General features: G+C 41.7%; 1 pseudogene; it reads left to right on the forward strand.

The window, feature by feature from the left end:
• Positions 1-15,973: 15,973 nt before the first annotated feature.
• Positions 15,974-16,087, forward strand: LOC129406215 (U6 spliceosomal RNA; annotated as a pseudogene).
• The last annotated feature ends 56,002 nt before the right edge of the window (positions 16,088-72,089 follow it).

The raw sequence follows: 72,089 nt of genomic DNA on the forward strand, positions 1-72,089 counted from the left end.
TCCTTCTATAACACAGTGCAGAGAGTACAAGTACAATTTTTAAAGTAAGTCCTTATTTTATATGGCTAAAATGTGCGTGTTTTGGTGCTGGAAGGAAGTGCAGTGAGTAAGGAGCTTCTCTTGCAAGTGGCTGATCTGGGTTCTCTCCCTGATACCCTATTTAGTCCCCTAAGCCCTGCCAGGAGCACAGAGCTAGGAGTAAGTCCTGAGCACCACCAGATGTGACCCTTAAACAAAGGAAAAACATGTATTTTAGTTATCAGAACTGAAGTCCATCATATACATGTATGTATGAAGACATACGCACATATTGGAACATGTTAAAAATAAGATCCTTGGAAACATATAGATGCATGTCTTCTGTAACAGCTAAGCAACCGTACTGTCACAATAAGAAAGTCTCTCTCTTATGATCATTTAAACCTTTGCCATGTAATGTCTTCACTATTTAGAATAAAACCAGGCAAAACTATTATGTGGGTGGACTGGAGCAATAGTACAGCAGGTAGGGTGCTCCCCCTGCACGCAGCTGACCTGGGCTCAGTCCCCAGCACCACACGGAGTTTCGAGAGCGCCGCCAGGAGTAAGCTGTGAGCATGCTGAGTGCGACCCAAACACCAAAACCAAAAAAGAGAGTAGGTGGGGAGACATCTCACCAGGCCGAGAGCCAGGCGGGAGTTCTGGGCTCCATCCCTAGCACCGCCAAGCTGGGAGTCATCCCTGAGCACCACCAGGTGTAACTCCAATCCTCCCCCGCCCCCGGAAAGCTTTTGACTTAAAATGAGGAAGAAACTAGTAGATCTCTTGTAGCAGCTGTGGTGTAAGCGTGTGTGTGTGTGTGTCTGTGTCTGTATGTGGCACATGCACGCGTGTCTTACATCAGGAGTAACTGACTTTTCTTTTTAGCAAAGTTACTCATAGTTTCTTTTTGTTGTTGTTGTTATTTATCATTATTACTATTGTTATTGTTGTTGTTGTTATTATTATTATTGAGTCACTGACTTTTGATGGGGGTTAAGGACTGGAGGGGAGCTAGTTTTGAAGCCTTCCAGTGGTGTTAGGGGGTCTGGAGGCCACTGTCAGCCATACCTGGCCCAGGTGGCTTGAGTGAAGGCCTAGGAATGTGCTGGACGTGGGCCCTGGGGTGTGGCATGGAGGCAGGTGGGGGCTTCCAAGACCACCCGGTGATGAAAGGTCCATATGGTGGGAGTCGAGCTGGTGTTCCACATATGTAAGACACAGGCCCTAGTGCCTGGCCCAAGGTTCTAAGGGCTCAGCGTGCTTTTCCCTCTTCTGATTTCTTTCTTCATTTTGTCCACTGTTTATTTCACGGACTGGAGCAATAGCACAGCAGGTAGGGCTTTTGCCTTTCATGCAGCCGACCCAGGTTTGATTCCTCCATCCCTCTTAGAGAGCCCAGCAAGCTTCTGAGCATATCCCACCTGCACAGCAGAACCTGGCAAGCTCCCCCTGGCGTATTCGATATGCCAAAAGTAGTAACAACAAGTCTCACAACGGAGACGTTACTGGTGCCCGCTCGAGCCAGTCGATGAACAACAGGACGATAGTGCTACAGTGTAGTGCAGTTTATTTCACAGTTTCTGTTCAGATTGTGAAACTAAACAACTGCCTCCGGCTCCCTCAAGACCGAAATGACTTCAGTTTCCTTTTTCCCTTCTCTTGGTTTCCTAGGAAGAGCCCACGTTGCCCTCAGCCTCCAGGAACCCGGCGTTCCTTTGCTCAGCTCCGTCAGCGAACGCCTCTGCCTGCCTGTGTTTCTAACGGACACGTCGGCCCCAGCCCCGCTCCTGGCTGGCTTCCTGCCAGAGCCACTGTGCCAGGGGCCTCACCCCACAGCTGACCACTCTGCACTTTAGCATCCGCAGCCCCTGAGCTGTCGAGGGGCTGGTCCTCACGCTGCTCTGTACGAGCTTGTTTCTCACTTGCGATCTCTGAGCCGGGCTGTCTTTCTTTCCCAGACATTTCCGACACCTTGAGTTCTGGGCCTTCCACTTGTGTCTCCTCCATCTGCGTCTCCCTGTGTTTCCCTTGCTGAGACTTCCTCGGAGCAGGGTGCGTGCTCTGTCCGGCCGTGGTGGTCTCTCCTCAGATCCACTTTTTCTCTTGTCTAGTTGCTCTTTCGAACCCTTCAACCTTTTAATGTTCTTCTTTCCCACCCCTACTGCCTCCCTCCACCCTGGGGTGTGTGTGTGTGTGTGTCTGTGTGCGTGTGTGTGTGTGTGTGTGTGCACACGCATGTGTGTTTGGGGGGAGGGCCTGTCCATTTATAATGGAAAGTGAAGTCTGCTAAACTTCTCTTGGAGGATGAAAGGGGAGTTTTCAACCATGCCCTTGTCTGGAGGATTCTCAGCTCACTTTGCCCCGGGGTTTGCCCAAAATCTGAGCATCTGGTCAAAATCTGACCACTCTGTTCCTTAAGAGAGAGAGGTGCCAGGGCTGCGCCATAGTACAGTGAGGAAGGCTCTTGCCTTGCATGCGGCCAACCTGGGTTCGATCCCCGGCATCCCATATGGTCCCCTGAGCACCACCAGGAGTGATTCCTGACTGCAGAGCCAAGAGTGATTCCTGAGCATCACTGGGTGTGCCCCACTCCCCTCCCCCCCCCCAAAAAAAAAAACAGAGAGAGAGAGAGAGAGAGCATGCACACGCACACACACACACACACACACACACACACACACACACACACACACACGTGCCTGGCTCTCCGGGGACGGAGATTCCCATCTTCAGGACTGAGGCTTTCCCCTAATCCCCCCTGGTGTCAACACAGCCTTGCCTCCAGGTGTACCTGTGGCCCACTTTCCAGCGCTCTCAGCACACATCTGGCTCCCGGTGTGTGGGTGTGCCCAGGCGGGGCAGATGACTTTAACCCACTGCCTGGCCTCCACCCATGCCACCTGCACCCCTGCCTGCACCCCCGCCCCGATCAGGGCTCTGCCCGAGCCACTGGCCCCGCTCACGGAGACCAGCCTCCTAGGGACTCTGGGCTGCTGCCGTCTCTGCTTCCCTGGGTCAGACGCCACTTTTGAACCCTCTGTTCATCCTAACGTTCCCGCTCTGTTCGTGATTTTCACAGTGGCTAGAACTTTTTTGTTTTTAATTGGCTGTGTTAGGGGGACAGAGTCCAGTGGCATACAGGTTCAGTCCCATACGGTTCTCTGAGCACTGCCAGGGCTGATCTCTGAGCACAGAGCCAGGAGGACGTCCTCAAAACCAAAAGATAAAAGATGATTACAAATCAATAATAAATGGGCTTCTTTGGGTGTTTTAGAAGAAGAAAGGGCGAAGCACACATATCCAACCCTTTGGGGTGATGGAGAAGGAAAGAGCCTTCAGTGCATCGTGAGGGAGAGAAACGAAGACACAACCCGAGTGAAACGCACCCATCCTCAGGCCCAAGTGAAAAAAGAAAGCAGCCTAAGAAATACTTTGGGGGGCTGGAGCAATAGCACAGCGGGTAGGGCGTTTGCCTTGCACGCGGCCGACCCGGGTTCGATTCCCAGCATCCCACATGGTTCCCTGAGCAGCACCAGGGGTAATTCCTGAGAGCAGAGCCAGGAGTAACCCCTATGCATTGCCGGGTGTGATCCAAAAAGGAAAAAAAAAGAAATACTTTGGGGGACACTCCCATATTCAGTACTAAATCCAGGGCTCTTAGTCACTCCTGATTTGCTAAGGAGTGTCAGAATTTTATGCAAAATTATGCACCAAATCAACACTTACATTAAGTTCAGGTGAAAGGCTTTTTTGGAAAAGCTCTGGAGAAGCCCAATTTCTCCCTTGAACATGTCTGTCTGTCTGTCTGTCTCTCTCTCTCTCTCTCTTTCTCTCTCTCTCTCTCTCACACACACACATACACACACAAAATTGTTTTACTTCAAAATCAAGAAATAAATTTAAGAATTATTTTGAGAGCCAGTTCACACAAGAATGTCACCAGCCAGAGCCAGAGAGAAAGTACAGAGGTTCAGGCAGCTCTGTCCCCCTCATGGCTGACCCCAGCTCAGTCCCCAGCATCTCCCATGGTCCCCCCTGAGCACTTCAGCGTGTGGCCCCAACCCCCTCGCAATGTAATAAAATGAAGTTGTGCTTTATTTCACTCATCACAAGTGACTTAAAGAATATTTATTTAAATATGCAGTAGTTTCGATGTATTTATTTTCTGAAATTGTAGGAAATATTAGTATTCGATATTAAGTGTACATATTAAGTACAAATCACTGTAATTGTATCACTGTCATCTCATTGCTCATCAATTTGCTCGAGCGGGCACCAGTAATGTCTCCAAGTGAGACTTGTTGTTACCGTTTTTGACATATTGAATACTCCACGAGTAGCTTGCCAGGCTTTGCCGTGCAGGCGAGATACTCTTGGTAACTTGCCACGCTCTCTCAGAAGGACGAAGGAATCGAACCCGGGTCGGCCGCGTGCAATACAAATGCCCTACCCACTGTGCTATTGCTCCGACCCTTGTGTACAAATATGCCTCTAAAAGTTTCAGATGATTGAAAAATTTTGGTGCCCAAGTTTTAAAACTCAGATGAGATGGGGGGAGATATTGGCAGCTGGTGGGCTTGGAGGTTTTCACTGCAGTGCTGGGGGATGTGGGAAGTTGGGGACGCTGCATACTTTGCATGTGCTTCCCCCTAGTCCAATACTCCTAAATATCTCAAGAATTTAGAAAACACAAACTTTTAGGGCCTGAGAGACAGCATAGTTGAAAGGGCACTTGCCTTGCGTGGACCAGCCTGTATTTGATCCTCGGCACCACCTGTGGTTTCCCAAGCCCCACCAGGGGTAATGCCTGAATGAAAAGCCAGGGGTACACCCTGGACACCAACAGGTATGGCTCCCCAAAAACAAAAAACAACAAAGTGAAAATCTAAACTTTTAGACTCAGCAGAAACCACTTTCCAAATGCTCTGACACTGCAGAAATAATAGTTGCCATTTCTGCTGAGTAGTAACTTGGGTCCTGGGTGTCCTGCCACGTGGGCCTGTCCGCAATCCAAGGGGCCCTCCTGGTCTACAGCCCAAAGGCTTCTTTGCTGAAGGGACCCCGTGCTCTGTTGCCCCTTGGTCGTGTAAGATCCCCGGTACCCTGTCAGCTTTGCTTCTGCCGCTGCCAACACCTTGCGTTCAGTTCCAGCAGACCAGAGTTCTGAAGTTCCGTAATAAACGCTCTGAAGACTGAAATCAGTGGAGCTCGAGGCAGGTTTCCAAATGGAATCGGCGCATGGGGACAAGGTTGGGAAAGCCCCTGACCCGGAGACTGGAGGCTCTTGTGAGGGAAGCCAGCTGCGGACAGCCCCTCCTGGAGGAAACATCCAGAAGAATTGTCCCACCGCGTCCCAGGAGCGAGCCCTGACAAGGCGGACGCCGCCTTCCTTTCCTTTCTACTGCGTTAACTCCGGTGAGCCCTGGTCCGCATGTGAGCTTTCAATTGCTAGTTTCCAAAGAGCTGGGCAAATACCAGCCAGCCTGGAATTGAGATGCCACGTTCCTCATTGAGTCTTTGATCTAAAGCACACTTTAACCTCGGGTGCTGCAAGGCAGGAGGTTAATGCAGTGACCTGCTTGCTCCTGTAACCCCCTGCCTTGTGGTCTGTTTCCTGCCCCAGCTCGGTACCTATTTCAATATACTTTTCAGCTAGTAGGTAAATATGACATTCAGATCTGATTCCCAGGAGCACTGGGAGCGACTGAGAGAGGACTGGCTCAAATGTGAGATCTTAGGGATATTTTTTTCCTTGGGGGAGAATTACCTTTTTGAAAATGCAGGGTTCTCTCCCACTGCACCAGCAATAATATCAGAACGTTGCTGCTTTTGTGTTGGCTAAGGTGGTCTGGAGAAGCCATTGATGGGCCGCTCTCGTTTCAACTTTTCCTCCCAAAGTCATTTAAATATTTGCATCGCAGGAACCCAGATATTTGAGGATGATGATAAAATGATGTGTGTTTGCGGGAAAGGAGAGCAAGAAAACTGCCTCAAGAATGGAAGTGAAATACTGCTCTGTGATCTGAGTGAGTGTGTGGTAGGCAGTGTGCTTGTCCACGTACATGCGAAACTTAATTACACACGCTTGCTCTTAATTGCCTTGTGCTTTTGTTCTCGGAGCTCCCGTCTATTAAATATTCCTTATTCGCGGCCCCCATGCACAGTAATTCAGAAATAGAAATACATTCTTGGAACCGGATAATAGTCTCTGGTTTGAAAAGCCGCATTTGGAAACCCTGTGAGTGGAATTTCTGGGGAAATGGCTGGAGACTAAAGCAAACAGTGTGACTTCATTTGCTAATTGACGAGTTAAATCCAGACTCCTGGGAGAGGTTTACCAAAATGTGTATTTAAACTGGCAGGTGAGGTTTGCCCCACAATAATGCTTTCAGGTTGATGGGAAAACTAGGGGGTTCCTTTGACTTCCCAGGGTGTGGCCAGCTGTGAAGCTTTAAGCTGATTGAAAACAAAAGCATCACTCTTAAATCCAGGGATCTTGTCTTCAGCTAGTGTGGAACTAATGTTTCTCCATCACAAGAGAAACTTGGAAGAGAGAAAACAGGAGATTTGAAAGGCCATGGGTGTCTGTGATATTGCCTGTTAATAATGACCAATTTTTATTGCCAGACAGCAAAAGTTCAGTTTATTCTTGTTTTTTCTTTTTAATTCTTCATAGGTCCGTACATAGTGAGCACATTCTTACACCTGTTCACTGATTTGTTTTTTTCTTTTGTATTCAGTCTTGGGAGGAAATTGAGAGCCCAGAACCTCTCCACACTGGGTCCTTCTCTCAAGCAGAGAATTAAAAATGGGACAAATGCCCACAAAAGTACTCTGGACTAAACACAGCTTTTATCGATACTCGTCCCACTGGAATTTTGGTAATAGCCATTTGGAAAATATTGAACAATCATCCAGCTTTTTCTCAGGGGCAACCGAAGATGAAATCAAGGGAAACCCATTCACAAGGAAAGCTGAAAGAAGCTACTGAAAGGAAACCTCGTTCCATGGGACCCTGATCTTCGTGTAGAGTCAAGTTTGATGGCTTCCAAAACTGGAAGTCAGGGGAACAAAACTTACTGAGAACTGGCTGGGAGAAGAGGAATGAGAATGAGAATGGATTTTAGGCAAGAGGAAAAGTACCAAACATACATCTTGGAACGGAGGCTTAATTTTATCTTTCCTCCTCACCGCATAGGACCCGGCCGCTGTGTTCAGTGTCCGTGGCAGGATATGTTTCACAAATGTCCTGAATCTCACACTCAACCCCATTACTGAACAGGAAATGAGTGCTTTGGTTGAGCAGGTCCAAAGGAAAAACCGTATAAATTATACACTTGCCCATCAATTAACAGCAGTTAGAGGTTATTTGTGTAAATGGCTTCCATACCACGAGATTCTGAATGATGGTGATTGTTTGGATTTATCAATGATTCTCAATCACCTGCCCCTTAATTACAGACTGCGCCCCGAGCCTGTAGTTAGGGGTATTAAAGTGAGTGTTCCTGTCATCCGAAGTGGTTTGGGTCACCAGGTTAAAAGGGAATTCATTCTAGAGGCTCCAGGGATGGATGCTGAGGATCACTTTCTCTGTAAAGTTGTCGTACGGAAGATTCAAGACACACCTAGAGAGCTTTCCATGAAATGGGCTGGAGCAGAGTTAAACAAGCCACCTAGAGAATATTAAGAGTCAAGCAGGCTTGATTGCTCTTGGCCTTTCCCGGATCACTTTGATGGATTCACTTGATTACAGAGTATAATCACTTGAGCAACACATGTGGAGGAAACCACCTCGATGGCTCGCCATACTACCATTTGGAAAGGTTTTATTCTTTCAGGAAAACTGAAAGAAGAAAAACAACAATGCAATGCAGTGCATAGAACAATTTTGATGTCTCGGTGACTATCAGAGCTTTACTAAGAGAAACTACATGATATGAAGTTGGTACAGGACTGTGGAAATATCGGGACACTCGTCCCAGTGTGTAGGGAAACACAGACACTGCTTGGAGTACAAACCCAGATGCCCCCCGCCTTTACCTGCATCACTCAGCGGCCCCACCCACACAGAAGACTAGAAGCTGTGAATCATGCTACTAAAGAAAACTGAAAACTAGCCAGAGAGCATTTGCATATGGCAACGTGATATAAGCATGCCTATAGACATACAATTTTTCCTTAATGTATAACATGTATTCACATATATAAGGCAAGAAGTTGAATTTTTCATTTTAATAATGAAAGTCATTGGTAATAGAATACAAAGTAGGGAGGCAATTGGTAGCCTTGTTTCCTCCAATTGCAGTCTTTAGCTTCTTTGACTTATTGATATTTATTTGGATACTGCGAATCTGTTTCTCATGCTAGTACAACAAAGATGTTAAATAAATGAGCAAGCACTCAACTTAGAAATAGATTATATGCAACTATCCAAAGACATTCTTATCTTGCTACTATACTATTCATTTATTCACATTAGAAGAGTAAAACCACAATATTGCACACACACGATTTAAAATACAGAAATTAAATTATTCAAGAATTACTTACAACTGTGGGTAAATTCTGTAAAACTCATTGTTTCTAAACCTGTTTGTTCTGAAATATTAAGGCTTGTAGAAAGTGTTCAAAAAGGCCCTGGGAGGTTATACAAGTAGCATCAAAGTGTGAGATTTCATGATGAATAAGTGTATATGGAGGGGGGGACAACAACAGTGCGGTAACATTAAACTGCAGCTTTAAAAGTTATACTCAAATTGTCTCAAGGAAATCCTTCATGAAATTATTTTTCCTTAATAACAAATTTGTGATTCTGAAAATCTGTAAACATTGCTATGGAATTCGAATTGTTAAATTGATGCCAAAAGTTTTGTTCACTTGCTTTTATTCGTAGTTAACAACTGGTAAGATCTACGCTTTATGAAAAGAATTTTCAATTAAAACAACTGAGAGTATAGTGTCCCTTAGGGCACGATAAAATAGTAAAATAGAAGTTCTCTGATATTCTGTGACATTTTTTCCTCACACGTAGGAGCGTGTTTGATAAAGAAGAATGTTATCTTGAAACATTACAAATAGGAGAACATGCCATGCAAGTTTTATAATTTTGTATTAAATATATATCTTTGCTTTACAAGACTAAACATTTGCTAGATTTCCCTTATTAAAAATTGCTCACCTGCCTGGCACTGTTTTTCTCTCTCATATTTTTGAGAACAGGTAAATTATTACATTTGAAACTACAAATGATAGTGAACAACTTTTTCAAAAGATCACCTGAATTACTTGTCACTTCCAGTATAGCAGCTCCTTAATTTCTTCTATAGGAACATGCTTTTAAAGTTCTAAGTTCTATAGCTTTCCTCAAAATGTAAAATTTCAGCATCAGAATCATATACATGCCAAGTACGAAGTATTTGAACAATTTGTTACTTCTCTTTTTTGGTATATGTGGTAATTAGCTCTTTTCTCTCGATAGCACTGCTGAGTGCTGAATGGAGGGTTCGATTCCTCCATTCCTCTTGGAGAGCCCAGCAAGCTACCAAGAGTATCCCGCCCACACGGCAGAGCCTGGCAAGCTCCCCGTGATGTATTTGATATGCCAAAAAACAGTAACAACAAGTCTCACAATGGAGACGTTACTGGCGCCCGCTTGAGCAAATCGATGAACAACGAGATGACAGTGCTACAGTCTATAGCTCTTCTCTCTAAGTATCTCATTCAGGTATTCTTCCCATACACCTATGAAGTTCAAGTTTAACTTTTTGTCCAGAATGTCTTACTAATATTGTAATTTACTGTTGGCTTTGTCAGTTAAATATATTTTGTATAATGCCAAAAAATCTTATGTATGCCAAATACAATTACAATAGGAAGTTATAAATCTAATGCTAAGAAATGGGTACATTCAATATTTTTATGTTCATCTGGCTCTATAGTCACATGATAAACTAAATGTTAAATATACTCTTACAGAAAATATGACCAGACTTGTTAGATCTCAAACCATAATAAAACTCAAAACTTTATGAGCAAGAAATATTCACTTCAAATTAGCTATTCAACTTTGTTACATCTAGGAAAATACAAATATTTTTATATCTTTGGGTTATATTTAAGCATTTACTATTTCTTGGTTCTTGGATTATATTTAAATATTTAAATTTAAATTTAATTACCATGCTCATGACTTATTTCTGGCTCTGTGCTCAGGAGTGATCCCTGGTAGTGCTTGGAAGACCAAATGCAATACTAGGGAATGAATCAGGTTGGCCTCACACAACCTGATTGGTGCATAGTATATTATTCAGCAATTGTCTTCATACCTGCCCTGGATTTTTGACAATCAAATTGATTACATTTATCAAAAAAGTTTTTGTTCCCGAAGATATTAAGTGGAAATATGAAGTCTAATTAAAGTCCAATAGATTAACTCTCAAGTACACGGTATTAATGCTAGAGCATTTTAAATGAATGATAGGGCAATTACAATATTTCCTTTTCTCCATAATGCCAGGTCCCTAATGGACATTCCAACTGGTTTCTAGAGTTGGTTTGATTAATTTCTGAATCTCCCACTCAACCGAAAGCCGTAAGGAAAAGGGGATGCTTTGTTAACCCTTTGCACTCACTGCCGTTTGAGTTCATGAAAAATCCTCAACCCGCTGCTTAAACAGATGAGATTACCTCAGTCCTGAGCACTGGAGAGAATCCCTGGGAAGCTGTCCCTCTCTGATGAATAGTGACTGTCCCTGTGGACCATCGGAAAATGAGGGGAGTGGGTGAGTGGTGAGGAGGAGGCGGGAGGGAAGCTGTTTCCTCAGCATAGACAACAGGAACTGCCCACACTCACCCTCCCACCCGCCAGGACCAAGAGCAACAACTGGGTCAGCCGCGCAGGCTCTGGGCGTTTCTCTGAAGGGAAACCACCTCGTTCTCTGAGGCCCGCTTGGATAGTCCCTCAGTAATGCCCTGACCCGTGAAGGCCCAAGGCCAGAAGCGTAGGGCTCCCTCCCAGCCAACAGCAAGGTCACTTCTGCCTTCGCTGTGTGGCTTTAGTCTGAAAACGTTTCTGTCCCTCAGAGACACAGTTCAAAGGAAAAAGAACACCCAGAAAGAGCCACTCCAGAGCCTCCTTAGTCAGCACTCCAGGGAGTGACTTCCGGGGCGAAGAGGAAGCCCATGGGTCAGCCTGGTGGCCGCCATTCCCATCTCCTGCCTGGAAAGGCTCTGCCAGGGCCGCCCGGCCTCTGCTGGCTTCCTACTTGGGCGGATCCTGCTCTCCCCCCTGCCCTGGGTTATATATGCTGATTCATAAAGGCACAGTCAGTGCTCCTTTCAGAAACCAGGCATGGAACAGGGGACGCACCCATTCTCTTCACTGGGAATTAAGAAACGCACTTACTTAGCCTAATGAAATAGTGCCTGGCAAGGAGAGAATCCGGCTCATCTGAAGAATGGGGAATGCTATTCTGAAACGGTTGCTCAACGAAGCCTTAATGAAGCCTACTTCTGCACCAACCTACTGCCTTTTGTGTGAGAGTAGAAAGTGGAAATTCATGTACACCAGGCCCAGGCCTCCAGATGTTTATCTGCACAAGCCTGGCTGTGCCATCACCCGTGAGTCAGCCCCACAGAGGGAGATAGGCTGAGATCTGGGACAGGCAAGGTGTGTAGCTTTGGCAGGAAACCGAAAGTAAATAACTTAGCAGGGGGCAAGCATAAGGCATCTCTCAGGTCTCCCGTCTGGAGACACCTTATATTCGCCAGTGCCACAGGTGATCTTGGCCATCTAGAAGGAAATGAACTGTCTGAAAATGTGTCTGAAAATGTTCCAAGGTAATGTCTGGCACACCAATTAAAAAAAAAAAGATCAGTTCAAATGTGGGCCAAAGAGATAGTGCAGCAGGTATTTGTACAAATTTGCCTTCCATACGGCTGACCCCAGTTGGATTCCTGACACCTCTCTGGTTCCCCGGGCAAAAATCGAGGAGTAACCCCCGAGCACCACTAGATGTGGCCCCCAAACAAAAAAGATGGTAAATCTTAGAAATAAAACTGGTTGATATTTTTACTGTCTGCTCACATTTTCTTACTAGGTTATTCTATTTCCTAAATCTGTATTAATACAACAAAACAATTTCTACCTTGCCCACATTATGATATTGTTCTGTGTCTTAGATTAATTTTCCTTTCAAAATTGTCACAATAGGACTGGAATTTCAGATTTAATTGGATAATATGATAATAACTCTGAAATCATATTATCACTGTTCAAATTTTATATCTACGTTCTATAAATCAAATGGACCTTGGCCAGTTTCTTACTTTCTTTCATTGTCTATATAGGGTCACTGACTATAATTGTGTGTAAAGGGTTTTTAGAACACAAAAATATAAATGTGTATGTTCAGTAGATTCTATAAACATGTTCAGAGGCTACTTAGGTAGGTAATAGAAGATTAAATGAGAAAATCTTGAAATTTTCTCAGTTATGAAACTTAAAAAGTTCCACAAACAATATTTCTTCTGCAGAGGTGAATAGTTTATGAGCACAGAAGTATAGCTCTGCAGTCACATTACCCTCCAACTCATAACCCATGTCCAAAATCCGTCTCCCTCATATCATGCTAAATGAAGTCAATAAGTCTCTCTCATACAGGGGATGTTGATGCACAGCAAAATAGTAAACAAAGGGCCAAAGGAAATACAAGGAAAAACTGATCCACACAACTGAGTTTGGGGGAAAGCAAGGGTCCTTGGGGATGGGTTGGGGGAAAAGGAGGTGGTGTTGGAATGATGTACATGGGAAACCATCATTAACAGTATTTTAAATCACAGTACCTCAGTCAATATATATTCTTAAAAATATCACCTCCCTCTTCTGAGTTGAGGCGAGGAGAGTCACCCAAAATAGAAGTGACATTTGAGAGGAATCTAAGAATGTATGATTAGGCGAACTTTGTGGCATGACAAATGTTAATAACTGAAAATGGAAGTGTAACATACTTCCAGGGAAATGACAGAGGAGAGAGATGGGGACAAACAAGTCTCCCACTGAAATACAACCAAGATCCACGACTAATCACTGAAAAGGCAGCGGAGAGACACACGCGTCTTTGTAACAGAGAGTCAGAAGACCCTGGAGCACAGACTGTAGCCAAGAAGTCGGGGTGCAGCTGTGAAGGCAAAGGAACCTCGGAGCAGGGTGGGGTGGGAATGGAAACTGGAGCAGCCTCCGTGGGAAGCCTGGGGACCCCTGAACAAAATGGAAATGGAAACTCCATCTGATCCAGAAGCAGCCCCTGTGGGCACGTGATCACAGGGGTCAACGCACTGTTTCCACAGGAGATGTACCCCGCTACTGCCCACACTCGAGTGACTCACAGTCACCAGGACATAGAACCCACCGACAGGCGGTTGTACAGAGAAGATGGTGTATGTATACTCAGTGGAGTTTTGATGCCAAAGGAATACAGCTGGCATTAAAAATATGAAAATGTGGGGCTGGAGCAATAGCACAGCGGGTAGGGCGTTTGCCTTGAATGTGGCCAACCCGGGTTCGATTCCCAGTGTCCCATATGGTCCCCTGAGCACCGCCAGGAGTGATTCCTGAGTGCAGAGCCAGGAGTAACCCCTGTGCATCACCAGGTGTGACCCAAAAAAGCAAATATATATATATATATATGAAAATGTGTCTCTTGGGATAAAATGGAGGGATCTTAAAGTTTATCCGAAGTGAAAAAAAAATACTTAAAGACAAGTACTCATCTCTGGAATATGGATTACTAAAAACATCAAGTGACAAACAAAGCATGACTGGTCCCACCAGCTGCCTCAGCTTTCTGAAAACTCTGGTCGATACCAGAGAGAAAGATGAGGAGGAGTGAGAGGGATGAGAGAAAGTTCATTTGGTGACAGAGAGCTGACGACTACACACATAGGAAGGTGCGAGACTAAGCCCCTAAAACTCCCGAGTATTGTATGCCAGTGGTAAGTCCAAAACTTAAGTTCGTTCATTCCTACTAAAATCTAAGTAAATAAAATCCACCCTAAAATTCATTCAACTACTTGCTGGAGGCAGAGCAACAGTTACAGGGATAGGGAGCTGGCCTTGCATCTGGCTGTGTCCAGGTCAGTCCCAATACCTCATACGGTCCCCCTACCCCAGCAGCACCGGAAACAACCCTCAGCACATAGCTGGGAGTGACTCTGAAGCACTGTGTTGTGGCCCCCCCAAAAAAAACAGTTAATTGAATGAAATTAATTTTAACTATTTTTTTTGGACGACTGGAGTGATAGCACAGTGGGTAGGGTGTTTGCCTTGCACACAGCCAACCCGAGTTTGATTCTTCCATCTCTCTTGGAGAGCCCGGCAAGCTACCGAGAGTATCCCACCCACACGGCAGAGTCTGGCAAGCTACCCGTGGCATATTCGATATGCCAAAAACAGTAACGACAAGTCTCACAATGGAGGCGTTACTGGTGCCTGCTCGAGCAAGAGCAAATCGATAAACAATGGGACGACAGTGCTACAGTGCTGTTTTTTTTTTTGAGGGGGAGGGGGAGAGGTGTGTTGAGGCACTTACAAGTGGCCAACCTAGGTTCAGTTCCCAACAGGAAAAGTGGTTCCCTGAGCATTGTCAGGTGTGGTCCTCAGCCCCCCGATAAATAAATAAATAAATAAATAAATAAATAAATAAATAAATAAATAAATAAATATACAAATAAATAAATAAATTCAGCTATTTTCTAGTTGATCCATAAGCCCTCAATCTGGGGTTTTGAGAGGGGCTCTGCCAGTAGTGCTCAGGAGAGCTAGGAGTTCAATAGGAGAGCCAGGCCATGCCAAGAGTTACCTGGGGCACCCTGGAAAGCCATGGAGAAGTGACTAGATTCCCCTACATCCTCATGACTTTTTCCATGCACCCCTTCATTTTTCTTTGGATAATTTCCTCTTACTCTACTGAAGCATCGATTCAACTGAAAAAAAAAAAACTTGCATGAAAATTTTAAAAAGCCGCTTACCTTCTACAAAGGTTCGTTCCACAGAGTTGTCCCTCCCTTGGGGAAATGGCAGGTTTGGGGACCCGTGCCTAAACTCTGCTCCAGAACTGAGAGCCGCTCTCTGTCTTTCAGCTGTTGCTTCTGTCCCCTCTCTGAATGCATTTTTTGCCGTTGCTGTTTTGAACCCAATCAGAACTAATGGTGTTAATCCCTTAATGCCAAAATTGGAGAGGCTGAGGAATGGACAAGGCCTGCTCTTTGTTCAGGGAACCTGCTAAACGGACAAAGGGGATCGAGAGGGGTTCACTTGAAAATTGCACGGGAGATGCTATCAAAGCCCACTCAGAGGTTAAGCCGGGCTTTAGTCCACCCTTCCCGGGTGCGTTCCCAGGAGACTGCTGGATGGGGCCTGAGCCGTGGTAGATGCCGGGTCAAGGACTGATGGACAGGGTTGGGCTATTAACTCTGCCTCCTGCACCCTGGAGTCACCACAACCCATCACCTACGAACGCAACTGTCTTGAACTCAGCTCATGTGTGATCTCACTGTGATGTTTTCTAAGCACGGGTCTAAAACGGAATTAGCAGAAGCCCCAATGGTTTATTTCCCTCTCAAAAGCTTCAATGCAAATAAGAATAATAGTCTTGATCATTCTCTGACTTTTTAACTTCACAGTTCTGTATCCCTTTCTGCCACATTTATTTCCAGTGTTGGTTTTGGGTTTTTTTTTCTTCCTCCCCTGCTTTAGAAAGCATGGTCTACAATGAAAACTTTTATGCTCATTTGTACTCCAATAGGAAATGATGGGCTTTTTTGAAAAAAAAAAAAAAAAAGAAAGTAGAATTGGTGGTTTTAATAAGGAGTTTATATATGGTGGTCAGACAAAAAAGTGCATATAGTTTAAAATGCTAACACAGTATTAGATCTCACTAAAAAGTTCGGTTTGGTGCTCACTTTGGCAGCACATATACTAAAATTGGAGCCATACAGAGAAAACTAGCACGGCCCTGTGCAAGGATGACATGCAAATTCGTGAATTTGCATTGCATTGCGTAGTTTTATGAAACTAAGCTTCCACTTGATACCACTCCCAAGAGTGAATTCAAAATAAAGACTTAAACATAAGTCCTTAAACCGTAAAACTCCTAAAATAAAATATGGTAGGAAAAAAAGTTTTGTTTGTATTAGTGCACAACAAGTTGACTAAAGCTTTCTGAGAATGTGGAGAGATAAACTCCGGCACAGGACACTGTCATGAAGACTTACAAGATGAGGCTTAGGGAACATAGGAGGGTATAATGACAAGGAGAAAGAAAAACCCTCCCTGTATTAAGAAGAGAGGCATGGTCACCTGCTAATTCTAGATTAGTTGGATTCAATCATTCATAACTTGGTTTATAATATTCAGGCTTCACCTGCACTGGGACTTTAGAATATTTCCTCTACCAGCAGTTCTCTTTTCTCCTGAAATCCCCAGAATATTTTCTTCGTGTTTTAGATTATAACTTTTTCCCCTTAAACTGCTATTCCCTAACACATGGGCATATTTTTTTCACGGTACATGGGATGTCTGAAACATGCATTTGTTTTCTTTGCATTTGCCTTTCTCACGTTATGAAGCTCTTTCTGTTTGCTACCATAACCCCAGAGGCTGACTAAGTAGTAACTGGGAGACAAATGAGAAAGCTGTGGGGTCTGAGAAATTCAAATGTGAGGAGAAGGTAGAGAGTGAGGAGGACTTGCTGAAGCAGCACAGCATTGGGTTGAGAATCTCAGCCCAAGTGGTACTCAGCAAATGTGTGCTACACTCAGCTGGATTGAATTTTAAAAAAATTTATGAAGTTTAATCCATATTATTGTGGACAGGTCAGAGATCTCTGACAGAGGAAAAAAGCAGGAAAACACAAATTAGAATTCAATTCCAAAGGACCTTGTATGTTAAGCTGAGCTGTTTGTGATAAATGAGTGACAGTGGAGAATAGTAAAAATACTTTTATCAGGTGGGAATACTGGCTTTGGGGATAAAAGAAATTTAGAAATCTGAGCTATGTGTTTTGGATCACCCTATAGAGAAACTAAAGCTAAAAGACCTCAAGGGACCTATAGCATAAACCAAACATACTAGGAAATCTTTCTGCTCTAGAATGTTATCAAGAAATCAACACATTCAGGGGCTGGAGTGATAGCACAACGGGTAGGGCGTTTGCCTTGCACGCGGCCGACCCGGGTTCTATTCCCAGCATCCCATATGGTTCCCTGAGCACAGCCAGGGGTAATTCCTGAATGCATGAGCCAGGAGTGACCCCTGTGTGTGGAGAGCCTCCACGGGACCGTGCTTTGCAACAACAGTTGCACTGTGCTTGTAAATTGCACCTTTCTTGGTAAACAACACCTGTGTGCTTCGAAAACCATTCCTAATAAGGAACAGGATGTCTTGCCACGCCCATAAGCTGTAACTAACCTATCAGATGCAGACACGTGGGCGAAAACAAGCAGCGAGAGGTATATAAGGAGGGAAGCTGCCTAGCTAGGGCCCCCCCTGGTTCCTTTTCCTTAGTTCGTCCTTAGTCCATGCTTCGTTCGTCCTTTTTCCTGTTTGCATGAGAAGGTTTCTTAATAAATAGCTGGAAGAAGAATCTCCGGGTTGCGTGTTCTCTTACAGCTGGCGTCCCTGGGTCGGCACGAACTATCAACTAAAGGTAAGAATAAGCGTTCGGTGCGCCCCACTTTAGAAGGTGAGCGGGAGATCAGGATTTTTTTGTGTGTGCTGCGGTTTAGAATCCTAGCAGCAATCCCCCACTAAGATGGGACAGATTCTGGGCCTTCCCAAGATCTTTCGTATTTTCTCGAGCCAGACTGAACAGGGCAAGTCATTTGTGGATTTCGTTCAGTCTCTCTCCCGCAGAATAGGAAACCCGGAACTCTACGTTTCCAGAGACCAACTCCGGTCCTGCCTTAAAGTAGTTTATGAGGTTAACCCATGGTTCCCAGACGAAGGAACTCTAAAAAGCAGGATTTGGAGACAAGTTAGGAAAAATGTCTATAAGGTATCTAAGAAAGGGACTGAGATCCCCGTGGAATTCTGGACTACATGGGAGATTGTTAATTCTATTCTCCTGTTTTTGAATAGTGCAATTGATGTGGAGAACATTAGGAATAATACGGCCTCAGGTCCTCCCACACCTAAGCCTCGAAAAGGTTGTCATAGTCTGAATGTTTCTCAGACTGATGAATATAGCTCCACGTCCAGTGCATCAGATGAAAGTGATGCAGATTATGAGTCTGCTACGGCCTTCTCATATTCTGAGTCCGAGAGTGACTCAACCAATCGGCCTCCAGGCCGCTTGGGACGTGCTCCCAATCGCCCAGTCAAGGCAAAGAGGCAGTGGCCTCCATCTTTCCGCAGGTTAAGGATGGATTCTCTCAGTCGTTTCAAACAGGCCTGTGTCTCATATGGGCCCACATCTCCGTACTGTAGAGAGTATCTTACAGACTGGAGTAAAAAGGCCCACTGGGCACCTCAAGATTTTCACATGGTTGCTAAAACGTGCTTAAGCTCTTCTCAGTATTTGCAGTGGAGAATGTGGCTCAGCAAGGAGGCCAAGGCAAAGCTTCAAGGCCTAGGCCATGCTGGACAAAACTTTTCAGGTATTAAGTTGACTTGTGAGATGTTAACTGGTGAAGGGAAATGGCGCGACCCAGAAAGGCAAGTCACTTTGCCTCATGCTGTTCTTGCTCATGTCCGTGGCGTAGCCCTGCGTGCGTGGGAGAAGGTTGATGCAGATGCGGAATTTAAAGAAAGCTTTACAAAGATTGTCCAGAGAGCCTCAGAACCTTATGCAGACTTCGTAGGAAGATTAATGGAAGCCATAGAAACGCAGGTTGAGGGTAAGGAGACTCATGAGCTGTTAACTAAACAATTGGCCTTTGAAAATGCTAATGAGGATTGCCAGGCCATTCTGCGCCCTCTTAAGGAGAAGGAAGACATAATGGGGTACTTGGACGCATGCAGGAATGTTGGTTCTGCTAGACATAAAATGCAGGCTAGGACTGTTGAGACCGGTACAGTACAGAGACAAGCTCAGAAAGGATATTTCAATCGTGGGAGACCAGACCACTTTCGTAAAGATTACAGGGCACCTCCAGACCGTGCTACTGTGAGAGCACGTCCTGGGCCCTGTCCCAGATGTAAAAAGGGAAACCACTGGGCCAAAGATTGTCCCTTTAATTTTCATGCAGCTGTTGACTCCAATTCGGGAAACTTGTCAGGGGGCCAGCCCCAGGCCCAGCGAAATCCGGGGATGTTTCCGTTTGCAGTCTCTCTCCCCAAGGTGGAGTCTCAGAACTCCAGTCAGCTGAGCTCCGATCAATAGACTCACTGCAACCAGTGACGGCAGGAAGCGCAGCCTTGAATATTTCCTGCCCTGATATGATTACTATAGCCCCTGCCCAGTGTCCCTACAAATTAAATTCGGGTATAAAGGGACCAATTCCACAAGGCACTATAGGCCTACTCTTGGGAAACAACAGTTTTATTATTAAGGGAATTATTGTTCATACCGTGGTCATTGATCCTGACCATACTGGTGAAATAACAATTGTTATCACGGTGCCTACTGTTTGGACATTTGATAAGGGACAACCCATAGCTCAGCTCCTTTTGCTACCTTTGGTTGTGCCAGGTCTATCCACTCGCCCTAGTGGGGGAGATTTTGACAGCACAAATCCTATAATTGCTTGTGTTGCCCATCTGAAGAAAGACAACCGCCCACTTTTAACTATTGAGATTCATGGGAAGAAATTTATAGGAATGATTGACTCAGGAGCTGACGCCTCTGTCATTTCTTCCCAACATTGGCCCAGGAACTGGGCCGTGCAGGCAGTACCTTATGGTTTGTATGGAGTAGGCATGATGCCTTCCTCCTCTGTCCGGCAAAGTGCCAGGTGGCTAAGATGTATTGGCCCAGAGGGCATTACAGCCATTTTCCAGCCCTACATAGCACCCGTACCTATGAATTTATGGGGACGGGATTTACTTGAGCAGTGGAACGCGGAGATTAGGATTCCCGTTCCACTTCCTGCTGTGGGCTTTGACTCTGAGGCCTCTCCTTGTTTAATCGGAGCTGCTGCGGTTTCACGCCCAGCACCCCTCTGTATTCAGTGGAAATCCCACCATCCTGTGTGGTCTTCCCAGTGGCCCCTTAATAATGAAAAACTAAGGGTGTTAGAATCTTTAGTAGAAGAACAACTGGAGTTGGGACATATAGAAACCTCATTTTCAGAATGGAATTCCCCTGTTTTTGTTATCCAAAAGAAGTCAGGCAAGTGGCGTCTGTTGACTGACCTACGAAATGTTAACGCCACCATGGTTCCCATGGGGGCTCTCCAGCCTGGCCTTCCTTCCCCTGCTGCCGTTCCTAAAGATTGGTCACTGGTTGTCATTGATTTAAAAGATTGTTTTTACAACATTCCTATCCATCCGGATGATCGTAAGCGTTTTGCATTTTCTGTTCCCTCTCTTAATAACCGCGCTCCTATGCGCAGGTATCAATGGACTGTTCTACCTCAGGGAATGACCAATTCCCCTATCATGTGTCAGTATTTTGTTGACTTGGTCTTGCGCCCTTCCCGTGTTAAGTTTCCTCAGGCTTATGTTATTCACTATATGGATGATATCTTGCTTGCATGTTCTAATGATGGAGAACTCCAGAGATTGTATGAGGATGTTATGACTCGTCTACCCGCAGCTGGGTTACAAGTAGCCACAGAAAAAATTCAGGTGTTGTCTCCATATGAGTATTTGGGCTATGTTCTTGAGCGTACTACCGTACGACCTCAAAAAATTTCTATTCGCCATGATAAACTGAAAACCCTTAATGACTTCCAAAAACTGCTAGGAAATATTAACTGGGTTCGCCCCTCTCTGGGCATTCCCAACTCAGACCTCCGTAATCTATTCCTGACCCTTGAAGGCGACTCCGCCCTGAACAGTCCTAGGCAGTTTACCCCTGAAGCTCGGAAAGAATTAGAATTTTTTCTAGATCGACTCCAGAAATCCCATCTTTCCCGGTTTGTTCCGGGAGAAAAATTGTGGCTTTTGCTTTTTGATACTCCCCACTCGCCCACTGCTGCTCTAGCACAGCTTTCGGGCCCAATAGAGTGGCTTTATTTGCACAATAAGGAGTCTCGCACTCTTGTGCCTTACCTTGAGTTAATGACTAAACTCATAATCAAAGGAAGACTGAGAGCCCTTGCCATGCTGGGATTTGATCCTCATATCATTGTTCTCCCCATTCCTGAAAAAGAGATTGCTTCTATCCTGCCCCTCAGTGATGCTTTGCAAAGAGCTTTAGCTGATTTTTCAGGAGAAATTTCCTCCCACTATCCAGCAGGAAAAACTTGGGATTTTTTCAAAAAAACCCCATTTATCATTTCCTCTATCATTCGCCCATCTCCTATTCCTGATGCTCCAGTATATTATATTGATGGCTCTGCCTCAGGGAAAGGCGGAATTTCTGGACCCGCCCTGACCACAACAGTAAACACTAACTATACCTCTGCCCAGCAAGTGGAACTTGCCACTTTGGTGTATCTACTCTCCCATGTGCCAGGACCTGCTAATATAGTCTCAGACTCAGCTTATGTGGTTGGTCTCTTCCCTGGCATCGTGACGGCTGCTCTAAATGCCCCCAATCCTATAGTCCAACAATTACTTGAGCAGCTACAAGCGCTTTTACAAAAGCGCTCTGAACCTGTTTTCATTACTCATATCAGATCTCACTCTGGTCTTCCAGGACCTATGGCCCAGGGAAATGAAGCCGCTGATCTCTTGGCAGCACCAATTTTTACCTCTGCTGCAGAAGAGCACCAGGCCTTACACACAAACGCCCGGCGCCTTCATATTCATCATCGTATCCCAATTCGAGAAGCCAGGCATATTGTCCGTGCTTGCTCTGTTTGTGCCCCTTTACACTGTACCTCCCATGTGGCAGGGGCCAATCCCCGAGGTCTACAGACCAATGAATTATGGCAAATGGATGTTACTCACGTCACGTGCTTCCCCAAGAAGCCTTTTCTCCATGTAACTATAGATACTTATTCTGGCTTCATATGGGCTGTTCCCATGACTTCTGAGAGAACCAGAGCAGTCTGCTCCTTCCTACTACAATGTTTTTCTGTCATGGGCGTTCCCTCTGCTATTAAAACTGACAACGGCCCAGCCTATACTAGTAAAGCTTTTCAAGATTTCTGTGATGAATGGCAAATTAAACACATTACTGGAATCCCTTACAACCCTCAGGGTCAAGGCATAGTCGAACGTGCCCATAGAACCCTCAAAACACAGTTATTGAAAATTAAAAAAGGAGGTATGCCTCCACTTGATTCCTTGTCCCTGACATTGTTTACTTTAAACTTTTTAAATTTACCTCAGGGAGAACCCTATACAGCAGCTGAGAGGCATTTTCAGGAAGATGCGCACACTCAAGAAACTATTAACTCTCCCATTTGGATTAAAATTGACAAAGAATGGGTAGCAGGGAAACTCCTCATTCGAGGAAAAGGCTATGCTTTTGTTTCAACAGATGATAACCCCGCTAAGAAACTTTGGATCCCTTTACGTCTTATCAGAAGCAGAATTCAAGCACCTGATTTGGATCTCAGACCGCCAGAGTCTCCTGATTCATCGCCAAACTGATTCCACCTATACCCTTTCTGGTGGATGGCACAGCTCGGACCCCGTGTTAACCCGGGCCAGGGGTTCTGTTTTGTGTTTTTTCCACAGGTCAGGGCAGAACCAGCGTGGATTCCTGAATGCCTGACACGGAAGACTGCGCCTCCAGTAGACCAAGATGTGCAAACTGGTGCTCGTGCTCAGCCTGATTCCTGTGATATGAGCTGAAGAAGCAGCTTCCTGGGCCATTGCTACGACATGGCCTGCTTTAACGCCTGTGCATAGATTTCCCCCTTTCTTACCCATCTTGATAGGCCCAGAGTAGAAGTCCCTCCATTTATCAAAGAGTGGGCGGGGGTGGGAGCAGTACTGTCCTTATTGCTTCTCGCTGCTTTGGTTTTTTGCCTGGTGTCTATACAAAATGCAGCAAGAACAGCTATTTACAAAAGCGTGATATTTACAGGCATTCGTGGCCCTGGAGGCACAGCAATCCCCGCAGCTTTGGCTAGCAACTTTGAAATAATAATCTCGCTTAGAACAATCAGGTTAGCTGGATGTAGCAAAGGTATTATGCAGCTGAGAGCCCTTAACTGCAGGGGACCTCCTGTAGTTGAGGAGTTTGAAAGGGTGCACTATACCCCACCTGACCCTTGGACCAACCTAAGACAGGGACCTACAAGCGAGAGGGCTCCCAATGACGGGTAAGGCCAAGGGGGCCGAGGTTGCTACGCAGACTGGCTGTTCTAAAACAAAAAGGGGCAACTGTGGAGAGCCTCCACGGGACCGTGCTTTGCAACAACAGTTGCACTGTGCTTGTAAATTGCACCTTTCTTGGTAAACAACACCTGTGTGCTTCGAAAACCATTCCTAATAAGGAACAGGATGTCTTGCCACGCCCATAAGCTGTAACTAACCTATCAGATGCAGACACGTGGACGAAAACAAGCAGCGAGAGGTATATAAGGAGGGAAGCTGCCTAGCTAGGGCCCCCCCTGGTTCCTTTTCCTTAGTTCGTCCTTAGTCCATGCTTCGTTCGTCCTTTTTCCTGTTTGCATGAGAAGGTTTCTCAATAAATAGCTGGAAGAAGAATCTCCGGGTTGCGTGTTCTCTTACACCTGTGCATTGCTGGGTGTAACCCAAAAAGCAAAAAAAAAAAAAGAAAAGAAAAAGAAATCAACACATTCAGAAGGACTGACAACATTTTTTCCTAGTTAGTCTGCAGGGCAATAGAGAAGTCAAAGTGAGAAAGGGCGTGAACTTTGACCTTGAATGATGGGGGAAATTAACTTGAGTACAAAACCCAAAATGAACAAGTTTTCAAGAGAAAACAGTGGTATATAGGTAGAATGTGCTATTAGAATGCTGTTAGGGAAGTAGGTATATAACTGTAAATATAGATACGTGTATGTAAAATCTTAGCTGTTGGGTGATAGAACAGGAGACATAGATTATCATTTTCCAACATATATTCCACAGACACTGAGCAGGAAACAAAAAGGAAAGAAAGACTATCATGACTAAGTATCATTTTAAGAAGCACCAAGTCAAAATTTCCCTTAATACATTTATCCTATTTATCATAGGATATTAAATTTCACTACAGTGGGTTCATAGCTATAAAGTTACCCAAACTTATCTGAGCATCATTTGTTTATGGAAAAAAAACAAACAAACGAAAAAGAGAATCACCTATAGGACTCCTATTCCACAGAAAAATAAAACCGAGCCAGACAGAGGCCCTTGTTTCATGGCTACATCAGCCGTGTCTCAAACAACAGAATATCATTCTCTTGTAACTCAGGAGGCTGTACATCCATGGTGGCAGCAGGTGCCCCTGTAACCTCTCTCCTTGACTCACTATCATTCTCACTGACTTCATCATGGTCTTTCACTTGTGTTTGTGTGTGTGTGTGTGTGTGTGTGTGTGTGTGTGTGTGTGCATGCTCTCACCTCATGAGTCTGAGTTTCCTCTTTGTATAGGAGCACCAGGCAGGTTAGACTAAGTGTGGGGTGTCCCAACAGCCTCATCCCTTACAGGCCTTATTTTCATTATAGTCCTATTATGAGGCACCACGGTTGGGTCTGTTAACACACAATAGGCCATAATAGCGATAATATAGTGAGTATGTGTCTGATCTCCAATGGAGTAAAACTAAAGCCGAAAAAAGTTGATCTAAAGGCTGACATAGACAGGACCAACAATGAAGATAACACAGAAGGAATTAAATAAAGAGGCAGAGATGGGAATGGAAAAGGTAGGACTGCTAGATGATTACATCCATCGGGGTCATTTTTTTTCCTGAGTAATGCCAGTGTGAGTGTCAAAAGAATGAGAATTCAAAATGGGTAACTTAAATGACAATTCAGGAATACTGGTGGCCTTTGGGTTTTAGGTAAAATATTTGAGACACAAGACAATAAGAACCTGTATTTAATTGTGAGAAACGAGGTGCCATATCTGACAAATGTGTCATTAAGAAGAAGGAAATCATTTGCAGGAAAGAGCTATCAAGCTTCTATTGGACCAGGTGAAACTGTCATTCCTGTCAATCAAAAGTACCCAATCTAAAGTGTTCTATGATTCAGCCAAGGAACAATAGGCTTGCTTTACTTTTAGGGAAGAACTCACATACAAAAGGCAGGCAAAAGGGCCAGAGAGATTATATGGGGGGTAAAATGCTTACCATGCACACAGCTGACCCTGTTTCAATATTCAGCATCTTATATAGTCCTTTGAGTATCATCAGTAGAGATCCCTGAGAACAGAGACAGGTATAAACCCTGAGCAAGACTGGATGCAACCTAAAATGAAACACTATAAAAATATAAAGCAAAGAGGAATGAGAAACACCAAAAAGGGAGATAACCAAAACTTGCAGCATATAATTGGGAAATTCACGAGGAGGAAATGGGAAGATACTATTGATAAAGAATTCTTTTACCAGAGAAATATTTACATAAGAAGGAAATTTGGAAAAGGCTGGTGAGGCAGTAATGAAGACCCCATGCTGATAGAAAGTTAAGATGGATATGTAGCTATGCATCTGACAAGTGTTTGACATGCTTCTACAAAAATTTCTAAAGTTGGTGCTATTGTAGTTATAACATTCTTCATTACTTTGAGAGCTTATATTTAACATTCCTGTATTTCATCTAATAGAACATTATCTGTAATTTAAGGAGATAATAAAAATATTTTGGTGCCTGCTGACAAAAATTAAATGTGAAAATTTCATTTTCAAAAAATGAAAAATGAAACTTGAGATGATGATGCTAAGTAAAATAAGCAAGAAAGTGAGAGAACCAGATGATTCCACTCATATGTCAAGTATAAATAAGTAAAGTAGGAAAACAACAAGAAAATGGATTCCTAGATCTGGTAGTAATGAGTGGCCAGATGGGAGATGGGTCCTTTGTGAGGTAGACGGGTGCTGAAACCCTCATGGTGGTAGTAAGCCCTGGACGGAGTGAAGTTCCATCCCCAAAATCCAGGAGAATAGAAAACTGATGGTAAAAGACAGAAATACTTCGCCTTCATCAATTTTATGATGATTGGGTAACATTAGAAATACAAGGCATTTTTCACCACCCTCCCTAGTGCTGAGTCTCTGCAATTAACCAGTCAAACTGTCTGTCTGCATCCACATCTCAGCTGTGTTCCACAGGTTCATACAACGATTGAGCTCCCAGCTAGAGCAAGAGGCAAAGAGCTGGGGTGTGGTGGGAGGGATGGTGTCCCAGGTGACATCATGAGAGGACACCTAACTGGGTCACTGGCGTCATTCTTCGATTTGCATCAGTCAATAGGTGTGAAATTCTATAGTGTGTGGGGATCAGGGAAGCTGGACAGGTGCGCAGGGCGAGGTTTCAGCTCACCCAGAGAGCGGAGGAAGGCTGATGCCATCCTGCCTTTTCACTAGGGGGTCTTCCAACCTGAATAGTGACATGAACCACAGTCACAGAAATAAACACAGCGTGTCTCTGAGCATTTATCTCACCAGGACACTTTGAGAGAGAAAATACTGTCTTCAGTGAGGCAGAACCATGTCCATGGACATTAATGAGGAAAGGGTCCATGTTCACAGGTGGATGGCTGCATCGAGCAAGCAGGACCACTAGAACCAGGACTATGGGACCAAGATAGATCGACCCCTGACTTTGTGCCCTGACAATGGTGATGCTCTTTTAAAACAATTTGACAACTGACAAGTTCTGTCCTTAAGTGATCACCTACCTAAACATCCCACGTACTGTTAGGGAGTGGCCTTGGCACCAAGTGGAAGAATTTTCATCATGCTGAAGAGAAACTGCATTTAAAAAGGCAGTTCGAGTGAATATATTATTAACTTCGGTTATGTAACAAACTGTAACCAGACACGCATGGGCATAGGTGTTACAGCATGAACCTTTTACAGCAAATAGCAAGGACTAAATACATGGTAAATCACATTTTTCCAGAGGAAAAATAATTATAGTATTTTACACTGGAACTGGTTCTTACAGCTGGTAGAGCAACCACTGGCAAAATGGCAGGTAACTAACCAACTGAGTAACCCAGGGTAAACCATGACTAGTAGTAGAACTAGCCATTTAAAGTGAGGTATTTTTCTTTCTTTCTTTTTTTTTTTTTTTGCTTTTTGGGTCACACCAAGCTATGCTTAAAGGTTACTCCTGGCTCTGCACTCAGGAGCTACTCCTGACGATGCTTGAGGGACCGTATGGGATGCTGCAGATTGAACCCGAGTCAGCCGCGTCGTGCAAGGCAAATGCCTTATCCGCTGTACCATTACTCCGGCCCAAGATACTTTTCTTAAATGAACAAATATTTTTTTCTTAATGCCTTCTCTTGATAAGTATTTTATCTCACTACATTTCTGTCATTGTTTCCTCCAAAAATCTTAGAGATTTGTCCTAAATAGAAAATTCTTTCAGTATTCTTCAAAAAGAGCATACATTTAGAAGGATACCAAGAATCATCCACTTTAGGGAGAAGCTATACTCAGGGAATTCAAAAGTAAAATTAGATACTTTTTTCCAATTAAATAAAAAAAAATACTCTTCAAATAGTCTTCAAATATTGCTTTTTGTAAGTAAGACTTTTGTATGTATATCCTGAATGATAAATTACAGACAGAAATCAGAAACTGTCTGTTGTATATTGACTTGAATATGCTATGAGAATAGTATATTATTAGACACTTCATTAAAGGACAGACCAAAAATATGTGTTCAGCAGAAATAAATTATCTCATTTTCTCTTCATTATAGGGGCACAGCCGAAACTACATTTCTGTGTCTCCCTTGAATGTTAGTCCTCAGCTGGGAGTTGTTTCTTGTCTACTCAGGATGCGCTCTTTCACCTCCGTTTCAGAGACCGGGACACTGAAGTCCCTGGGGAGTGGGGAACGCCCAGTTGGAGGCTGGATTCCCAAATAAACACCATGTGAGAATACTCCCTGCTTCTGCTACAATGGGAGTAGGAGGGACTGGATAGTGATCAGCCTAGGTGTTCTGATGTTTATTATACTATCTTGATTATTCTGAAGAGCAATATGCGTCTACCAGGTTTCGTAAAATATACTGACATATCACCAAGTGAGAAAAATCAAAATACATCAACCAAAGAACAAATAAAATATGAAGGGTGTAAATCACCAACATGATACATGATGGTTCAACAGCCCGTTGTCACGAGACTGGGAATGGACACTTGCCTAGCGGAGCAGACAGCACAGAAACATAAATAGGAACGGAAGAAGTTGAGCCAACCTGCCCTGAACCCAAACAAGTTTTCTTAAGTTGATGGTTTATTTTTAAAGTTTATAGTTTGGAGGGCTGGAGTGATGGCACAGGAGGTAGGGCATTTGCCTTGCATATGGCCGACCCGGGTTCGATTCCCAGCATCCCATATGGTTCCCTGAACACCGCCAGGAGTAACTCCTGAGTGCAGAGATAGAAGTAACCCCTGTGCATTGCCAGGTGTGACCCCAAAAAAGTAAAAAAAAGGTTTACATTTTTATTTTTCAAAATAACATGAAGACCAGTATTAAGTAGGAGTTTAGAAGAGAGGGTTTACTTAATGTAAATTAAGAAGAGTTAGACTTCCTTGCCTTATTATTAATGCTTTCAGATACTGGGAAGTAGCATAAATTTACTTGCTGGAAAAATTGAATGAGTGACATAGCAGGGATTCAGTCATGGAAGGATCTGGTACCACAATGAAACCAGTGTGATTAAATTATGCATCTGACAGGGAAAAAATACACTCTAGCCCCACCACTATATGATAGAGAAAATATCTACCAATACCAGTATCTGATTAGTAGCTAATTTCACTGTTATGTGAAAATTCTAGGATACGTCTATAGTATAGTGCATTACCACTAACACATATGTACACATTATTTTTAAATCAATTTTAGGTTGCCTCTGAAAGTCAAAATATTACCAGGCTCTTAAGAAAATTCTTCAGGGTAAAACATCACTTGTATCACTTGTCATCCCGTTGCACATCGATTTACTCAAGCGGGCGCCAGTAATGTCTCCATTCATCCCTGTCACTTGCTAATGTAGCCCAATGGCATCTGCTTGCTCCAGGAATACCAAGAGCCTCAAACCATTTGTTCAGGGTCTTGACAAAGAAGTCTGACCATTGCATAGGTGGGCAGCCAAGCGTTCTTTTGACATCCTGTGAAATCCAGTCGCTAACAGCTCTAGTTCAGCGGTCATCTCTGAATCGCATTATGTGTCCGACCCATCTGATTTTCAACACCTTGGCAAACAAGGCAGCGTCCCTGATCCTCGATCATCAACTAAGGTCAGAACTCCAGATTCCTTCTCTCACTTGAGTGAAACGTGATACTCCAAGCATAGCTCTTTCAATTCCTCTTTGAGAGACCCGAATAGCGTTCTCATCCTGTTTTTGTAGGTTCCAGGTCTCTGAGGTGTATGTTAGTGCAGATGTGTATGTTAGGGTAAAATAAAGACATGAAAATAAACTATCACTGTCACTGTCATTACTGTCATCCTGTTGATCATTGATTTGCTCGAGTGGACCCAGTAATCTCTCCATTCCTCCTAGCCCTGAAATTTTATTTTATTTTTTAAATTTTATTGAATCACAGTTACAAGCTTTCATGTTTGGGTTACAATCTCACAATGATCAAACACCCATCCTTCCACCAGTGCACATTCCCTACCACCAATATCCCGGGTATACCCCCCTTTCCCACCCTCCCCCTGCCTCCATGGCAGACATTATTTCCCATACTCTTAGCCCTGAGATTTTAGCAGCCTGTCTTTACTCATCCTTCCAAACGGTGCCACATTAGAGACTCTTCAAGGTCAGTGGAATGAGACCCATCATTGTTACTGTGTTTGGCATATGGATACACCACAGGGATCTTGCCAGTCTTTCCCCGTGCGGGCAGTAAACTCTTGGTAGCTTGCCACATTCTCCAAGAGGTAGAACTAGGCTATCAGATGAGCAGCCACGTGCTTTCGGGAGCATGGCTTTATAGTCTCTGGATGTTGGCTGTTGATGGGATTGCATGGTGCTGGGGGCAGTTTCTTGGTGTGACTGCCTAGCTACTGGAAAATGGGGAATCTGGATGGAAGAGACCCAGTCCCAATCCGAGCAGCCTTGGAGATCTCGGCCCTACAATATAATTCTTTAAATAAAAAATTATTCTATCTTTTTATTTAAATTGTACCTATCTGAATCACCTTAATTTTTATCTCATTGTGATTTGTTTTAATTTGTTGGGAAATTTTGTTTAGTAAATAGCAAATTTGAAACTCTTTTATTTAACTTTTTAAAATAAATATTTGGCTTTTTTTTGAGGGGTACAAAATATAATATATAGGCCCAGCAGTTTTCAGGGTTTGCTCCTGGCTCTGCAGTCAGAGATCATTCATGGTGGCGCTCAGGGAACCATCTGTGGTACCAGGAATTGAACCCGGGACAGGTGTGTGCAAGGCAAATGCCCTAATCACTATACTATCTTTCCAGCCCCCTTCTTAGATATCGAAAGGTGAAAAATTGAACTTCCCAGAGTAAGTCACATGGTTGTGGTTTTGATTTAAACTTTCGGATCAAAAGGAATAAGTTCATATTATACCCTCAAAGTATATAGCTTTGAGGTAACAGACAGTAACTTTAAAAATAACACTCTTTCCCAAAGCATTCTTTAACAAGCACAGATACCAGTTTATAATAAAGCCACAACAAAGACAAGCATATCAAAAAATAAATTCACAGCCCCTCCCTCCATATCAAGGGAAACATCCTACTTCTCTAAGCTCTTTGTCTAAGCTCTTTGTTTCTCCCTGTATCTACAGCAGCAGTGGCCGGGTTCTGTGGGAGCCCAAATCATCTTTGAGTTCCTGGGTCTATTAAATTTCTTACACACCTTGTGGAAGCTCAAATGATTTTCTTCTGGATTTAAAACAAAAATTATTGAGTCACTGTGAGATGCAGTTACAAAGCTTTCATGATTGAGTTTCAGTCATACAATGATCAAACACCCGTCCCTCCACCAGTGCACATTTCTCACCACCGATGTCCCCAGTATCCCTCCTGCCACCACCAGCACACCCCACCCCTGCCTCTCTGGCAGGCACCTTCCTTCTTACTCTCTCTCTCTGCTTGGGGACATTATGGTTTGCAGTACAGATACTGAGAGGCCATCATGTCAGGTCCTTCGTCTACTTTCAATCACATCTCCCATCCCGAGCGATCACTCCAACCATCATTGACTCAGTGGTCCTTCCTCCATCCCAAGTGCCTTTCCCCACTGAGGCAGGCCAGGAGGAAGGATTGCTCGGCAGTTTGTAAGCCTGTTTCTCCTGGACTTAGGGTAAGGCCCTCATTTTGTAAAACCTGTTTGGTAAGTACACATCTTTCTCTCCGACTAGCCACCTCCATCATTAACAAGTCTGAACAATAATACCAACATCCTTCCACCGCCTCCTTTTCCATGGTACCAGGATGGACAGAACCCAGGATCTCACACATGTGAGGCACATCCTGGACACCAGCTGTCTTCCCAGCCCTCACCTGAGCCACACTGCGAAAACATGCTCACGCCAGGCCCTGCTGCAGGGGAACCTGAATCCTCTTCACATTAATAAAAGATGACGGGGCTGGGACCCGGGACTGAAGCACGGCCAGCAGTGAGCTGCCCTGGTTGGGGGCCATGTGTTTCCGGATCCCTCCCTCGTGAAGCCCTGCTGGGCCGGGCGCTGAGTGGTCAGGCCCTCGGAGGCTGGCTGAGTGTCATAGAATGAATCCTTTGCCTGCTCCAGGGAAGTAACACCTGCCCCCCCCCCCAGCTCATAGATGACAACTGAGCCTGGATGCACCTCACATTGCTCCAGTCCCTCTCATGAATATGGAAGCAAAATTTATCAATACAATTTGGCAAACACATTAACAACACAGACATTATCAACAACACATTAACAGTCTTTCATCAGATCAAGTGAAATTCACCCCAGGAGCTGAGATGGATCAACATACATAAATCAACATATGTAACACACCATATCAATAATAAACAGAAAAGCTAAAAATAACACTAACTTAATAGATGCTGGAAATGCATTACATTGGGAATAGAAGGAATACACCTCAACAAAATAATGACTATGCATGATATAACCGGTTATAATAAATGGTAAAAATGTAAAGTTTTCCCTTTCAATCTGAAATAAAACAAACATCCAATTTCACCACTATTTTAATATAGTTTTGAATGTCCAAGACAGAACAAGTTGAAAACAGGATATAGAAGTTCAAATTGAAATAGCAGCAAAACTCTGCTAGTTGCAAATTGATAACATATAGAAAGTTTTGAATTCTTCACCAGACTTCTTATAGAAATAACTAAAAAGATTTTTTAAGTGGCATGGTACAACATAAAAATTAAAATATGTAAGTCTGTCGCATTTCTATATGGTAATGATGAGTTGGAGGAAAGGAAATTTAGAAAAAAAATTCCATTTGGAACTGGATCAAGAAATACCAGTAAATATTAAACCATCCTTGCATCCCTGGGATGAATCCTACTTGGTCATGGTGTATGATCTTTCTGATGAGTCATTGGATTCTATTTGCTAAAATTCTGTTGAGGATCTTTGCATCTGTGTTCATCAGGGCTATCGTCCTGGTACTTTTCTTTGTGGTATCTCTGTTTGCTTTGGTATTGGGATGATATTTGCTTCATAGAAACTATTCATAAATGTTTCTGGTACTTCAATTTCCTGGAAAAGCTTAAAGATGATTGGGAGTAAGTCCTCTTTAAATATTTGGAAGAATTCATTAGTGAATCCATCTGGGCCAGGACTTCTGTGATTGGGGGTAGTTTTTATTATCATTTCAATTTCCTTGATGGTGATAGGTCTATTCAGGTATTCCAGGTCTTCTTGGTCCAGCCTTGGGAGGCTACAGGAATCTAGGAATTTATCCATTTCCTTGAGGTTTTCGTGTTTCGTGGCATAAAGATTCTCAAAGTAATCTCTGAAGATCCTTTGCATTTCTGTAGTTTCTGTTGTAATGTCTCCCTTTTCATTTCTGATTCAGTTTATTAGGGTTTCTCTCTCCTTTTTTTGTGAGTCTTGTTAGGGGGTTATCGATCTTGTTTATTTTCTCAAGGAACCAGCTCTTGGTTTCATTGATCTTTTGAATTGTTTTTTGGGTTTCATCTCATTAATTTCTGCTTTGAGTTTTATTATTTTCTTCCTCCTGTTCGGATTGGGGTCCTTTTGTTGGTCATTCTCCAAGCTCTTAAGCTGTGAAGTTAGGTTACTTATGTGGCTTTGCTCCTCCTTCCTGAGGAATGCTTGTATAGCTATAAACTTTCCTCATAACACCACTTTTGCTGTGTCCGATAAGTTTTGGTAACTTGTGTCCTCATTTTTATTCATTTACAGGAATTTTTTAAATTTTCTCTTTGATTTCCTTTCTAAGCCACTCATTGTCCAATAGTGAGCTGCTTAATTTCCAGGTGTTTGATTTGGTTTTCTGTTTGTGTGTGTGATTTACTTGTAATTTCAATGCATCATTATTTGAGAAGATTGTTGACAGTCCTTAAAAAACTAGAAATTGAGCTTCCATATGACCCCACAATACCATGTCTGGGAATATATCCCAAGGATGCAAAAAAGCACAGTAGAAATGACATCTGTGCCTATATGTTCATTGCAGCACTGTTCACAATAGCCAAAATCTGGAAACAACCCAAGTGCCTTAGAACAGATGACTGGTTAAAGAAACTTTGGTAAATCTACATAATGGAATATTATGCAGCTGTTAGGAAAGATGAAGTGATGAAATTTGCTTATAAATTTAATAGACATAGAGAGTCCCATGCTAAGTGAAATGAGTCAGAAAGAAGGGGACAGATATAGAAGGACTGCACTCATTTGTGGAGTATAGAATAACATCACATGAGGCTGACACCCAAGGACAGTAGAGAAAAGGACCAAGAGAATTGCCCCATAGCTGGAAGCCTGCTTCATGAGTGGAGGGGAGAAGGCAGATGGAATAGAGAAGGGATCACTAAGAAAATGATGGCTAGAGGAATCAGTCGGGATGGGAGATGTGTGCCGAAAAGTAGATAATGGACCAAACATGATGACCCCTCAGTGTCTGTGTTGCAAGCCATAATGCCCAAAAGTAGAAAGTATGAGGAATACTGTCTGCCATAGAGGCAGGGGGAGGGTGGGAAAGAGGGGGTATACCCGGGATATTGGTGGTGAGGAATGCGTACTGGTGGAGGGATGGGTGTTTGATCATTGTGTGATTGTAACCCAAACATGAAAGCTTGTAACTATCTCACAGTGATTCAATAAAATTTAAAAAAAAAAAGATGAGGCAGACCCTGAGATTCTCTCTGTACCAGAACTTTAGGGAGAATGACCAAGTTTACAAGAGTACACAGGCTATGCCAACTAAACAGAGTACATCAACAAGGTATAATTAAAAAAAAAATCAGAGAAGGGTGGAAAATACAAAAAAAGGCTAAGTCTTTGACTATACAAATGAATGTCAGTGATGTCTCAATTGACTTGAACTCAACAAAAGTAAATATCACTGTATCACTGTCATCCCATTGTTCATGAATTTGCTCGAGTGGGCACCAGTAACATCTTCATTTGTCCCTATTACGTGCTAGTATAGCCCAGTGGCATCTGCTCGCTCCAGGAACACGAAGAGCATATTATTGTTATTGTTTTGGCATATCAAATACATCACGGGTAGCTTGCCAGGCTCTGGCAATAAACAAAATAAAATAAATTGATTTGAGATGCTATGAGTAATAACACTACTACAGACACTTTTATGAAAGGGTGAGAAGCACTGTCTTTAAGAAGTTTGAATATCTGGCACTTGCACTGTGTTTATTCAGCAGTAATGCCCTTTCCTCACACACACGAGCCCTGGGTTCCTTCCTGGGCACCACAGAAATAGATAAATGGAACACTGTATTCTGGAAGAGGAATAAAGAGTATAGTAGGCACGGAACACAATACTGGCATGTCTGCAATAAAGTCTTCTAGTTCTTTTTTTTTGTTCTGCTTGGATAACAGTTAAAGGTACACAATATTCCAGAAACCCTCATCATACCAGATGAGTGTAAAAAATTAGCACTGTAGTACTGTCATCCCATTGTTCATCGATTTGCTCAAATGGGCAGCAGTAATGTCTCTATTGTGAGACTTGTTGTTACTGTTTTTGGCATATGGAATACGCCACAGGTAGCTTGCCAGGCTCTGCTGTGCGGGCGGGATACTCTTGGTAGCATGCAGGACTCTCTGAGAGAGATGAAGGAATCAAAGTCAGGTCGGTCGCTTGCAAGACAAAAGCCCTACCCACTGTGCTATGGGGAATAAAAAAGGCATAGTTACTTTTGGCATTATTTGTATTCATCCTCTTCTACTTGCTCTGTTATGTAAATATCTTAATTTTTCTTAGCTTCAGTTTCCTTGTGGGACAAAAGGAGGACAATTTATTCTATGTAATATTGTCAAAAATAAGTAATAATAATTGTAAAGTAACTAAAATATAGCAAAGTATAATTGTGTCACTGTAAACTCACTTTCTCCCCTTTATTTTCCATTGTCTAATTGAAAGATTCCTTGAATTTCCTAACATTCCTCATCAAAATTAATTTAAACATAAAATAAAAATGCCTGAGATCCACAAGGCAAAAGTTCTGAAGTCTGCAATTCAACTGTCTAATATGGATTCATCTAGTGAATGTAAATGTCTAATGCATCAGAATATGCCATAACTTTCACCAAGTAAAACGGATTGCATGAAATGACCAGGGCCAAGGATTTGATTTTATTGTCCTCAAAAAATTAATTTTGGGGGGCTGGAGCAATAGCACAGCGGGTAGGGCACTTGCCTTGTGTGTTGCTGAACCGGGTTCGATTCCCAGCATCCTATATGGTCCCCCGAGCATGGCCAGTAGTAATTCCTGAGTGCATGAGTCAGGAGTAACCCCTGTGCAATGCCAAGTGTGACCCAAAAAAGCAAAATAAAAAAAAGAAAAATCACTTTTTGAGGAATTCATTACTTGGAATGAATTACCCCAATCCTCTCATTATCTGACGTTTTAGACGTCCTCTCTACCTTGAATGAAGAAGGTGTGGTGGTTCCAGTTGCCTCTTTGGAGTCATAAAAAAGAAAGAAAGGTCTTTGTGAAATACATCGGCTTCCTGGGAGAGAGTGTTTGGACCCCGTGGACGTGCCTTTTAACTTGAGGGCAGGCTCTGTGTGGTATGTGGTATGCTTTGTTGACTGAGGCCAACCCTGCGCTTCCTGCCCACAGGAGACCTTCCTCCCCTCCTTTTTGTGAACGTGAATGCTGTTGTGGATCAAAAGATACTCGAGGAAGTGGCTTTTCCCCCTTTTAACTGCACATTACTCTTACCATAGACTGGGGTGCACATCATGAGAGCCTCCATCTCTCCAAGGAACACTACCTGGACAGCTCACTCGAGACAAGATATCGGTTAAGTCCCAAGCACCCTGCATCTCGTGGCTGCCACGTTTCTCCTCCTTCAGTGTGCAGGTTAGTTGCCCAGGGCCTGGTCCCAGTTGAGAACACTCAGCTTCAGCCAGGCTGGTGCAAACCCTGGAAGCCTGCATCTCTCACCCAGGGCCTGGGAAGCAAACTCCAGTTCTCCTCAAAGCCCATCTGGAACAGCAAGGCTCCTGAGTCCTGTGGATCAGGGCTCCGAAGGCACAGACCCCCCCAGCTGCTACGCTGCAGAGCCCTCTCACGTCTGTGCTGAGAATTCCACCGGTGGCCCTGCTCCAGGTTGAAGAAAGTTGGTGCCTGCTGGACTGAACAGGCGGAGTGCGCCTGAGATTGAAACGCGTCCTGGGCTCGGGTGATTCAATGCCTGGCTGAGCTCAATCAGGCTTTCTTCATCCTCCATTACCCTCATTAGTCCTGTTCGGTTCGTGCTCGGTGCTGATCTGTATCTTGGTCGAGACAATTGTTGCTGATTAACTATAATTACTAGTAATGGGGCTCGCATGCTTTCAGAGACTAATGCCCGCGCTCATCCGTGCATTGTTCTGCCATCAAAGGTCTCAATCTGCTAGTCATTTACTTGCTTATTCTCTGAACCAACAAGAAGTTGCTTCATGTGTGGGCTCTTAAATACTGTCCACCACGTCTAAATACCTCGCGGATACTTTTACCTTACTTTTGCTTTCCCCTTCCCCCTCTTAAAGTGTTTGGGTAAGTCACAGAAAAAATTGCAGGTAGGACTTACTGGGAATTTTCAAAGCAAGTAAAGCAAAAATAGAACTGAAGAGGAGGGAAAAAAAAACACATTCATTCATTTTGGGAAAGACTGCAAGATTTTTTTAATTAAAAATGAGAACTCTAAATAAATGGAAATTGCTACCACTACAGATTTACCTATGAACAAATTCTTAAACCCCATAGCATTTATTTTACTAAGCTTGTGCCAATACATAGTATTCTGCAACTAGTATTTTTTTTAAACTCTACTTCTGTAAAAAAAAAATGTAATTATAAAAATTCTAACTGTATGGTGTATCTACTATGTTTAGTAATCAATTATAAATAATAAGCAGAGAATACTATATAAAAATGCTCGTGCTTTAATTGTCTTCTCACTTTACTTTTTATTGAAACACTGAGTATTTGTATTTTGGGGATAGAAATTCATGAATTATTAAAGCATTTTAAAATGACATTTGCACAAAGGTGTGCTTGAAGAATTTAATGAAGGAGGTACTTTAGTTGGTACAAAGAATGGTACACCATTTGAATTGAGTCATGAATGAATGATTTAGTAGTATGTTATGCAATATGTAAACTTAGGTGAGACCCATTTTAAAAATATATACCAAAAGTACATCAAGTCAGAAGGTGGAAAATAAAATATGATCCCAAAGCACTTCCCCCATTAAGAGAAATTAAGTAGAAAGAGGTCAGAAGTTTGCATTTCTGAAGTTGTCTAAGGTTATCATCAGTTGAGGATTAAGTTGAAGCTGGAATTTGTCCAACTAACAGTTCAGGAAAGCCACAAATTATTATAATAGATTTCAAACTATAGGGAGACATGAATATTAGACCTAAGCTCATCCTGTCACCAAATACATTGAAAATTCCACCTTAGTTGCTAAATTGTCTATAAACCTCTAGACCTAGCTGATAAGTTCTATGGACAAAAAAGAGGACTATTATTATATACCACTGCCTTGGACCAGATTTTAATATTCAATTAGGAATGAATATGTATATTTGTTGAGCAAGTCAGGAAAGAAATATACAATTATTTAATTTTTAAAGGTGAGGTCAAAATTTAATTATATAACTTAATTGGCCTAACCACTTTAAGAATATAATCATATTTCAATATGAGTTAAGCATTCCAATGTGGATAAAAATTACATGGTAATATTAAGCATTAAAACTATTCACATGTGATTAAATGAATCGGATATAAGTGTACTTTGTGTTAAAGTACTTTTATAGAAATACAAATGACACAGAAAAGTATTTAGTCCCAGAAGGCACATTTTATAACATGGTGATGAAGAACTAACCTAATATTGCAATGATGAAAAAGGTAATGATCAGTAGCGCAAAAATAACTATAAAATAAAAGTAGTTAGTCAGCAAACATGAGATCATTTGATTCACTCCACAGAGGAATTTAGTGTAAACTGTAGGTTACACTGTTCTATATAAGTAAAATAAAATAAGACCCATTTTATTTCTTCTCGAGGATCTACAAATTACTGAAGTAATGTTTAAGCATTGCTCATATCGATGACAAAGATAGTAAGCACTATTCTAAACAGCAAGCACTTTCATATCACTTTTTTTAATTAACAGAATAAAGAATATTTTGTGACTATCCAGCTTGATTTTGATTAGAAGGATATTGGAACAAGCTAAGCAAAATTAAAATCTACACATAAATGATGATAAACATATGCAATATGAGTTAACAATAAATTAGAACAAGTTATGATTGCTTAATTTAATTTATGTCTATGTAGAAATTCAAGGTGTAAAAGTATAGTGAAGCAATATTTGTAATACCATTCAACTCAGCATCAGAAATACTTCTGACTTTATGCTAAGGATCTCTTGTGGTTTCTTTTAAAACCAGCTAATGAAATTTGCTGCAATATTTTCCTACAATGGTCATCAGTGGTTAGTTGACAATATCAAAGAATAAAAACTTGGAAAATAGAAAAAAATTACATAGAGCCAAGATTATGTCTAGGAGTTTTCTCTCAATGTTTTAATAAGATGGCTGAGAAATGGAATATAAACATATTCTCATGATTCAATGTGTGGAAGTTGTGACAAGTATCGATAGTACTTGCAAAATTAAAATGAGTCTGATTTTTCACATTATAAGGGAGAAAAGAAAATATTCCAGTAGTCAGATATACATACCAAGAAAATTGCTAAGCAAATTATAGACATGGATATTTATAGTATTAAAAGGAAGATGTAAAGCACCAGAGACATACACTAGAACACTGCGAGAAAGCCTCTTCGTGTTTATTAAATTTCCTTGAGGGAAAAACAGTGCATGGACTCTTTGAAGTATCTGGTGTAGGCCCTGGAACAGGGTTCAGCTCTTTGCCCAGGGGACGCAGACAGGAGAGATTTAAAGACAGAACAATAAGTTTGAATATGTCAATTATATAAGTAGCCTTCTGGTAAATATATCCAGGTGGCAGTTGGGAATATGAAGTCAGAATTAGATCTGTGCATTTGGGACCATCAGACAAATAGAAAACCGTGGAAGTTAAACCAAAGTGAGATGGAAGAGTATCTAAGAAGAGTGGTGAGGTGCGGCATACGGATAAATCTAAACCCCACTGAGCCAAGAATACCGTTCAGGATGAGATCCAAATTACAATAACCACGCTTAAAAATGTGCCTGTTAGGGGACAGGCTGGGGAGTGGGGGTTCGGAGGAAACCTGGGGACTTTGGTGGAGGGAAGTCAAAACTGGGGGTGGGATTGGTGTTGGAACACTGTCTGAAACTCAACTATGAGTAACTACGTAAATTATGATGCCCGAATGTTTTTTTTTATTTTAATGTAAACAATTTTAAATATGTTTTTAAAAAAGAATAAGTAAAATGGCAGGATGAGAAACAGGAGCAAACTTTTGATCACGTGACAAGTGACGGGCAGTGGGAAACACTGGCTGAGGGGCTTGTCCTGGGCACAACGCATTGAAGTGAGCAATACTTCCCACTTCAGTTCCTGCTCTGGTTATTTCTCTTGTTCTTCCCTATCCCTAGCCTGGTGGCCAAGTCTTATTATTATTAGTTTCCCCTTTGAAATATTTAAGCCCAATCAGGGCTGGAGCAATAGCACAGTGGGTACGATGTTTGCCTTGCACTTGGCCAACCTGGGTTCGATTCCCAGCATCCCATATGGTCCCCCAGCACCGCCAGGAGTGATTCCTGAGTGCAGAGCCAGGAGTAACCCCTGTGCATAACCGGGTGTTACCCGAAAAGCAAAAAAAAAAAAATTAAATCCAATCTTTCTTTTCTATTTCTACGCAGTGTGGAAATCCAAGGTCTTCATTACTGCCCCCAAATGATAACACAATCCTCTGGAAATCCAGAAACACTTCATTTTATTCCTGCCTGGATACTCCCTTAGCCATTAGAGACCCCTCTCTGCCAGCCGCAGTATGCAGCAAAGACAGGTTCCTTTCCAACTGCATTCTAATGTCCACTTCTTTAAACAGAGGGGTCTGAAGGCTGATTCTGAGGTCAAACAGAATAGACCTTGAAGTATCAAGGTCACCACTGCCACTTGCCCCCATTGGCAGAGTGGCGCAAATATCCCTTACCATCACCAGGCTCATGTCCTTCAGAGTTTCATTTGCACAAAGAATAACGGTCGTCATCCCTGAAGACCGGCTTTCTCAGTTGAAGAAACTGAAATCTGAATCATTCCTAATGATTTCAATTTCTCTATAAAATATTCCTAATTTAGAGACATTATTCTCTTTGAAAATAACAAACATTATTATTCAATGTTCTTCCAATCTCTCTCTATATGTCAAATATGCCGAATATTCACATATCAGTCCTGGTATATTTTTACTTATTTTAGTGAAAATACAACCTTGTGAATTGTTCTTTAAACAATTGCTTCCTTAATTTGCAAAAGATGGCAGAAGCTGCTTCTCGTTGCTGAATTTTTTGCTTTCTATAGAACAACACCAAAATAAGGATGTTTCACTCAACATAATGAAGGACTTAAAATAGAATGTAAAAAGTCAGAACCTGGTTAATATTCCCCCATCAATGACCTAAAAGGAGACAATTAAACAGATAAACACAGAAAAGTGGGGGGTAGAGATATGACCTTGAATAAATACCTTGGAGAACTTAATCACAGAGCTAAAAAGGGACACTTTGAGCACCTGTTCTTATTCACCATATTATTAATCTTGTATAGAAACCCAACACAGACATGTCTATCAAAACTTACCCCCAACTATAGTCAAACTTCCAAAGAAATAAAGGAAGTAGCAAAATAAAAATATCAATTTTATACATATATTACAATTTTATCCATAAGACAAAAGATGAAACTAAGTTGTTTAAAGGGGTTGCTATTAGACATAATTTCCCACTTCTCTTGGTATTCTAGCAATGAAATTTTAAGATTTTTAAGAACTTCTTGCCCCTCTAATTATGCACTCTGGGCCATCTCCAACCTCTACTTCAATTTCATCGTCAGGGGTTGTAGATTGTCTCCCCTCAGTTGACACTTAACATTATAAAGAAAATTATTTCAATTTAATTTTCAGATAGAATAATAACAGACCTACTACTAACCGGGGTACAAATAAGAAATGATGATAAGAAAATGATCAACGATAGTTGATGTGGGGTGATAAACAACTTCATTATGGATTTGAAGTCAAAGAGGTATTGGATACTGTGGGGTGGGAGGAGGGAGAGAATTCCAATGAGATCCACTTAAATACTGGTTGAGAAATCTCAAAAGGAAGAAATCTTAAAAGAGCAAGAAGACACGGGGAGGCTAACAAGATCTTCTGGAAATGATTCGGACCTGATGAGACCCCACCCCCCATCCTTCACCAATGTACCCCAGTATTCTGTGTCCGAGTCTGTTAAAGCAAAAATGTCACTGTAGTGCAAATTCCCTGTATCAAATCTCGAGGCTAACGTTGGTCTTGGTCTCATCTGCATCTTCTAATCATGTGTCTGATAAAGAATTAAGTAGACGCTTTGGATATCACAGAGACAAAATACGGTGTCAATCAATAATGACACAGTAATAACAGCTCTTTATATTTTTTAAGTGTTTAGCATTATTCAATACTAGACGCTTATATGCTATCATCTAAACAGTATCCTAGCTACTAGTGTGACTTACATTTTACAGATGAGTTAGTACAGATCCAAAGAAATAAAGTAATATGTCAAAGAGCTTGTCAATGTGATGGTCTGTCACTCAGACCAGACAGTCCATAGAGTGCAGGGGACTCCGGAGACACACACAGGGCACCAAAGAGGGACTCAGCAAACTGTGTCTGCTGAGGACTTTGGTGTTCAGAGTGACTCAGGGACCAGCCTCATGGCTGCCTTGTGGTGCCAGGGGCCTCCGCCATCTGGCTGGAATGGAGCCTTGCTAGCTGTGTCTCAGCATTGCCTCATCCTGATGTGCCCGGTGTCTTCCACTCAACTGCTCAATTCACCTGCTGGTGCCTCCCACTCGTCGTCATCAAAGAACAGAGAAATATGAAGGCCACCGAGACATCACAGGTTAAAACAATTTCCTTGCACATGGCCAACCCCAGTTTAATCTTCAGCACCGCTTAGGGCACCCAAATCCCAACAGGGTTGGTCCCTGAGCACAGAGCCAGGAATAAGCCCTGAGTCCCACCAAATGTGGGTCCAACTCTCCCCGATTTAAAAATAAATGAAAAACTAGAGAAGGAGATGGAGGGGGAAAAGGAAAACAGAAGGAAAAGGGAGCAGTCAGCATCGCACTTGCTGGAGAGAGTAGAAAACTTCCTGATTCGGCCATTCTCTTTCTTTCTCCCTCGTCTCTGTCTAGTAAAGTTTGCCCTGCTTAGAACTGCACTTCGTACAGATGCTTTCCTCACTTCGCCAAAAAAGCTATGCATTTCAGCTAAGGCGCTGCCTCGTTTCTAAGCATTGTATTTGTATATGAAAGTCACCCTTCTTTGAGCCCTTCACACCTGTCTCTAGCTACCCAATACCTTCTAGGAAGCTGAAATGTACCCGCCTTCACGGTCTAGAAGATCAGTTCCCTTTCAGTTCTTTAAACATCTTGCCAAAGAAGTCACAGCTTGGAGGCTAGAGTGGGTTACGGCAAAGTTGCAGTCATCTGCCTGATCATTAGTGTCTACCTGATAAAAGCCAGAGATCTGGGGTAAAGAATGATTCATCTTAATAAGGATTCCTGAGTTCACCAGCTTCCTTCCTTCTTGACCTTCCCCTCAGGAACCTATGAAGCTCCTACAAATCCCTCCCTTGATGTCAGTCCAGTGAGAACAGGGATAAAGCAGCCTTTAACTGGCAAGCAGAAAGGTTCTCCCACATTTGCCTGGCAATTATCCAACACAAATGCAAGCCTCAGAACCATCCAGGCTGTACGAAACGGTCTTTGGGGAGCAGTAGAGGAAAGGTTGGGATTTGGGGTTGTTTTCTTTTGTGTGGCAGATCTAGCGTCAGAATGCTGACTGATCCGAGGTCGGCAGCAACCGGGTGATGCAGTAAGCATTGCCTCGCCCGTCAGGGTTCTGCAAGACAAGTGTCCAAGACCCCAGGGCTAAACTACACAAGCCAAGGTCCCTGGTGGGGGGGAGCTAGGCAGAGACCCCGCTCAGCGGTAGAGCACTAACCTTGCGTGTGCGAAACGTGACTTTGAGACCAGGCACCAACCAAAGTGAAACCACCAATTTCAGAATCACATCAGTTCTCATCTTCCTGGTCTTGGGTTAAATGTCAATTACTTAAAGTGCCTTCCCCAGGCCATTAAGGTTATAAACAATCTTATAAAACACCGTGATTTAACTCCATCGCTGTCATCGTAAGTGCAATGACTATTCTTCCAGCTAAGCTTTTACTCACTAGTTCCTAAACTAATAATAAAGCCTGACATTTTTAATAATAAGGACTCCAAATTATGCCTACATTCTTCATGCTTCTTAGCTTGCTCTGTTTTCCTTCTTTACCTCCCAGGGCTGTGTGAATGTGTGTGTGTATTTCCGGAGATGATGCCTCCTCTGTGAACCAGACAGGTGGAAGGGTGAAGGAAAGTAAAGTTTTAGGTGGGTCAGTGATTGTTATTTCTATAAATATTGGATATATAGTTGAATATAAAATCCCAGAATGATTGCATACATCTTTATACTTCCCTATATGCATTTTATTTACTCACACATACTGGAACAGTTGCTGGACCCTATAGCTTTGCTCTCACTTCATCTTTCCTTTTGCATGGGGATTTCTGAAAATGCATGTTAAGTACGTGTGAGTATATATTTGGGGCCAACATATATTTGTATAGACACCTAATTCTACAAAGAAGTTTAAACATGTTGATAATTTAAAACACTTCACAATTAAAATTTTTTGTCACCTTAAAAAAACTTTGTCAAGTGAAAATTTTCAAAATACACACTTTCTCTAATAATATACTTTTTGAAATCTTATCATTTAATGATATTTGTCTTAACTGAACCATCTATTTCCTTTTGCTTCAGAGTAGTTAACTGTGTGATGTGAATATCTTAATGATCTTGGTATTGATAATCATTCTATAATATGTAACATGTATGTATGCACTGAAAATGCTTAAAATATACTCTCAGAAATTTTCAAAATTATGATCTGTAGTCACCAGGCTGATTGTCAGGATTTATTCTTATAACTGAAATTTTGTGCCTTTGACCTACTTTACCCATTTCTTCCTTCCCTAGTTGCTGAGAATTACCATTTTATTCTGTTTTTATAAAACCAGCTATTTTGTATATTGTATATTTATATATAGATGATGTAACAGTTTTATCCTTTGTGGTTTCACTTAGCATAAAACCCTCCAGATTCACCTATATTGTAACAAGGCAGGGCACCTTTCTTAAAGCCAAATAACATTTCACTGTGCGAATATAGATTTAGTGTTGTAGGGAATGTAAAGTCGTATAGCCATTATGTAAAGAACCTATATAACACCAATTCAAAAACTAAAAATTGAAATACCATATGATTCCATCAATCCTGATTCTGGGGATATGCCGATTAGAACTGAAATGAGCATATCAAAGAGGTATCTGCACATCTGTGTTTATTGTAGCATTACTCACAGTAGTCGAGATAGGAAGCTATGCGAAATAAAGTAAGCCCGAAGAAGAAGGGTACACACAGGATGATCTCACTTACTTGTCGTATACAGAATAACTGGGCAGGGGAATGCCCTTGACCCCAGAAAGTCTAGGAGAAGGACAAAGGAAAGAAATTGAGTGGGGAAAAAAGAAGATGAGAAGTAATGGGCAACAGGGGTCAGAGATCTCCATGTGCGCAAGTAGCACAGATATATATTCAAAGCACAGACTCAACAATACTGAAGCCATGAGACCAAAATCACTACAACCAGGGCCAGAAAGATACTGCAGTGAGTAGTGCACTTGCCTTGCACACAGCCAACCAGAGTTCAATCCCCAACACTCGGGGAGTTCAATCCCTGAGACCCCAACATGGTCTTGCTGAGCATCACCAGGAGTGATTTCTGAGTGCAGAGCCAAGCGTAAGACCTGAGCACACCTGGGGAGTCATCCCCCCAAACAATAACAAAACTACAACAACTAAACTTTACAATATTCTTACTAAGGTGGAAGGCTGGGAGGGAGGGAATGAGTAGGAAGGAATATGGGAAACACTAATGGAGGGAAGTTAATGCTGGTGGTAGAATTGGTGCAAGAATATTACATGCTTAAGATTCAACTATCAATAACTTTGTAAATCACAGTTCTTTACACTCACTGTATCACTGTCATCCTGTTGCTCAATGATTTGCTCAAGCGGGCACCAGTAACATCTCCATTGTGAGACTAGTTGTTACTGTTTGGGCATATCGAATACACCACGGGTAGCTTGCCAGGCTCTGCCATGTGGGCAGGACACTCTCGGTAGCTTGCTGAGCTCTCTGAGAGGGACAGAGGAATCGGACCTGGGTCGGTGGCGTGCAAGGCAAACGCCCTACCTGGTGTGCTATTGCTCCAACCCTTCTTTACATTAAAAAATATTTTTTTAAAAAAAGATATGAAAACAGCTGAATGTTCTTTGGTGCGTGCATGAAAGCATTTTACTCTAAAACCAATAACCAGTCATTACATTAGGTTTTTTTCTTATTGTACCACTGTGTTCATCATAAGGATTCAGTCATATAACGTTCCAAAGTGATGGGTGTTAGACCATGGTAGAATTGGTATTTTTGAAGAGTTTTAGAATGAAGTTAGTCAATGCACTACATTTCCTTCACATGAACGTCCAGAAGTGAAAGTGCTGAATCATACATTGTGGTTGTCTCTTGAATCTTGAGGAATCCCTTTTACACTGTGATTTCAGCAGTTTACATTTCCAATGCATGAGGGTTTCTTTTTATCCACATTCTTGTCAGTATCTGAAGTCTGCTTTCTGAGGTCCATGATTCTGTTTTTATGCTAGTGCCATACTGTTTGTGTCACTATACCTGTTTTATATTTCAAATTCAAAAATTATGACGCCTATAGCTTTGTTCTTTCTGAGAACTGATTTGTCTTTGAGATCTATGTGATTCCACGCAAAATTTAGGATTAAAAAATGCTTTACAAAATACTTTTGGACTTTTGACAAGGAATGAATTGAATCTATGACTTGTGAAAATGATGACTTGTGAACATTTTAACAAAATTTAATTTTTAAGAAACGCATTTTAAATTTTAAATTAACAAATTTTTCCAGTATTCAACTATTGCCTATTTTTCCAACAATTTGTGTTCTTCAACTTATTTTTTATCAGAAAATCTTATGAACTCTTTAGAGGTAGTACAACAGCTAAGACACTGGCTTTGCATATAATTGACCCACCTTCTAGTCCTGGCATTCATATATGGTTCCCAGGATCACTCTTCCAGGAGTGATCCTGAGTACATAGCCAGAAATAAGCCCTGAGGACAGTCAGTTGTAGCTCACAAACTTAAAAAAATAAAAAGTCTTATAAATTTGAGTGTACAGCTATTTAACCTTCTTGATTAAGTATATTAAGGTTTTTATTATTTTCTGTTATACACTGAATGAACTAGAGCGATAGCACAGTGGGTAGGGCGTTTGTCTTGCATGAGGCTAGCCCGGGTTCGATTCATCCGTCCCTCTCAGAGAATCCGGCAAGCTACCAAGAGTATTCCGTCCATACAGCAGAGCCTGGCAAGCTACCCGTAGCATATTCGATATGCCAAAAACAGTAACAACAAGTCTCACAATGGGGATGTTACTAGTGCCTGCTCGAGCAAATCAATGAGCAACGGGATGACAGTGCTATCCACTGAATAATGTATGGTGGTATTGAATCCTAAAACTATTAAATTTATTGGTCATTCTTAATGATTTAATGGACTTTGTAGGATTTTCTGTTATAAACCACCTGCATAGGTAGCTCAATTATTCTTCTATTTTGATGTCTTTGATTTTCTGTTCTATTTCTTCTGGATAAGACTTCCAGTACTCTGTTGAACAGGAATGGTGAGAGTGAGAAACTTTACTTTGTCTCTGATTGTTGAGAAATATCTTTCTTTGAGGTTTTGTTCTTCTTTTGCCATTGACCATAATATGAACTTATCATGGAAGATTTCTTATTATGTACCTTTTACACTCAAAGTTTGAGTCATTATCATGAAAGAACGTATTTTATCAAATTTTTCTGCAGCTGTTTAAGTTAGCATCTATTTCCCTTCATTTCGTTTACATGATACTGGTTCACAAATACTGAACCACCCTTGAATCATAGGAAGAAATCCTTCTTGAACATGGTATACTTTCCGCTTACTGCAATGCTAAATTCAGTTTGCTAATATTGTGAGGAGAACTTTTATATCTATATTCATGAGATACACTGGCCTGCAATTTTATTTTCTTGTAGAGCCCTTTGATCTTATTTTGGTATCAGAGTAATGCTAGCCTTTTTAAATGAGTTTGGAAATGTAACCTCCTGTTCTATTTTAGAAAACTTTATAAAGGAGTGGCGGTGTTTCACATCTGTTGATAGAAGTCATCAAGGAAACCATGTGCGTCTGAACATTCCTCTGTTGGAATATCTGTTATTAGTGATCTGCTCACTACATTTTCTAATTATTTATGATTAATTCCTATGTTGTATGTTTCTAGAATGTTGTCCATTCTTATTCAATTAGTAGGTGCATAATTGTTCCTGTAGTGTCATCCTTTAGATTACTGTAGTATCAGGTGCCATGTCTCTTTCATCTCTGGTTTCATTGACTGGATGTTGTTTCTGTTCTTGGTGTTCCTAAAGATTTGTCAATTTGCTCATCTTTCCTGAACACCAACTATTTTCTTGATATTTTCCATTATTTTTCTGTTCTCTATTTACTTCTGCTCATAACTTTTGTTATTTCCTGTAATCTTACTAACTTTGGAATTAGTTTAACTCTCTTTTCAGCTCCTTGGGGTGTAAAGTTACATTGTTAGACATATTATTTTCTTAAAAAGCATGTACCATTCTAAACTTCCTTTGTTTAACTGCTTGGACTATATCCTGTAGGCTTTTGGTGTGTTCTGATTTATTTTTAATTTGCTTTAAGAATTTAAAAAATTCCTTTATTGTTCAGTGTGGTTTAATTTCTATATAATTGTGAATTTGCCAAGTCTACTCCTGTTATTGAGGTCTAATTTTATACCTTGGGGTTCAAACACTACACTGTTGAAAGTAAACTGCTGAAGCTTCCCTGCAAATTGGTTACTAATAATATAACTAGGTGCTCTGATATTGAATACATTATGTTACTAGTCACTATATTTTCTTGGCTAACTAGGGCATTTGCCTTGCACACGGCTGACCCGGGTTCGATTCCTCCGTCCCTCTCGGACAGCCCGGCAACCGAGAGTATTCCGCCCGCAAGGCAGAGCCTGGCAAGCTCCCCGTGGTGTATTTGATATGCCAAAAACAGTAACAAAAAGTCTCACAGTGAGAGACGTTACTGGTGCCCGCTCGGGATGACAGTGCTACAGTGCTACAACTGACTCATTATTTTGTGATCTTGTTTCCTTTTACATTTGACTTTTGATTTAAAGTTTATTTTATGTGGGGGAGGAGGAGGCTTGAGTCACACCCTGCAGTGCTCAGTGTCTCTCCTGACTCTGTGCTCAGGGATTCTTCCTGGATGTGCTCATGGTGCCAAATCAACACCAGGGATCAAACTGGAATCGGCCATGTACAGGGAATACAAGGAAAGCTCCTTCCCCCTGAACTATCTTGCTGGCGCCCCACTTCAAGTTTATTTGTCACATCGTCATCATTACCATCATTATCATCATCATCAATCATCATCAGCAGCAGCAGCAGCATCATCCCGTTGATCATTGAATTTCTCGAGGGGTCTCAGTAACATCTCCATTCGTCCAGGCCCTGAGATTTTAGAAGCCTCTCTTTACTCGTCCTTCCCAACAGTGCCGCATTGGAGGCTCTTTCAGGGTCAGGGGAATGAGACCCATTATTGTTACTTGTTCTGGCATATGAATACGCCACGGGGAGCTTGCCAGGCTTTCCCATGCAGGCAGGAAATTCTTGGTAGCTTGCCAGTTTTTCCCAGAGGGAGAACTAGTCTATATGATGTCATGCAACCACAAACTTCTGGGAGCTTGGTTTTATAGTCTCTGGATGTTGGCTGTTGATGGGATTACATGGAGCCGGGGACAGTTTCTGGGTGTGGCGACCTGGCTACTGGAAAATGGGGAATCTGGGTGGAAGAGGTCCAGCCTCGATCCAAGCAGGCTTGCAGATCTCAGCCCCAGGTCCTGCACGCCTGGATTCCTCTGCCAGTTCCTTCATGTGTGAGGCTCATCTGAACGTGTGGAATACAGTTCAATTACCCTCCTCTATTTTGATATCTGCTTGCATGGAACATCTCTTTCCACACCTTTGTACTCTTTTCCATGGGATAACTTTCTCCATACACCTTTGGGACATTTTTATCTACTATATTTTTAAAGTAAGCATTTATACCTTTCTTCTTCACTCATCTTTGGTATCCTCAAAATTACATGCTGTTTTCACTCATATTCTTAGCTTAACTCTTAATGGATAATTTAAAAATTCCTATCTTCTGACTCATAGATTCTTTCCTCTCCCTACTATAGTTTGATACTTGTGTGCTCTATTAAGATGTTTCTTTTATTATAGTCTTCAGCTTTAGGATTTATGTTTAATTTTTTTAATCCCTCCCTCTTTCAACCTTGACATTATGTTTGCAAATTAACTTTTCTGGTTCTGTTTTAATTGCTTATCTGAATTTTCTTTTTTCCCCTTAATCAAAATTTTCATTATTCTGAAATACAATTGATACACAAGCACTGTACCACTGTCCTCTCCTTGTTCATTGATTTGTTTGAGCGGGTACCAGTAGCGTCTCCATTGTGAGACTTGTTGTCACTGTTTTTGGCATATCGAATATGCCATGAGGAGCTTGCCAGGCTCTACCATTCGGGTGGGTAGCTTGCTGGGCTCTCCAAGAAGGATAGAGGAATCAAATCTGGGTCGGCCTTGTGCAAGGCAAACGCCATTCCCGCTGTGCTATCCCTCCAGCCCTGATGTACAAGATTCTAAATTATTTAAAGTGTGCACTATGATGTAACCCATTACACATTGTGAATGTATGCCCACAATCTAGTTCATTTTAACTTTACTTTATATGTTTGTCCCTCTTTCTGGTAAACATTCAGCACTTTCTTAAGTTCGCTAAATTTTCATAGAGAAGCTAGTTTGAATTACTTACTGGAAAATTGCAGAGCTCTGTGTAACCCTTTGGTGGTGCCAAAAGAATTGTTTTATTTTTAAAATGTGCCTTCAAGTTTTGAGTTTCTGTTATTTTCATTTAAAGTTGTACTTATTTCCATAAATTTTTACTGATCTCTTTTTTTCACTGATTCAAATTTCATCTTCTTTTTTTGCTCAAAGGGTGTGTGATAGAAGCTCTTCACTAGCTAGAATCCTGCATTTCTGTGAAGACTCCCATTTGTGGGTTATTGCTTAGGAGGAGAAAAACAGGGGCTCCGAGACCACAGTTGAAAGGAGACGAGCATTTCACGAGCAACTTCAAGATGCACAGCAAGGACCTGTGTGAGTGTTCCTGACACATGATGAGCAAACTTCCCAAGCTTGGTGTTTGCTTTAGAATCCCACGGCTCCCCAAAAAAGACATTTTTATTTGTGGAGTCTGCATGTTGTTATTTATTGAAGGTCCGCAAGCAAGGGGTATTTTATTCAACTGTGATTCTGCCTATTAGATTAAACTAATGGATTTTTAGTGGTACTGTATTTTGTTACTAACCTTCAGTTACATATATTGGCTCTATAAACTTACGTGCTCTGGCTTATTTACACCATAATAAATTTAAACATCTTACATATTTTTCTAGTTTCCAGGAAATATCCATAAGCTCCCATATTAATATCTAACCACATTATTTAAGACTGTGATGATTGTAACTTGAAAGTATGTCTGAGAAAAAATATATATATACAAACTGTCTATCTGCTTCTTTTTGAAAGTTTAATGACTTCAAAACATCTACCTCATAGCAGAAATTTATTTTTCTAGTACAAATTTTACCTTTTTATATCCTAAAAAAGAATGTCATCCTAAGTTTTTCTGGTTCAGTCCTAAAGTTATCTTCTAAAGTATTTTTAAATCATGAATTAAAGAATATGAACAGAGACTGTTTTCCTCAACCACTCTCTTTCATTCTTTTAAAATATGGTTTTCTCACACACACATACGTACACACCGACACACAAGTGATTTATCTAGAGACCATACAGTTCACTGCACCGTGGACGGAGGTGGAGCACATCATGTCACTGGATGTAAGTCAGAGGGAGAAGGACAGATTCCAGATGAGCACCCCAACCTGTGGCATAGAGAGACAAAAAAAGGGAATGGGAAGTGTTGAACAATGACAAACGCTTGGCCTGGGGTTGCGGCGTGTGTTAAGAAGCAGTGTGGGACACCTAATTAGAGAGAGAGAACAAAAGGGAATACCCTGCCACAGTGGCAGGGTGGGGTGGGGGAGATGAGATTGGGGAGAGTAGGAGGGATGCTGGGTTTATTTGTGGTGGAGAATGGGCACTGGTGAAGGGATGGGTTCTCGAACTTTGTATGAGGGAAACATGAGCACAAAAATGTATAAATCTGTAACTGTACCCTCCTCACGGTGATTCACTAATTAAAAATAAATAAGCTATATAAAAAAAATAGAAGAAGCAGTGTGGGGCAGCGAGATGGGGAATGAAGATTGGACCAGAGGTGGCATCAACTCAGAGGTAGAGGGTCACCTGCACTTTGGGAGTGGGGGGGGGGTGCAGTCATTTTGAACCTCAACACTATAAACTTCAACACAATTGTTCCTGTATCACTTCCATGATAGAAAAAAACAAACGAACATACAAAATTAAGAATTTATCGCCATGAAGAAAATATGACCAAAATCTCTATTCCCCCTCCTCCTAGGACAAGTCTTGATGTGTTGCACCCCTGTGCTGTGTGGTTAAAGCTACGGAGACTTTGATAGTCCCAGAGACAGCCTGTAAACATGTTGGTATACTCACAGGAAATATATTCAGCTTGGGTTTGGAGAGTTAAAATAAGAAAATCGCTCCAGAAACCCCTTATGTGATATTTTTAAGACTTCCACCATCAGAGCCTTTCAGATCTTCTTAACAAATTAGTTTCTGATCTATAATTTTCAGCAGTTTCACAGCTGTACCTGATTTATATAAATTAAAAATACTTCTGACCGTTTTTATTTCAAAATCTTTAATTTCAAATATCCATGTTGACGAGCACTTCTTAAAAGATGCCTTTATCCACTGGTGCTATTTTTGGCATTAATAATGATAAAAACCATTTCCAGATTTGCTTCACTTCTATTTCCACCACAGCACCTTGAAACACGGGTTGCTCTGAATTCTCCAATCACCAGGAATTCTGGGACTAGGGCAATGTTAGAACACTTCACCGTATAATTTTTGTCTCCAGTTATTTTGCTTTGGATTCATATTCTACTTCAGGGGCACGGCTTAACCATGAAATACCCCTAACTTATGCCTGCCTACATACACAGGGCATGATCACTGCCGCCTAAATTGAGAGGCACAAAAATTCCAACTGCCCAAACAAACCGGGTCTCCATGACCACCAGGATAGTACTAATGGAGAGGAAATAAAGCCAGGGCCCCCCCTTACCCCCAGACCACCCCGGGTCCTTGTTTTCTAGTACCGCCTTGCAGAGGTGCATTCTGATTGAGACTCACAATTAATTCCTGCCATGTGAAAACCAAAGGGCTCCTGAAGCCACGGCAAACCAACTGCTGTCTCCTTCAGGCCACTTCTGTTTCCTATATCCCTTGCACCACCTTCTTCTCACCCTCAACCCTGGGAGGTCCTTCCCTTCAGATTCCTGTCTCTCCAGAACGGGGCAGTCACTCCCTGGTTCTCCAGGGCACTGATGCCTGAGCATTTACTAAGGAATTACTGCCATCTAGTGGCACTGATCATTGAAGGCAAATTAAGTCCAATGTGCTCCACAAGGCTGGGCAGTGGTTGGCCCATTCCACTAACTTTGATGCACTTTGTTCCCCTTATGAGAAGAGTCACTCTAAACCACGTTGTGTCTTTCTGTTGCTCTTATTTTTTTAAAGAAAGCTGTACGTTAGCCTTAGGACACTCAGGAACATGATCTCTTTCTCATACTTCACTGGAGTCCACTGGTCAAGGAACAAGCAATCCATAAATAATAAACTCTTGAGTCCGCGTAGGACGGAAAATTATGGAGGCAACGAAGCAGTGCCATGAATAATTTCTCCTGCCCACCCTCTCGGCAATTCATCTTCATTTTTTTTAATGTTAAGAATTTGTAAAAGGTCATAATTCAATAGGTTCAAATATTTCTAACTCCGAGGTGATATGTTTGCCACACATCTCAATAGTCCATGTCAGCACCGGAAATTGGCCAAGACCTACTTATAACCAGAAACAGATTGGGAGCGAATACTTCTCTCAGATCTGCGTGGCACATGTTGTCTTCAATATTCTTTCTTTTGACATGCGACAAATTTGCAAATTCTGCATTTTTAAGAGTCACGGGGCATAGTTGGTAAAACACTGGCAGGGAGATCCCGCGAACACATCTCAGAGCACTTCGTCCTGAAACAAGAAAGCCCCCTAAGTAATAGCCCTGCTTTGCTGTCAAGATCTGAGAAATGCCAAGAAGCATTGGAGGGAAGGGAGAGCAGGCAAGCTGAGGCTTCAAGTGCTTTGCATCTGCTTGTTTTGGGTTAAGCACCTTTCCCCAAACCTGTTATTTAGTCAGTAGGGGGGTCAAAGGAAACTTTCTCTCCCTGTTAGATTTGTATTCCTTCCGAAGTGGAAAACCTTAAAAGCTTAGGAGAAAGTACCCCACCTGGTGGTAGAAGAAAGCGGGTCGCCTCTTTCTGCAAAAGACCCTGGTTTTAGGGGCAGGGGGGGTGATGGGAGATGAAATGAATCAACTGAATGCTTGTCTAGGTGAGAGCGTGTGAGACCCTCGGCTACAGTTGGTGAGCATCTTAAAAGCAAAATCCAGACAGAATCTGTCTCTCTATAAATCTTTCCACCCCTTTTCATTACTAGTTCAGTATTGTTGGCCGTAAGCCATCTGATTTTACTATGATTTATTAACTGCTATGCATTATATATGAGACTCAGGTTTGACTCAGGTTACCCTTATGGTCATTGTTGCATACAAATCAGCTACTGTTCGAGAGGTTTATTGCATCACTTTATGCCGCTAGCACTTTTGTCAGGCGGTGCTATGATAGGTAACAGGAAAAGAAAACCCTTCCTGTTCCATTTCCCCCCCCCATATATGTTAGCAGCACATGCTTTGCATGTTAAGAACAATGGTCCTTTGTTCTCTCCTGTTTAGAAAGAGAGGGGGGGAAAAAAGCATCCAGAACAATAGACGAGAAGAAATCAAAACCTGTTGTCTAAAAATAAGGGATTGGTATTCTCCAAATCATTGCCACAGCACTGAACCATTTTCTCCGGGAAGAAAGAACAACTGAAACGTGAGAAAGAGCAATAATGTGAGCAAAACCAATTTACTCTTGGTAGGAATTTGGTGTGGGGGTAGGGGTGGGGGGAGAGCAGAGATAGAAGTAGATCTCTAAGTAAGCTGCTACAAAACAGTGCTTCGACGCTCTTCTTACATGCAGGCATTTGATTAACTAAGTAGTTTGAGGGGGATTCCAGTCCAGCTCAGCACAAAGATGGGAACGCTTGCTTCTCACTCCTTTGTTGCACGCTCACCCCTCTCTTAGCTGGTGAAAGCAATCAAGACAAAAGCAGCACATAATCTAAATGGCCTTGCTGTACCTGTGGCAAGGAAGTGGATGGAGATCGTCTTACATATTCAACAGAAAGGGGAAAGGTAGGACCATGTTTGTTGGGTTTTTTACCACCATGAAGGGGGTCAGGTGGGGGGGTCAGGGATGGATTCCTTCCCACCTGAAATTTTGCCATGTTCCTCTAACCACAAGCACAAGCATTGCAGTCAACTCAAATGCAGGGCAGAGGAGGAAGCGTTTGTGAAGAAAAGGAGATATTCTGTAGTAACAGCCCTAGGTCCAAGAAGAATGAGTCAAAAATGCTGCACTCTTAGCTCTGGTAAGACTGTGCGCATATATGGGTCAGATATGACTCTCCTGAGACAGAGCTACAAGGATTTTAGAATCTCCAGTGGGTGAATTAAAAAATAAATGTATTTATGGTTATTTTGTTAGTGACAGCCATCCATTGAAGCCTCTTCTGATTTTTAAAAATAGCTTCTTAATTTCCTCTTCATCAATAAAAGTGATTATAAGACATAAGCTGGAAAAGTGCCTGAGAAAATTGGGTGGAAAAGTTAAATTTATTTTAAAAAGCTACTACTGGATGCCCAGATAATTTCTACGGATAACATTTTGGCATTACAGTGACACATGATGAGATGACATTAAAGATTCTTATTCACTCCACTCAGGTCTTTAGATATTTTTTGCTTCCTAATGAGTTTTAATCTCATAAAAAAAAATGCAAGAGAGGAAATGCTTAGAAGAAAGATGTGAAACTGAGAACCGGTAAAATGACCCAAGAGACAAAGATGTTCCCCTGGAACTTTGCAAAGTATTCAGTCTAGGTAGTTCTACTACATGCATCCATAGTCTATGATTCACCATGAAGATGCTTCCTGGACCAGCGGTTTGAGAGATTTCTCACTACCACCAAATGTGATAACCCGGGCAACAATGAATGCTCCTATAAGGAGGCGAACGGTTTCCTTTAGCAAAACACTCTGCCATTTGGAAATGCAGGAAGTTCATCTCCTAAAAAGAAACTGTTAACTGACATATAATGTTGCTATTAACTGCTTTGAGGAAAAATTGCTGAGTGTACACCTCTAATTTTTAAAAAATATTTGCAAATACAGTAACTGAATATCACCAGAATGGACCCAAACTGTTCTCTTATATGGTTTGCATATGTGTGAGTGTATAAGTGTAAAAATGTACATTTATGAATGTATATGTTAACTCATTTTCAAGCAGTGTAGAAAATCCCTGTTTGGGGGATTACTAAAATAGTTATTATATCTCACAGTGATCCATTAAAAAACAAATTTAAAAAATAATAAAATTGTGATTACAAACTTCCAAATCAGAGACTGAAAAGAATTTAACTTTTATTCCAGTTTTTCTTTCTTTCAGAGACACTGCTAAAACTGATAAACATCTTTGGCCTTGGAAAGTTAGACGGGCAGGTTAGTAGACAACTTTAATTAAGCTAAGTGGTACCTTTTCCAGCGACATCTGCTACAGAAAGTTTCAAATATCCATAACAAAGCATGACTTTTCATCTTCCTGATACATTATGACTAATATGAAAGCAGTTTTTTTTTTTCTCAAAGGGTAAAGTTACAAATTTAGATATTGCTTCTTAGTGTCGTAGAGCTACAAAGCACTATTCTTTTCTTTTTATTTCTTATTTTGTCTTGAATTATTAATTCTTGATTTTTCTTTCAATTCTATAAAGACAAGAGTCTGGCAGGTTTGCTAACTAAAGCAAACATAAGCAAACAGCAAAACATAATGAAGTAGAGCTAGAGAAACCTAAATATTTTTTCTCTTTCTCTTGTCCCCGGACCTCCCAAGATTTATAAACCATTTGTTTTAAAATGGTACCACCATAAGGCAAAGTGAAAAGGAAGTTTCTGTCTATGTGTTTGATAAGAATGAGTCTGAACAGGGAACATTTTACTTACCAATGCAAACTATAACTTATTTTTATTCGTATGTCTACCGAGCTTGCTAAATTTGTGTAGAGTGATATAACTGAAGTCTTTTCAATTTGACAAACTTAAGATTTTGCATTGATATTTTCTTTTTTTTTTTCATTTCTAGTGATGAGGAGGTGGAAAGTCATTTAAAATAATGCTATGACATAAGTTAACAGAATTCCTCATGTTTCCTGTTAAGGATTTTTTTGGGGAAAACTATATTTTTAATACCCACGTATGAATAGAAATAAATTTTAATTGCACTGAAGTGACAGGACAGCTCTTAACACTAGCTGTGTACAAAATCCAAATATTTCTTTTTGGGGGTCCGGCCGTTACTCAGCTGTGAGTTTAAGGTAATTAAGATGATGACAGTTTTTTTTTTTTAATTTGAATGCTGTGGACAAGAGCAGGTCTTCCAAATTGCAGTGGGGGCGGAGGGGACCTGTCACATATCTTAGGAAGATACTTGACAAATGTGATCTTGTTTTGTAAAGTCAATTTTAAGTTGCCCAGATGTCCTCTCTCATTCCCTCCCCTCTCCTGGCGACCTCCCAAGCGCCATTCAGCCTTTCCTTTAAGTCGTGCTACGGAAGTCCATATCCCCGAAACAGTTACTGTGAGTACCCGGTCACCTACAGCTTTGGTTACATTGTGTGTTATTTACAATCACTTGCAAATCCAGCAAAATAAACAAGCTGAGAAATGAAAGCAGGAGGTAGTGCTCGTTTTAATGTGATTATATTGGCACCTGATATGATGGTGCTTTGGACCGTATTGACGAGAGTGAGGATTCTATGTAGCAACTGTTCAATACCATCCGTTGGACTCCTCTGATAGACCACTTAACTATCTCAGCTTTTCCAGTGATCATCTCATTTATCTAGGATTATTGCACTGAATTTACTGTTTGGTTTTCTTCCAGAACTGAAATGTCAAGTCCACTGTCATGTATGCGGTAGCTTTGTGCTGGGAGAGCTGCGCAGATCCCCCCAAAGCTGCTAGCAGTTGATCTTTGGATAGAGCTAGAAATAAATAAATCCTCTTTAGCAGATCAATATTCATCCCATTTAATGCTTGATGTGAAACTTGTGGATTTGTGGTGGTAATGCTGATGTACAGCTAATCGTTGAAAATGGGCATTAGGGTTTTTATGGCATGGTAACATATTGTCAGCAGGAAGGCAGAGCAGAGCAAAGCCTGCAAGCACCCGGCAAGTTGGTCTGTTGTTTTTTTTTTTCTGCGCATTTGGAATCTTCTTGGGGTGTTGTACTATGTAAGACTAGAAATGAAAAATCCCGGGTCCGACAAATGGATATGCTCGATGCAAGAAGAAATGACCGGGACTTTCCCTTGGCCTGCCGCTCTTTGTGGGAGCTTGTATAAAAATGCATCCGTGGGTAGAAAGGAGCCAACCCCTTTGGAGAGACTGATGCTGAAGAAACTGAGACTGAGATACTGAGATTTCCCCCAGGATAAAAAAAAAAAATTAAAAAGTGAAGCCGTGTCCCTATCAATTACCTCCAACTAAGAAGACCTAGTAGTGGAAGAGTACTTAAACATGGTTCCTGCCACCAGCAAATAGAATGTTTTTTCTAGTCAGCAGTGTAAAAGTCCTACGTAAGACACTTCCTAGACTTCAAGGGTTAACGTATCCCTTTTGATTGAACAGTTTTTACTTTCGCTGTCGATGCATGATAATCCATACTGTTGTGCTGTTCAGAAAGAGCCAGTTGGTGCTGGGCATTCTTAGCACGCAAGAACTTCCAGCCCAACCACATAACTGTAATATAGACATTTGTGGTTGCCCGTGGTATATAATTTTTCAGCCATATTTCTCAATTATTAGTTTAATATAATGTAAGCAAACTGTGCACATGATCTCTGTGTGAAAACCTTGACTTGTCACTGTTCTTCGAGACGCAGGTGGGCCCGCGGAGCTTGGGCGAGCGTCAGAGCCTGGTTTGGATGAAGGGAGGCCTTTGTGAATCAAGCATGAGAAATACTCACTGACTCGAGGACTGAACCTAGAGACCTACTAGTTTCATCTACTACTATCGATCTGTTTCCCCAGGAGAGCTCAGAGTCTTTCTCCAGTAGTGGGTTTTCGTGGAAGTTTATGAGAAATGAAACACCAGGATCTTCCTATGACGGGAGGGGCCGCTAAGGTGCGAACCTGCTGAGTAACATCTGCTGGCGTCCACTTCCACGCACAAACTTTACCACCCAGATGAGCACTTTCCCCAGATATAGATCTCCGTTGGCAAAGGCAGACAGGACAAGGAGGCAGGCCATGGTCACCAGGCTGTGTGGACCTGGTAAAATGTACATAAGTGAACAGGAGAGGAAAGGTTTGTTTATGCTGGAGGCCATGAAGGTTGGGAAATCCTCAGAAATGGGCCAGGCTAAAGATGACAACTGGGAAAGTGTGTGTGGGTGTGTCTGTGAACACAGTGTGCCCGATTCATGCACATACATGCAGAAATATGTTCCATTGATCTGCATATAGCCACACTGCGGTACAGAGCTCATCTGCACTGTGTTATGCATGTATGAGTGCGAAGGCCTCTGTCAATGAGATTAATGTCATCAGATTCTGTGGCCCCCAAAGTAAACTTTACAACCATCCATATATTTGCGGATGAGAAAGGAACAAAAGGTGAGTCCCCCAAACTCAACTGTGTCTTTTTTATCTCTGATTTTTGAGGCTGGTACAAAAGATGAACGAATTACCTTTGGTTCTGGCAGCCAGCTTCAGATCAGAGCAAGAGTGGCAGGCTTGTAGACTAACTCTTGGAATTCTTGCATGGATTTAAAGTAGCATGGAGTCAGTTATTTTCTATCTTTTTTTTCTATCCAGAAAACAAGTATTGTTCAGATTCACTTCATATTAAGAAGCTGTTATGGCAAACTTTACAGGAGCATATTATCGGACAAACTAGACTGCCACTAGAGATGGATGAGGAATAACATTGAAGTTTCCATGATAGCTAGAGTATCTCATTTGAATTCTGGAGAGTTTTATCCCAGAAGCTTCTTATCAATGAAGATAAAATAAGACCCACATACAAGATAAAACATTAAACATCCTATCTCCCCCCTCGATTGGCACATCTTCTCCTCTAGAATAAAAAAAAAAAGTTGGAAAATGAGAAGTCTGGTTTTGGGGGAGTTTTACCATTCTGCCTATGTGTTGGCTAGCCAGAGACCAAAACAAACTGTGTCCCTTGTCACTTAATGTTGCTCCAGTACTAATAATTTTTCTATTTGTTTTTCTTCAATAAATCTATCATTGAGCACATGTTTTGTGCTAAGATGTCTGGGATGTTATGTTCTTATTCACCCTGTTTTTCATGGTCCCAGCATCATTCATATATACTTTCAAGATGTCCATAATTATTGCCAAATATACCAAGCAGTTTGTGGATCAATGTGGAGTATCAATAACATAGAGATGGTTGGGTTGGTAGATGGATGGACCATAATTGCTAGGCATTGTATGAGACATGGATGGAAACATGGAGCTGGAGAGAGCCAGTGGCTGGAACGCAGGGCCTGTGTGGTCACATGCGCCTGCTCATTTTTCTCAACTACCAGCTGTGTTGCTCTAGAAGACAAAAGTATTCCAGTTGAGTAGAGATGACGTGCTACCAAAAACAGCCAGTCCAAGTTCAGCACAGGAAGAATTCCAGTACAACAACTTCTGCTTGTTGAAATGGGGAACACAAGAGACAATTCCACAAGCAGCAATGAGCTGAGTTGGGAACCTTCTGCAAGTAGCTGGAGTGGAAAGTAAATGAAAATCTCTATGACACAAAACTGTCTTCCGAGTGGAGACAAACTGGGAAGTGGAACAGAATGCCCAACGTGTTTCTTCTGTGCAATCAAGTTGGTCTTTCTGCTAGAACTGAAATTTAGGTGATGGTAAGGAGGTAAGTTCTACAGCCTGTCTTTCTGGAATGCTTGTCTTCCAAGGTAACTTCAGTGTCTTGAAGGGGGTAGTTACTGATGTTAGCTCCAGCGGGGTTAGAACCATGGTATCATGATGGACTCAATGGAATTCTTGCACATTTTACAACCTGACTTTCTTCAGTTTTTATGATGACAGTATTGAACTTACAGTGGTCGAGGTGTGAACTAGGAATGTTAGCAATTCGATGAGATAGTTCCATGGTCTAGATACATTTCTGTTGTGAAATGTCCCAAACCTGGGAATTACTGGCAGCTGAGGTTCTATCCTTGTGCCCCATCTGTGTAAATATAGTCTGTGATATTTTAACTAAAATTTGCCAGAAAACTATTCAAATGTTTAAGTTTATCACTTTATCTTGCTTCCACTAATCCTTGTTAAAATACTATAAATAGCACAGAGCTTAGAGTTGCAAAACGAAGACCTACAAGATTCGACCTAAAATCTTTCATAGTAAAAGATTCAAATCAAGCCTACAACAAATAACTAAACCAACACACTTTGATCTACATAGTTATTGATAGTTTTTAGTCCTCTTATCTTTAAAAAGGGGGTTGGGTGAGGAACCTTTAAATTTTAAGATTGTTATATGCAACTTTGTAAAGGGTCCAAGGTATTTCTGTAGACAATTCTTCTAAGAAAAGTTTGAGTTTGACTTGCTCCAATTTTACAAATCTTCAGTACCATCTCATTGATGGAATATTCAAAAGTTAATGAACATCTCCCTAGAAAAGGCCTGTGCTTTTTTTTAAAAAAAAAATGAAGATAATGAATGAATAGGACTTTACATACAATGAGAGAGACAGACAGACAGACAAAGACAGAGAGTTTGAAGTTGTAATAATTTAACAAGTTTTGGAATTCCCCAAAAATAATGAAACGGATCTTTATCAAATTTTTATTTTGTGTTTGTTATGCCTCGTTCCATAGAGGCGGGTTCAGGCAGGAAGCACAGCCTGTGCAATTCAGTCTGATCTGGATGGATTAGTGACAGCAAAGAAACTTGTTGTGTGAATTCGAGTCATATTTTTGGTAGTGATTGCAAAGGAAATAATTCACACACATGCCATATTTTACCTGTAAGAAATATTTGGTCAATTTTTTAAAAAATTTCACTTAAAAAATCTTTTTCCAACTAACCACACAAAGGCAATATCTCACTGACTCTAAATAAACAAAGGCATAGGATTTCTTACTTCCAAGGAAGGTGCAAGTTAGCCATAACATTCAATACAATATATTTCAGGGGTTAACATTACACTCTTTGATATAGCTCGATAAGTAATCAGCAATATCAGAAAGGGAAAAATGGCCAAGATGAGGAAGGTTTCCAGTCAATTTAAAGAATAAAACTAGAGAACATATGAGAGGTGAGATAGAGATCTCAAGACCCCAGTGGTCTACAGAGCTTTGGAGATAAGCAAAGTGTAGAATAAGGAAAATTAATTCCCAAAGGCATATTTTACTACTTAAGATCCTAAGAGGGGGCAAAAACAACTTCCTTTGAAAGATATCACCAGCTACGATCTATTCTAAAGAATCAGGGAGGATGTTTCGGTGTCCCCTAAGATTGCATCACTGGTTAAAGTTTAGCATTTTGCCTTCTGCACCCCATCCAGCTGGCCCCTTGAACCTGGGGTAATTTTGAGACAAAAGGACTAACTTAACCCAAGAGTTAGGTCCCCAAAGTGCAAGCTTCATTTCCTGTTACATGATGTTCTCACAAACATTTGTTTGGAAATGTTCTCTGAGTATGGAGCAATAGATTTATATGATTGTAAAGTGAAACACAATTAAAATGGTAATGTTTTTTAATGTTTCCCAATATGCCCCAATATTTGGTCCCAGCTTCCCTAGACTACATATGTGTGTATATATGCACATGTATACACATATATGTGAACTTATATTTATGTGATATATATTATATATATATGGGTCAGTAGTTCCAGAAAATGTTATCTTTGAGGCAGTAACTTCATGTAACCAGGCAATAATGTAATTCTGAATTAATGTAATTCTGAACTGAAACTGAGAAACAAACATTACATAAGGGCTTTCCACTACGGGCACCCTACTGTTGGTTGGAGTAGTCCACAGATCTGTTACCTGTTTCTTACTATATTGCTTAAGATCATTTCTCTTTTCTGCCCCATCATGTAGCCATTTAATTAATGTGCTATTAATGGGGGGGGAGATTCACTATTTGCAATTAGAAAGCTCACTTGATTCCTTTGTATGAATAGCTCTAACATGCTATGGAATCTCATTCCCAACTACGAAAAACCATTGCTAAAGAAGAGCTGATGGGTTTTGACATTCCAAAATTGTTCATGATTTTGTTTCGTACTGTGGCTTGAGTTTGGCTGAAGCTGTAAAAAGCCAATACCCTATCACTTACTAAGTCCTAAAAATAAGGCAAATTTAGGTAGGAAAGCAATGGATTGGAATAGTTGTTTGAAATTACAACTGATTTTATTTCACTAATTTGTTCATTGCCTTGCAATAGAAGTTGCAAAGTATGTAGTGTTTAGCAAGATACACAGCAAGCCAAGAAAGACTCTAAGGCAATTATCCTGCTCTTTAGTCTAAAAATAATTTTAAAAGAAAACAATTATTAAGATAATAGTTTCAATATGGGTTCACTTCTGAACGTGCAGACACTCCACCAGCCTCATTTACTTTCATTCTGTAGGGAAGTGGACAAACTAAGAGTTATCTAAGACCTGACCCTACCTTCATCTCAGATGAGAACGCAGGGGCCAGGAAGGTTTCTCAGTGGTCACAAGCACTGGTCTGGCATGGGTAAGAACACGAGTCTGAACTCCTGCACCACCTGGCATCCCAGAATACCACCAAGTGTAGCCCTGCAGGTCCCCAGTCACAGCCAGGTGTGACCCTATAAGCCCCTCGGAACCACCAACCTTTCTCTGGTGGCATCCATATCTAAGCATTGAACTGTCCACCTGGTGGACTAAGTGTCACCAGAAGTGGCACTGGCCCCTACTCTTCCCTGAGCACTTGTTGGGAGCACCTCACCCCCAACCCCCAAAGCAAGTGATAATGACAAACTTCAAAACTAATGAAAAGTAACTTGGATGGGAAGAAGTTTCAGAGATCAAGCAGGCAGTGGCCCTTCTTCTCCCTCCCTTTCTTCCATCAGCATGTGTGAAGACACAACATGCCAGCACATATTCATGGGGATACTCATAGCTCATGCACACACATATACTTGCTCACAGGAGACATGGAGGCTGGTATTTTCATGCTTTCATGAAATCCAAATCAAGGTCATGCCTTGTTCTTTCCTCCCACTCCGTAATAGGCAAGCGCCCTTTGGATTTTACATTTGTATCCGTAGTAGTTGTCGTGGAAGAAATAGCACTTATCAGCATTTACGTACAGGCGTACTTGTCTAAGCCTTACTTAACTTCTTTGCTATCTTGTAATCCTGTGGGAAAGAGGCTGGGTGGATCTGCAGTGACATGAGGCAATATTCTTCATAATTGCACACCGTGGGCGAGAGTGGGGGGTCAAGCACCGGCTGGGTTCTCTGGTCGGAAAGGACAGCAGAGGGAGCCCCTGCATGACTTAAGGAAGCCACAGCCAGACCAGGACAGACTTTTCCAGGGAACGAGGCTATGCATGGTGCCCTCTGCTGGAGCTTTCCAGAATAATCCCCAAGCCCCGCAGCCCAAACGGAAGCCCAGAACACGTCCTCACTGATTATCATAAACAGCACAGCAAAGCAGTGTCCAAATTAAAGCATATTAATTTGTGTTTATTAAAAATTAATCTGTGCCTTATATATATGTCAGGAAGCTTAAGGTCTCAAAAATGTTGGTAAAAACACTCATCCCTCTAAATTTCTATCAGCGCAGAATTGTTAGGATAGTTTGTCCATAGCGCCTATATTCCAGAATCTTCATATGCAACATGCATATTACAGCGCCCACATAGAATAGTGCTATTTTTTCATTTAAATGTAATTTAATTGCTCTGCAGTGGATGAAAGAATTTTAATGGGTTTTGGGTCAGGGTTAGTACTGACTAAATGCTATAGTGAATAAAACCATTTTCTTCTGATTATTTATCAATAAACTCCGCTACTTAACATAAAATTACAAATTTTGCTTGATTTTCAGTTTCCTTACTGATATATTTTAAATCAGAGTATTAGTGATTAAATTACAATTTATTATAAATATATATTGATTACAAATGAGTTTTTCTTTGTAATTCTACAGAAGTCTAAAAAAATCTCTAAATATTCCATTCAATATCATGTAAGATGCAATAACTTACAAATAAAAAGCTTATGAAGTCTACTTTAGAAATCATTGTGTATTGAACTCTGCCCAAGATAATTAATTAAATACTATGTAGCAAGATAAGCACTATTGTGCTTTATTTTAAGGTATAATAGTAGAAAATATTTTTCAATACTACTTTGTCATCTTTATGACTATTGAAATGGTCCATCTGTAGCTAACAAAAACATTTAACAGTGAGATGATTGTTTCTTGTTTAAATTCTGGTTTAGACTGAGTGGTTCGTTTCAGTAGTAAGTATATATGCATGTATGTAAGTATGCATCTGTGATATTACTTTCAAAATGCTTTAAAACTCTCACAATGAATTATAAATATTGTACGTTTATACAGAGCACCTGGCTGGAGCGATAGCACAGCAGGTAGGGCGTTTTCCTTGCATGCAGCCAAACCGGGTTCGATTCCTCCACCCCTCTCGGAGAGCCCGGCAAACTACCGAGAGTATCCCCCCCCCCCAGGCAGAACCTGGCAAGCTCCCCATGGTGTATTCGAAATGCCACAAACAGTAACAACAAGTCTCACATGGAGATGTTACTGGTGCCCGCTTGAGCAAATCGATGAGCAACGGGATGGCAGTGACAGTGGCACAGAGCACTAACCTGCAAAAATTACACTTATTCAAAAAAGGTTTTTTTCTGAGTATCACAGTACTCAAAAAAAGTACATGATTCAACTTCATAGGGGGTGGGCAGATATAAGTTTTCTTCTCCCACACTCCTGAAATTTCATTTGATTTGCAAGAGGAGAATTTCCTTAGATATTTCTTTGTGTTTCTATCATGTAACCCTCCCACACACAGCAAAAGCACAGATCTGGTTGTTTTTTTGGAAAATGCATGTCACCTGAGGAGCCTAGCCAGGGAAAATGGATGGACTGGCCAAAAGTGAACACGGGGCCACTACTCACATGTTCATTCTGACCTCTGAGGAATTATTTCGTGCACGTGTTTCCTTCTTAGGAAGCCATTACCATTTTCAGAATGAATGCAAGTCTAGAGGAACCGCTGCCATAAAATTCAAATATTTCGCTTGAAACGTGGAATGCCCACATTTCCCTTCAAAGCTTTCAGCAGTGAGAGAGAAAGACTGAAACTCCAGGGGCTGGAGCAATAGCACAGCGCGTAGGGCTTTTGCCTTGTAAGCGGCCGACCCGGGTTTGATTCCCAGCATCCCATATGGTCCCCTGAGCACTGCCAGGAGTAATTCCTGAGTGTAGAGCCAGGAGTAACCCCTGTGCATTGCCGGGTGTGACCCAAAAAGGAAAAAAAAAAAAAGACTGAAATTCCAGACATTCCAGTCCCGGCTCATGGCATCAAGAGTTGCTGCAGTTATCCAGAACCGGAATGAGACTGGGCAGACATCTGTTTCACAGGGTCCACTCCCTGTGTGTGCGCCAAGGAAGCAAGCTGCAGCCTTTGGGGGCAGGGCCGTGTGGCAGGGACAAGGCTACGGCAGAGCATACAGCCCAGTCACCCCGGGGTGCAGCATTATCTTAGCCCACAAATCAGATTTTTATTGATTGTTGTGCTGCGCAGTAAAACAGCCAGTGTTAACCTCAAAACCTAGGGGTCAAGTTTGCCGCAAATAGGTAGAATCACACCAGGGAGCTCCAAGTCAGCCCTGCCTCTGCCACTGGCTCTCTGCTTCTTAGAGTAGCAATGACCGGGGCCCTTCCTCACTGAAGCCCACTGTGATTTTGCCAAGGATCCCAAGCTTCTCCAGTCCACTCCCGCCATTCTCAAAGTGAGAGACATATTAAATCCCATCATGTCTTATCACTTCTCGGATGCTATTTCTGCTGTCTCTCACTTCCTTTTGTTCCTCTTTAAACCCGAGTTTCTTCGGAAAAGATTCTCCCTCCTGACTTTTGGTCGTCACACAGTATCTCCAAGGACTATTTGAAAAACTCTTTATTCTTAGTCACAGCCCTGACTTCCTTCACAATGGGAAGCGAGCCGTGGACTCTCTCTAAACACACCCACTATACGTTGGCAGTCAGGACTGAGTATATTTATCATTTTTTGTTTCTCCTCTTGGCTTTATGCAAGTCCTAAGTGCTCTGGCAGCGAGAGCTTTCAAAATTGATGCGTCTCTAGGTGAGTAAAGAGGACTAAGTTTCCTTCAAAAATTTTTAAATATAATTTATACCCTGATTGTTTTCTTTGAAAGCACTTCTTGGTGAGACTAGCCCCTGAGGTCAAGAGAGTGTTTAAGAAGTTCCTGGTATCTCCTGCCTCACACTGTTTTGGCTTCCAAGATGCTAAACAAATATGAGACCAATATGATGAATTATAGTGCATCTACTTCACACTTGAATTAAAATTGAAAAGTCCTTTTATTGCCAGTCATATTTTTAAGGAATGACAACTTTCAAGATTGTTGTCATTGAAGAAATTCGAAGAAAAATGGTTTTGTTGAAAATAATGTGAAATAAAAATATTTCTGTAGCCATTAAAGTTTTTTTCCCATTGAAATAAAATTTATAGACCCAGTTTTAAAGAGGAAGATACTACCTCCAAAAGTCACACTATATATCTTTAAGCAATGTCAATGAGAATATTAAATCCTACCACCCAAGAATGACTTCAGCAATAATGATGCTAAATGAGCTTCTAGCTTTCCTTCAAGTATCTAGTAGCAACTTAGCACTCGGAGAATTCATGTGTGTTATCTCATTTTTTTTTTTTAGCAAAAGATTTCAAGAATCTATTTTCAGCCTCATTTTTGCTATAAGGAAGTTTAAGGGGTCTGGAGAGATGTTACAGTGGGGAAGGCACTTGCCCTGCATGCAGCTGGGAAGCCTTGATCCCTGGCGCCAGAAGCAGTTCCAAAGTCCTACCACTCTCCAGGAGTGACTCCTGAGCACAGAACCAGCAGGAAGCCCTGAGTACCAGCAGGTGTGGCCCAAAGAGAAAAAAAAGGAAATGCAAGCTCACAGAAGTAAGAAAAGGTCACATAGCTGTTTTGTGGAAGAGCCGACTCTAGAAGCTTCTTGCTCTTCACTGGTCTTGGTTTTGTCATACTATCTCCTCTTTGAAATGCTGGCACTCCATCAAAAGAAAACACAAGGTCTGAATTTTGGCAAAAAAGTGAGCAAAGGCGCACAAGAGTTGCTTCCATTGAACATAATCCTCACGTGAGCACACCATCTGCCTGCAGGCCTTCCCGAGAGCAAGTGGTATCCTCTTGCATTTATTTGTCCTCCACGCTGCCATAAATTTAAGCTAGCTCAGGCAAACTCTTCTATTCCTTCTTTGGCAACATAAGAAAACACCCATTCCTCTCTGGAAAATTCTTAGGAACCTTTTCCTCCACAAACTTAACAGTTCCTACCATAATTGTGAATTGCATAGGAGGAATTTAAATTTACTCTAAACTTTTAAAAGTACTCTTAGCTCTAGCTATTAAGATGTAAACTGATTAGGGATTAATAAAAATACTTAGTTATATAATAATTATTACAATAAAATTCCATTAAGTACTTCTATTTGGTGTTGTATGTATAGATTATACCAGTGTAGAATTAAAACTTGCTAACTCATGTTAAATATTCTTCCACAGGACAACTTAATTATAAATACAAAGTACCTCACAGCCATCTGACTCTGGAATTTACCATTGAAGCCTCATTAATATGTCACGTGCAGACATTATTTTTGGAATGAATGGAGAAAGGATTAATTTTACAGAAATGTCCACTGTCTGGATAGATGGTACGGGGGTAAGGAACTTGCATTGCACATGGAAAACACCAGTTAAATCCTTAGGACCCTGAGCACTGCCAGGAGGAACTGCTGAGTACAACGGAGTGTGACATGAGAGGAGGAAAGGAAGGAAGGATGGATGGAGGGAGGGGTGGAGGGAGGGAAGGAAGGAAGACAACCCTGTTTGAAAATACTCAACTGTGTATTCTGAATACTTCATAGAAAAAGTTCTATACCTTGAAAAAGGAGTATTTCATTAGACAGAAAAAAAAAGGAATTAGCTGACGAATGAATCTGATGCTGGGCATGAAAACAGCAGGCTGGTTATACATATATAACTAAGCATAACAGGTGGTAGACTAGTTGCTGAGAAAAACTTTCAGGAAAAGAGAGGGAGACAGAGTAGAATTATTTATCTTCATTCAACATACCATCATCCCCCAAAATTGAAATAGAACTTATAAGGGGTAAGTTTTTATGTTAGTACAATGGGTAGGGTGTTTGCCTTGCATGTGAATGACACAGGTTCAATTTCTGGCACTCCAAATGGTCCCCGAGAGTCCCCAGGAGTAATTCCTGAGTGAAGACCCAGGAGTAACCCTGAGCATCATCAGGAGAGGCCCCAAAACAAAAATGACATAAACAGTATTTTAAATGCTCCATTCATTGGATTAATTCATTTTGTTATAACCATTCCTAGAAGTTAATAGCCCCCTTTCTCTGTGAGGCCACTGCGGTCTGACTATTTTTGAATGCCCCATAGTCTAGATTCATTGGGATTTAAGCTCACATTTGAACCCAGAGCCCCTGCTGTCACTACGATTTCATGCAACAAATATTCAGAAGTATGTATTACTGAGTTTTTAGTTTGCTTTTATATGTATTATTGAAGTTTTCCCTCCCCAAAGCTCTGCTACATTTTAAAACAAAAAATCTATTTCTAAAAAAAAAAAGTATGCCATAGCATTCCACGTGTATTATGTCTCATAAGTGCATCCACGGCGGCTGTAAGTCAAATAACCTTCCATCTGACAAGATCATAAACTCCATCTGGAATCAGAAAATGAAGCTGCTCTTTGCTTTCTGCCTTGTCATTAGTCATATAGATGGGCTGGAACTTGGCGGTAGAACAAGGTGGAAAAGCCCTGTTGTCTCCATGAGAGAGACGTCCCTTTGGAGGAGCGACCTGGCTCCCTGTGTTCCTATCCACTTTTCCAAAAAAAAAAGTATTTTTTTATCCATTTGAGTAATAGTTCTGCTCTGAGACTTTTGTCTCCAGGCCTGCCCTACCCGGCAAGAGTGCACAGCAGAGCGCCCATTTGCCATGCAAATGCCCTCCCTAGCTGCTCCCCCTTCCTGCTCACCTGCTCACTTTTTCAGTCAGGTTCCTAACTGCTATGGGGCCGTGGTCGGAGGGGGGCGCTCACGAGCAGTTTAATGTTTCACGGCAGATGTCTTCTATCAGGATTCCTTGTCTAAGGCCCAGGGAGAAACAATACCTGTCAGATATTGATCTGATCTCAGAGGACCCTCACACAGGTCAAGTGAGGTAAGGGCATGTGTCCTGGAGCAACTCCAGCATCTGAGCAAGTGTTCTCAATGCAATAAATATTCAAAGATGCATTAAAAGGAGAAGGGCCAAACGGGGTTGGAGAGATCCTGACAGGGGGGTAGGTGTGCACCTTGCACATGACTGACCCTGGTTCCATCAGCCACACCTCCAGAAGCTGTTCTGAGCACAGAGCTAGGAGTAACCCCTGAATGCTGCCGGTGTGGGGGGCTGAAAGGAGAAGAAGAAGATGGAGGAGGAGGAGAAAAATTGGAGAAAAAAGATTTTCAGTGTAATAATAAGTCCTTTGGCATTAATACTGAAGTTCTCACGACGCCTCTATTATGATTATGCTAGTGAGAAATCTGAGATTCAGTGGAATTAGTTGTCAGGATTTAGTATTTTAGGTGCAAAAATCTGAATCCTTGAGCTACTCAGAACTGGTTCTCACCAATGGTGAGTTGTTTCCACGCTCAGGTATAAATGCTGGGTCTCAACTTGATATTTCTCTGTATCCGGGTAACACTACTTCCACAGAGATGGCTTCCCATTTTTATGAAAGGAAAAGAAGAACAGATTTGGATCCAGGGATGTCAGTAATCCTAGCCTCACTCATGTTATGTCTCTGGAGAAGAGAATATTTCAAGGGGCTTGGACTTGACAGTTTGAGGTAC

The sequence above is a fragment of the Sorex araneus genome, chromosome 6 (assembly GCF_027595985.1).
Source record: "Sorex araneus isolate mSorAra2 chromosome 6, mSorAra2.pri, whole genome shotgun sequence".
Taxonomy (NCBI): domain Eukaryota; kingdom Metazoa; phylum Chordata; class Mammalia; order Eulipotyphla; family Soricidae; genus Sorex; species Sorex araneus.